The 72,089-nt window shown below is 40.6% G+C and overlaps 3 protein-coding genes across 4 annotated transcripts; 2 read left to right on the forward strand and 1 right to left on the reverse strand.

Moving 5' to 3' along the window:
- Positions 1 to 500: 500 nt before the first annotated feature.
- LOC124289795 (calcineurin subunit B type 2-like) lies at positions 501 to 13,862 on the reverse strand. The gene is given in 9 exon segments (XM_046726461.1): positions 501 to 648; positions 4,118 to 4,363; positions 5,046 to 5,189; positions 6,405 to 6,431; positions 6,704 to 6,806; positions 7,571 to 7,701; positions 7,894 to 8,077; positions 8,079 to 8,145; positions 13,837 to 13,862. Coding segments are annotated over 9 exon segments (957 nt in total). The 3' UTR covers positions 501 to 619.
- A 4,364-nt stretch (positions 13,863 to 18,226) lies between these two features.
- On the forward strand, positions 18,227 to 27,202 carry LOC124289853 (calmodulin-like). Its single transcript, XM_046726531.1, has 5 exons — positions 18,227 to 18,348; positions 23,757 to 23,781; positions 24,447 to 24,581; positions 26,091 to 26,330; positions 26,975 to 27,202. Exons 1-5 carry the CDS (start codon positions 18,346 to 18,348, stop codon positions 26,998 to 27,000), a joined length of 429 nt encoding a protein of 142 aa, XP_046582487.1. The 5' UTR covers positions 18,227 to 18,345; the 3' UTR covers positions 27,001 to 27,202.
- A 2,586-nt stretch (positions 27,203 to 29,788) lies between these two features.
- LOC124289810 lies at positions 29,789 to 43,784 on the forward strand. 2 transcript variants are annotated; one of them, XM_046726477.1, is made up of 6 exons: positions 29,789 to 30,055; positions 37,950 to 38,241; positions 38,546 to 38,632; positions 40,236 to 40,441; positions 40,810 to 40,887; positions 41,679 to 41,837. In XM_046726477.1, the coding sequence occupies exons 2-6, from the start codon at positions 37,956 to 37,958 to the stop codon at positions 41,691 to 41,693; spliced, it is 672 nt and encodes a 223-aa protein (XP_046582433.1). In that variant the 5' UTR covers positions 29,789 to 30,055; positions 37,950 to 37,955; the 3' UTR covers positions 41,694 to 41,837. The 2 variants fall into 2 exon arrangements, with proteins under 2 accessions (XP_046582433.1, XP_046582432.1); XM_046726476.1 differs by having other exon boundaries at positions 29,791 to 30,055; positions 41,779 to 43,784.
- Positions 43,785 to 72,089: the final 28,305 nt, after the last annotated feature.

Below are 72,089 nucleotides of genomic sequence, written 5' to 3' on the forward strand. Positions count from 1 at the left end.
TAGCTTAAAAATGTATGTAAGTAGAAAAGTGGGATTGTTAATCGTTGTAATGTAAAATTTATATGTAAACTTCGGTTATAACGAACTTAAGTGGACCACGAAGTTTACATCATAATATACAGGATATGTACGAGATATAAGAATCCCATCGTTATAAACGTACTTTAAACGGAATATAAATGCTTTCCCCCAAAATAACATATAATGTTTAGGAGTGGGCAGATTCGAAAAAAAACATTCTCTGTCTGAGCATGACCGAATGCTGACCGAGTTCAAGTACACGTATACTACATGGACACACAACATAGGTGTGAAGCCCATTTCTGGTGCCTGGTGACATTGCTGGAATATTGCTAAAAGCGGCGTAAAACTAAACTCACTCACTCACACAACGTAGCATCTTCTTGGCTGAATTTACAACACCCCTAAACGCTGCATCAGTTCCATGTTTAACCACAGCAGATGGACGACAGTGTGGCAATCAAGGACAAGATTGATGATTATACTTGTACTGTTTATAAAACCAATACTAAAATACATATATAGTGGTAAAGCACCGAACGATGAAACACTCTCTTTGATATTCGCCTTCTTCACCCGTCATAGTACATCACATACGTCATTTGGTTGCAATCATCCGAACAAATTCTGAAACAGACACGGAAGCGTTGTTATAGTACAGTACCCAAGCATGTTATCAATAATTCTGTGTGAAGACAAAACGCGCCTGTAAAGTCCCAAGTTAAATGACTGGTCCTCGAGCATCGTGCGGTAATCCTAAAATACATTGCAACTTAGCAGGCGCCACAATGGAACGCTTCACCCTGGCATTTGCATAGCATAAATTGATGAGCATGAGGAACAGCATCTCTCAATTAACATTATCATGAGTTGATTTTATCAAATGGAAATATCTCAAGAAAGTAATGATATATGTTTTATTTTTTAAAATATTTATTTTTATTTTTTTGCTGACCAAAAATGTTTTGCTTCACATGCAATTGCTGATAGGTATCTCAGACATTTGTACAAATTTACATTTCAAACACTGTATTTGTCATGTGGTTGCAACTGAACCAATTTCATTATATAAAATGTTCCCATTCACAGAGGACTTTCAACAAACTGTTGCTCGATAAGAGATAGTAATGCATACATAATCACATAAAACAACAGTTAATTTTCTGTTGCATAAAAATCAGTACTTCATTTGGGAAAACAAGAAAAAACAAAACGAAAACAAGAGAAGACGACGAAATGTCATATCTAAAGAGTTGATATAATGCATATTCCCCATTCAAATACTCATTTTATACAAACTCGCAAGAAGTTATCTTCCTGCTTTCATTTAGCTATGAAAAAGAATTCCACATATAATTAAAACTTTAGTGCCACTCGTGAAGCAAAACATCACTTTCCCCACAATAAATCAGTGTCAGACCACGGCGCAGCAAAATCACCATATTGCCACATTTCAACACTTTGACACCAATGCAATTATACCACATTGTCCAACTAAAACACTGCCATAAATGCACTTCATACAACATAGTTACACTAAAACACTGCCACATCAACACACTTCACACCACATTGTCTCACTGCCACCTCAATACACTTCACACCACATTGTCTCACTGCCACATCAATACACTTCACACCACATTGTCTCACTGCCACATCAATACACTTCACACCACATTATCACACTACCACATCAATACACTTCACACCACGTTGTCACACTGCCACATCAATACACTTCACACCACATTATCACACTACCACATCAATACACTTCACACCACGTTGTCACACTATAAACATCAATACAGTTAACACCACATTGTCACACTACCACATCAATACACTTCACACCACAATGTCACACTCCCACATCAATAAACGTCACACCACATTGTCTCACTGTCACATCAATACACTTCACACCGTTGTCACACTGCCACGTCAATACACTTCACACCACATTGTCACAGTACCACATCAAGACACTTCACACCACATTGTCTCACTGCCACATCAATACACTTCACACCACAATGTCACACTCCCACATCAATAAACGTCACACCACATTGTCTCACTGTCACATCAATACACTTCACACCGTTGTCACACTGCCACGTCAATACACTTCACACCACATTGTCACACTACCACATCAAGACACTTCACACCACATTGTCACACTGCCACATCAATACACTTCACATCACATTGTCACACTACCACATCAAGACACTTCACACCACATTGTCACACTACCACATCAAACACTTCACACTACATTGTCACACTGCCACACCAAACACTTCACACCACATTATGACACCGCCACATTAAAACACTTCACACCACGTTGTCACACTACACCATTGCCACAATACACTTTACACCACAATGTGGCACTACTACATCAACACACTTCACACCACATTGTCTCACTGCCACATCAATACACTGCACACCACAATCTCACACTACCACATCAATACACTTCACATCACAATGTGACACTACCACATCAATACACTTCACATCACAATGTCAAACTACCACATCAACACACTTCACACCACATTGTCTCACTGCCACATCAATACACTGCACACCACAATCTCACACTACCACATCAATACACTTCACATCACAATGTCACACTACCACATCAATACACTTCACATCACAATGTCACACTACTACATCAACACACTTCACACCACATTGTCTCACTACCACATCAATACACTTCACACCACAATGTCACAGTACCACATCAATACACTTCACACCACAATGTCACAGTACCACATCAATACACTTCACACCACAATGTCACACTGCCACATCAATACACCTCACACCACAATGTCACACTGCCACATCAATACACTTCACACCACAATGTCACAGTACCACATCAATACACTTCACATCACAATGTCACACTGCCACATCAATACACTTCACACCACAATGTCACACTGCCACATCAATACACCTCACACGACAATGTCTCACTGCCACATCAATACACTTCACACCACATGTAATGTCACACTAGATCACTGTCAGACCAATGCATTTGAGGGGTGACCATCAGTTAGGCTGGTATTTAATGATAGACGGCTTATAAACAAAGAAAAAATGGAAAAACCTCAAGATTAAATAATAAAGTTTGGGCTAACGAGGGAGGCGCGGTGCTGACATACTACAGCACAGAACGGACTGATATACATCTGACAGGGGGTAACAAAAACAACATGAGGGTATGCCTGAAATAGATTATCAACAACAATTGATATGGGTTAATAATGTTGTAACAATTGGAGGAAGCCGAATGTTCAAGAGGCGGAACAAAATGTACATAGCTGATAAAAAGATTAATTATCAATGATAGCTGGACTGTTCTGTTGTTTATATCAGTTCATTGTGGCCGGATGGGATGAGATATCATGGGTCTATTCGTTGACACTGTCACGCCAATGCATTTAACATCACGCTACAATACTGTCATACCAATGCACTTAACATCACGCTACAATACTGTCACACCAATGCACTTAACATCACGTTACATCACTGTTACACCAATGCACTTAACACCACATTGCCAAGCTGCAACACATGTCACACCAATGCGCTTAACATCACGCTACAATACTGTCACACCAATGCACTAAACATCACGCTACAATACTGTCACCAATGCGCTTAACATCACGCTACAATACTGTCACACAATGCACTTAACATCACGCTGCAACACTGTCACACCAATGCACTTAACATCACGCTACACTGTCACACCAATGCGCTTAACACTACATTTGCCAAGCTACAACACATGTCAAACCAATGCACTAACATCACGCTACAATACTGTCACACCAACGCACTAAACATCACGCTACAATGCTGTCACACCAATGCACTTAACACCACATTGCCAAGCTGCAACACATGTCACGCAATGCGCTTAACATCACGCTACAACACTGTCACACCAATGCACTTAACACTACATTGTCACACTACAACACACACCTTCTCTCACCCTAAACCTGCCCACCCCCCTCCGAGTTGCCCCTCCCACCTTCGTAATTGATCCTTCCGTCCCCATCCACATCAGCCTCCTTGATCATCTCGTTGATTTCCTGTTCGGTGACCTTTTGACCCTCCAAGGACACCATGACCTGCCGAAGCTCGGATCTACTGATGAACCCGTTATTGTCTTTATCAAACACTTTAAACGCTCTCAACATTTCACTGTCCGACTGCCGTTCATCCAACGCGTTTGCCATCATCGCTGCAAACTCGCTAAACTCGATTTTGCCGTTTTCTAAAGAAAATAATCTCAGTTTTTATTCATGTTCCCATTTTTCACCCATAGTCAGCAGCGTATTATGATTATATACATATTACATATATTTGTTTGTTTGATTGTTTGCTGTTTATCGCCGCTTTATGTTGTTTATATTCCAGCTATATAGAGGGGTCTGTAAATAATCGATTCTGGACCAGACAATCCAGTGATCTACATCATGAGCATCAATTGGGATACGATGATAAGTGTGGACCAACTCAGTGAGCCTGACCATCCGATTTTACGACAAGCCTGGTTTGCTGAAGTACAATTCTTACCCGGTTCTTCGCGGGTCACAAAGGTATCTGTATATATTCGTGAAATTGGATTATAATTTTCTTAATTTATATTCATACTATTATTATTGATACGTAAGCTATTGTAACTGAAACACATCTGTCGGCCTGACAAACACTCTAATACATGTCCCTCAAGTGAGTGAGTGAGTGAGTATGGTTTTACGCCGCTTTTAGCAATATTCCAGCAATATCACGGCGGGGGACACCAGAAATGGGCTTCACACATTGTACCTACGTGGGAATCGAACCCGGGGTTTCGGCGTTACGAGCGAACGCTTAAACCACTAGGCTACCCCACCGCCCCATGTCCCTCTTTACGAATACAAAGAGTGAGACCCATGTGTTCTATCTCGTCTTACTATTGGTGTCAACCTCCATGACGATGTCTGCCAGCTGACTTTCCGTCACCTCTCCACCAAGGCTGCGGATGACGTCGCCGAGTTCCACCGTGGTGATGGTGCCGTCACCGTCCTTGTCGAACAGATCGAACGCTTCCTGGTACTCTGAACACGGAGAACAGGGTATATCTCTCTTCATCTAGTGAGTGAAGGAGTTACGGTTTTAGGCCGCTTGTAGCAAGGGGGGACGCCAGAAATGTGCTTCACTCAGTGTACCCATGTGGGGAATCGAACCCGGGGTTACGGCGTCACGAGCAAACGCTTTTACCACTAGGCTACCGAACCGCCTCTTTTGATCAAGTGAGAGATTTGGGAATCGAACCCGGATTTTCGTCGTCATGAGCGAAACCAAGAATCACAATGACGGCGCACCAGGGCTAAAGTGAGTGAGTGAGTGAATATGGTTTTACGCCACTGTAAGCAATATTACTCCGGGAGGAATCAGAACTGAACCCACTGTTCTCGCACCTGTGAGAACCGTAGCTGTTAACATCGAATAACCCGATGGATAAATCATCAGAGATTGCGGAGGCAGAATCAGAAAAGCGGCGAGTTGATTCAATATTATATACAGCGTGCGAAATAGCCACTGACCCGCTAGCCCGTGGCTAGTAAAAATCCAGTCTGGCCAGAAAATCTCCAGGCCCGACTGGCTAGTGAATTTTCAATGGGTATTTGTGTAAATATATCACTCTATCCGACTTGTTAAGTTATAACACACCTTCAAATCATGCAAGACTATGGCCTGATAAAAATGTTCATCATATTAGCAGCTTAATGATGAAACCCGTGTCTACATTCAAATTTCGGATAAGTGAATTATATTGTGGGCTAGAAACGTTCAAGCTACGACTGGCTAGCAAAATTTGGAAACTATTTCGCACACTGCTTATATATGGTTGCTCTGTAATTTCTCATAAAATTGCACAATAACCTCTGTTGCGTTATTTTTACTTGTTTAAAATGCTCGTTTAAAATGACCTGAGAATTCCTGGCTCAACTGCAAAATAAGGACGTCATTATAAAGGCTTATAGCCCCTCATTTGACCTTGGGAACTAACGACATATCTCACCGATCAAGTTAAAACCTGTGCAGCGTTGTTATAACGGGTATTTACTTTATAGATAAAATTTGAATTTAAGATAATAAAGAGTATGTCAGCTAAAACCGGGTTGAATTACTTGAGCCAGTGATGCTGCCCTAGGTGGACATTATAATCATAAAACACCTCCAATGATACTCTAAAATACGTAATAAAATAGAAAATAATACTATGATAAAAATGAACATAAGATAAAAAAATTAGATAGAAAACATACCTGCCGTTTGTTTTCTGACAAATGCGCCTGCAAAATGTAGTTAAAACCTAGTGTCAGTATGTAAATCTGTACTTATGAATGCCTATCCTTATATAATGTTTGTACAGTTGTTAAATAGGGCATAATTATTCACATATATACCAGTAACAATGGCTGCCCTCTGTACACTGCTCAAACATATTGGAAACTAGGATTGACAAAAAAAGATATTGATTAGTCTGTTACATTTAACCATCACTTGTGAATGTCAATTCTGCATTATATAGAAAAATACTAGGACCATGTGTAACAGTACATACCATGTCTTGGTTCACCAATGATAAAGGTAACACTGGTGGAGATAAAAACACCTATCTTGTAACGTCGCCAGACTCTGATATCCGTTATCGCAATGCGCCAAGACTAAGGTAGGGAGCAGTCATTGTGGCGAAATGTGAATTAAACACGTGCGGATACGCATTGCGTCAGGGTCAGTCTTGATCGAAGCAGAGTGTCACACTTTCTGTTGTGTGGATGATAAGCGTAAACAGTGTTACCGTATACGACTGTGTAAGTAGTGGTTTAAAATTACCCAACCTAAACCCAAAATAACAAATCTCAAATCCCACACCCACCGCTCGCACCCCCCACAGCAGCCCCCACACCCACACCCACATCCAAATCCAAATCCAAATCCCAAATCCCAAACCTACACCCCACACCCCTCATCTCACAGCCAGAACCACAAACCCCGAACCCTCATTCCATTCGCGTTTACTTAAGCGACAACATGTGGTTCAAAAGCTGACAAGAGTGATATCAGCTTCACAAGTAAAAATAACATGACCATATATTGTCTGATAAAACTTTATTTATGATCCTGTCTATATATAACCGTAAGACACATGCAGACATGTCTGAATGTGTTTCATCAGGGCTATCTAGTCTTACACATGCAACACAAACGATGAAGCAGGTAAATACAATATATATTGCCTCATTATCAAGCATAACGGACAAAAGAACACAAAATGACATTGCTGTTTGTGTTGGGATTACTCTGAGAGTATGTGTTTCAGTTCACTTTGGTTTCTTCAATGCCACTTGTGAAAACTACCCCCGAACCGCACCGCGCCGCACTGCACACCTCACCGCACCGCACCGCACCGCACCGCACCGCACCGCACCGCACCGCACCGCACCGCACACGACACCGCGCCACACACGACACCGCATCGCATCGAATCGCACACGACACCGCATCCAATCGCACCGCACAACGCACACCGCGCACCGCACCCGACACACTTCTCAGACGCTACATAGACAGCAACACCAAACCTTCCTTTAGACAATCACATGGCCACCACTACCATGATACAACACCACCATACACCACCATGATACAACACCATCACACAACCACCATACACCACCATGATACAACACCACCACACAACCCCACGACACACCACATATTATGAACCACACCAAACACCATCACCCTCACCTTTATATGCAATCATGCCATTGCCGTCCATGTCTGCCTCTCTGATCATTTCCTCCACCTCGTTGTCGGTGAGTCGTTCACCCAGGCTGGTCATCACGTGGCGGAGCTCCGCGGCGCTGATGTAACCGTTCTGGTCGCTTAATCAAACTACAGCAAATGCATCCGGGAGCTCTTCCGCAGACTCTTGTCGCTTTCAGGGCCCGAGCCATATATGTCAAGAAGTCAGCAAAGTTTCAACAACCAGACCTTTCTCTGCCAGACGAGGCAAATCAGCACTTTACAAACACTGTATTTTGAAATAATTAATAATGATTCACAGAAATTTTGGGAAGATGTCGATTGAAGATGCTGTATAAATGAATTACGACGTTTCGGCCAAAACTGCATGGTGGTCTCAGAATCAGTAAGTGTAGTATGGTTTTACGCTGCTTTTAGCACTTTGCGGAATATCACCGCGGGGGACACCAGAAATGGGCTTCACACATTGTATCCGACTGGGGAATCGAACCCGTGTCTCGGCGTGACAGGCGGACGTTTTAACATGAAAAAATGACCATGACCTCGCTGGTTAAATGATATTGAGATAGATTAAATGAAATATTAGACACCGTATTCTATCCACATGTACTGGTTCCAGAGTCCCATATGGTGTCTCCCTAAAGTCAAGGCTGATGTACGGGCTTCAATATCAATAGTAGGTGCTCAAAAATTCCGTTGACCATTGTTGATCATAAACTGGTATTTAAGTGGCAAGTGGCAAGCTGGTGGTTGGTCAGTATGCAACAACTGCAAATGGCGGATGAGCAATGCAGAAAGTCACGACAAACAAAACATTTGCGACATATCTGCAACTTGCTTGTCTTGTTCATAAAGTAAGTGGATGAAGAATAAGTCTTTCTGAAAAAACACCATAGTTTTGACGTTCACATATACAAACAACAATTGATGTCATCTACTTGTGACGAAAACAGGCAGCAAATCTCGTTATAAATATCACACAAACATTTATGACTTTAATGAGAATGTAATTGATTCTGGTTGTCACGTACTCGTTTGATCCACCTCGTCTATCATCACCTGGAGCTCAGCGTCCGTGATAGCGCCCCCTAGCGATCGGATGGTCACCCTAGTTCCTTCGACGTAATGCGCCCGTCACCATCACGGTCAAACAGGCTAGAGGCTTCCCGAAACTCTACAGAGAAGTGGGGACACTTATTAAACTAACGGTACCAGAGTTTTGTACAACGTTATTTGCACAGGACATTGTGTTTTATTTTTTATTTTAGCGTATATGCCAATGTGCCTCCCCTCACCCAAAATGTCTTGGACGTGCATCACTTAGGTGAATCCCACTACCACAGGTATGGTCTGACAAACCAAGAACCATATTTATCAGGGCAAATCTTGGATTCGAACTCACGATCAAGGTTTTCAAGGGACGCAACACCGCACTGCGAATGTCGGTGCTTTGAATGACTTGGCTCTGCCACTACCCTAAGATTTTAAGGTTCCACTACAGTAAATCAGAATCACATGCTCCCTGAGCGAGCACCGTAACAACTGAAGAGACAGAGGTATGTGACAGCTGTGATTGGATGATATAGTGTGAGATGTTTATGCTTTTTAAAAGCACATCCATCCAGTAATTAAAACTGACCACATTTTAAGTATTTAGTGCTGTCATTTTTGTCACCATCACTTATGCTTATTCTGTGTACAGATATTTTCCAGTAGGTGACATTTGGTGCGGAACTGGGGTTGATGTGTTCCGCTTCCTGTGCTGGGAAAATGAGCCGGACAATTTGGCCAGAAATTGTGTTATATTGTGGTTGAAAGGCCTGACTATAGCCATGTGTACCTGGAATGGCTGTTGATAGCCTGGATAATTTGTGAAAAAAATAAAAAGGTTACTATAGAAGTCTATGGGAAAACATTTGGTGTTGTGTAACCTTAAGCAGTTGTGTCAGAGTGGTTCTTTCACGTTATTGCAGTGAGTTTGTACCACCTGTTTTCGCCATTTGCTCCTAAGACTTCAGTTTAGATTTTTAAATGGAATTGAATAAAGCCATTACAGCCTATTAGCTTTTTTCATTTTCCATATCTATATCCACTCTATGACAATTTAATACAAAAATTTAACTCAGTATGCGAATATTCCATGACTTGCTCGAACTAATATGCCGTTGATCTACACAACTGATATTATTTATGGTCACTCTACTTTCCATTCCCCCCTTTCAAAACCAATGATTTTTAAAAATAATACTGTACCTGATAGTTGCTCTTCTGTGAACTGACTCTGAAAAATATGTACTTTGTATAGAACAAGTGTTATCAACCATATATTTGTTCAAATTTTCTGTCGTCAACCCATCACAGAGTATACATACATATGCCTTGAACAATTACGTAACGACACACGTGCGCAGGCAGCCTTGCTCCAAGGCTGTACTGAATGCTAAGCCTATGGATGTATAGTAATTCTATCCTTAAAGGGACAAGTCTAGATAATTGGACAGTACCAGGAGTGAGTGAGTTGCGCCGCTTTTAGCAATATTCCAGCAATATCACGGCTGGCTGAGACATAGGCTTCACACATTGTACCCATGTGGGGAATCGAACCCGGGTTCGGCGTGACGATGGAACGCTTTAACCACTAGGCTACCCCACTGGTCTGTTAAAGGGACAAGGTGTTAATTGTATTTATTATATATATATATATATAATATATATACACACACACACACACATATATATATATATATATATATACACACATACATATATATATTACATACATATACATATATATATATATATATATAATATCATATATATATATATATATATATATATATATTAAAGAAATTATCATTTAAACCATTACTTACTACCTTAGAGTAATGTGCAAGTCTTATATATATACATGTGTGTGTACCAGTATATTAACAACGACCCTGTATTAACAGGCACTGTGACTTTTTTATCAGGAAAATACATGCTAGGACTTCCTGGTGGGTTAGCGTTGTCTGTCTTACTTATCAGGAGACCCGATCGCTGAGTCTACAATCGACAGACCTCTTACAAACTTAGGTGTGTCTCTTATCTAACACTAAGACACATGCAACTCAATGGTATCATAAGTTTGCACCTAAAATCTATGGGGTTAAATTTGAGCTTGAAGTTCGTAATATGTATTGATTACTTCCTCTTTGGTACATGATCGTTCATACCTGCAAAGATGTATTTATGTACATAAGGTACGGGTTGTAAATTCACTCAGCCCTGCATTTTTATTATATGCCTTAATAACATGTAATGTTATTTTTTATGTTTATATCAAATCAAACTACAGCCTTAAATCTCTAAATCTTGGGAACATATAATTAGGTTTGCGTGTTCCCTTGATCTTAATTAATGTAGGTAGCTGGAATATATACATAGGTATATGAAGGAACTTACCATTTTGATCTTGAACCTGGGCTGTCAATGTTTAGTTTGATACAGCCATCAAAAGCTCAAGCGTATATGATACCTTGAGGGTATCTATCGAGGGAGTACTCATTGCTTCAAATTGTTGGCATAGCGTAGCGCGGTCATCACAGGTCATAGCATTCCGCTGGCAGATGATCACATTGATCAATTTGTCCTACATGTTGGTATATGATAAATAAGGCTGATTTCACGTGGAATCTGTGTCATTTGGATAAGGGGAGTTAAACAGTGCAATAATATTAGTGCTGTTCGTGTCCTTTAGAAATTTATATCATGGGGTGATGAACTGACTACTGTCACGTGTAGACAATCGGGGTCCCGCAACACAAGGGATCCGGAAAATCCGGGTGCCGCAACACAATGTCCGGATATTCGAGGTCCGCAACACAAAATGTACGGATAAACCAGTTCCGTAACACAAGGTGTCCGGATAATCCGGTTCCGTAACACAAGGTGTCCGGGTAATTGAGTTCCGCAACACAAGGTGTCCGGATAATCGAGGTCCGCATTGAAGAGGTTTCACTATTCTTAGATACGAATGTATCTAGGTCAAACACACATTGACGTCATGAGAAGCAATTACATAATTTCACTTGGAAAATAGATAGGTTTAATTGTGACCGTGACCAACATAAACTTGAATGAGTTTTCGGCGTTGACAATGACTGCTCCCTGTGTATTTGTGAACAAGCAGACGACATAATTGTTTAATCTTTGTCGCAGTGTCGAAGTTCAAGCCTTTTATCTCTCAATATGCGACAAGTTGCCATGGAGATATGCAAATCAACAGATATGCATATTTCGCGATAATGCAACACAAGTGTACACACTTGTCTATACAAGACACTGGTGGCATACACTGGTTTTACTACAGACTGTAGCCAGGTCACACGGCAATTCAGGATATGGATATCAAGAATTAGTGGTTATATCTTTCCATAGAGATAGGGTTTTATCTAAATTTTCTTTGTAAAAGTAAGTGAACTTTTGGGTTCACTTTGGAATGCTGGGTTCTGTTTTGAAATTTAATGTTAAGTGTGTAGATACCGATTCGGGTAATTTTTGCGAGTTAATTAGTGAAACAAAACTATGTACAAAAATAAAAAACACATGAACGACAATTTATCCACGTGGGTGTCGAACCAATATTATCGAAGTTAATTCCCAAACTGAGTAACGACCATCGCTCAGGCAATCACGACTGGTGGTCATAGAGTTACCTCCCTTACAACGGTGACCGTCATCAGAAGCCTCGGCCTGCCACTGCTAATTCACTTTATGAGATCATTCGTAATTGTCTAAGTTTTATTTAAACCTTTTACAATATTATGATAACGTGCCTCGTTTATATACGTATACCCTATGATACTAGGTGACGTAACACAGACATATGAGCAACACATAAGCGATATCATAAATGCCTTGCATGTGATGATACGAATAGGTTTCGGGATCATTGCATTTTTTAGATTTTTTACTTTATTTTTTCGAGTTATTTATTTTTTTGCATTTTTTGTTTTCGACAACCGTATAAGTGCTACATTCCCACTTATCGACAACAGCAAATTACGAATTAAAAAATTCTAATAATTAAAATGATAAAATAGATAAAAAATAATTTATCAAAAGCATTAATATTTTTTTAACCAACTGAATTTTTTTCGGAAACTAAAATCTGCAGAAAATCTACACGAGGCCATTGCGTTGACGGATTTGCCTACAAGACAACTATAGCTTGAAAAACGTATACATATATTCAGTGGCGTTTGCAAGAGTAACCCTTGAGGATAATTGGCCATTATTATCTTGAGATGGCTTTGCTACAGCTGTAGCCCCACGACAAATATGTCAGTTTATTATTTCCACATGGGTGAGCAGGGTTATGCTGAAAGTATCACCACCAATAAAGAACCCCGCTATAACACGGATTTGAGGAGTGCCGACTTTCAGTAGTACCGCTTGTCGACGTTAGCGACAACCCCCATATAACTGACAGAAAGTTTGTGAGTGTGGCTTTACGCTTTTAGCAATATATTTCAGCAATATCACGGCGGGGGACACCAGAAATGGGCTACACACATTGTACCCATGTGGGGAATCGAACCTGGGTCTTAGGCGTGACGAGCGAACGCTTTAACCACCAGGCTACTCTACTCCACCAGGCTGAAGTGGATGCGCGAGGTTTGATATATGAAAAAAGCAACAACAATAAAAATAAAAAAATCTACACTCTTGTTATCTGCTAACCCACTTTTATAGGTATATATCAATCAATCAGTCATTTATTGTCCCACTTACCCAGAAATACCATCTGCGATTTATACACGTTATAAATTTCCACTCTGGAGACCGAGACTGTAAATACGCTGCAGATATTGCAGCAACGGCTCCATTTCAGAAGGAGCAGGAATTCTATAAATCATTGCATCAAATTGTTCCATCTCATACCTTTCATCTGTGTCAGGAGCTTTCATATGTAAGTATATGACCATTGCAGTTAAATCAATGATTTGATGTTGACACATACCACTTCCTTATTCCACGCGTCTTGTTTACAGTGACTTGGAGTGAGTTTACTTTTTTGCCGGTTTTAGCAATATCCCAGCAATATCACAGAAATGAGTTTCACATTGTACCCATGTGGGAATCAAACCAGAGCCTTCGGCGTGACGAGCGAACGCTTTAACCATTAGGCTACCCACCGCCCTTTTTAGTGCGATTGGATTCCAAAGGTCATATGGTTACATACAAATGAAAGATCGTGACTAAGATGGAAGGGTTATTCGATAAAAAACATATAACTTCAATTCATCACTTTTTCACATATACATAAGTTCATGCTATTTCTTTCAGTATCTGTTATCAAAGTGGTATATGGCGAATCTACACAATCCGAGGTTAGCGTGTTATTGGCTCGACAATCCCAAGCCCTGGTCCACATGAGATACATTCAAATAGTCTTTGCTTGTTCGTAAATAAATATTGTTTTAACCGGGGCGGTAACCTAGTGGTTAGTTGAAACGTTCGCTCGTCACGCCGATCACCAGGTTTCAATTCCCCACAAGGGGTACAATGTGTGAAGCCCATTTCTGGTGTCCCCACCGTGATATTGCTGGAATATTGCTAACAGAGACTTAAAAGCTAAACTCACTCACTCATTTTAAACCACTTCGATAATGCGTTTCGACGTCGACTGCCGAAAGCCAATGTCGAGGCGTTGGTGCAACATTTCAAGTCTTCATTTCTATATTGTGGATAGTCACTACGTTCGTAATTCCTATCATAATTGATGTGACTATCATTAGCCGGTATTTTAAAACCAAGACATTTTTGGACATTCTAAATAATGGCCAGTATTACATATAAGCACCAATAACTAAAGATGGGTCCGGTGCAGGACACTGGGGTAGTTTAAGTATCAATGACCCGCAAAGCGGTCCTGGTGCCTTATAGCCCGTGACACCGGGTGTCATCACTGATTTTCAGTCATAGAATAATTTTCACAGCTATTTCCCCCTTTACACATAACGGAATTCGTTTCTGAGGATGGTCAAGACCAGGTATTCTTGTGCATTACCGTTTTATATTTAATTCAACTGGGGCGATTTTCTGCTAGTGGACTGATGTAGCATATTTAAGTAGGCTGAGTCAAATGAGTCAAGAAATGTTTGGTCCAAGACATTACAACTGACCCCTATTTCTGTTGTAAAACAAATCTATTCCCCTAACGTTTTTCTTTATTTAAATGCATCGGAATCTCTGTATTTCCAAACAGCAGTCGGAAATCTAAATCATCTAACTGGATTCTCCATCAATCACTTGATTGTCTGGTTTGTTTACAGGCCGCCGTCGCAAGGCAAAAGTACTGCTATGGTGTGTCAGTCAAACAATGTATCCATTTTTAGGCAAAATGTAATGTTGTGACTGTCAGGTGCTGCCGGTAAGGCAGGAAATGAGACCGTTACCGCGAACACCCGGTATTATATGTGTTCAATTCACGTAATGTTTACAGTTATTTTCCCTTCACACTGACTGACTGACTGAGTTTGGTTTTACGCCGCTTTTAGTAATATTCCAGCAACATCACGGCGGGGAACACCAGAAATGAGCTTCACATTGTACCCATGTGGGGATTCGATCCCGGTCTTCGGCGTGACGAGCCAACGCTTTAACCACTAGGCTACCCCACCGCCCCTCCTTCACACGAAAGGAATTTGTTTCTGATGATAGTCAAGACTGGGTATTCGTTTGCACTGACGTTCAATATTTATACTGTTATAAATACTATTTTTATGTGAAAATCAGTATGACAAATTTCTTTTCTAAAATATGACTAAGTTGTTTTGACGCACTTGCGTATAAGTAAATGACTTCGTCGCTATATGCCTAAACTAAAGTCAAGATATATTTTCTTGGATTTTGACTTGCTTAGAACATAGCTTTATGTCATCTATAATTTATTACATAACGTTAATACAAACCCGTGAAGGTCCGGGTTAGAATTGATCTTCAGCAACCCAAGCTTGTCGTAAGAGGCGACTAACGGGATCGGGTGGTCAGGCTTGCTGACTTGGTTGACATATGTCATCAGTTCCCAGTTGCGTAGATCGATGCTCATGATGTTGATCACTGGATTTTCGGGTTCAGATTCGATTATTTACAGACCGCCGCCATGTAGGTGGCGTATTGCTGAGTGTGGCGTTAAACAAACAAACAAACAAACAACGCTGATATAGGTTTGTGAATCACGTCTGTGGGTGTTGAGTGATGCACGTGAGCGTCCTTGGTGACAACACTCCTATCCTTGGAGGTCTCACGGAACAAGTACAACGTTAATTCGGGCTATGTCTCTTGTTACTAGAGGGAAATACCTCAGTCTCTGTCATTAAAAGTTCATTACGGTTACACAAACACCGGATAAAAGCAACTTTGCACCCAAGCAAGTTTATACATCTCTTAGACTACACTGGAATTATGTACCATCAATACCCCGAATATTCAAGGGGCGGTGGAATAGCCTAGTGTAGACAGGGTTCGATTCCCCACATGGGTACAATATGTGAAGCCCATATCGGGTGTCCCCGGCCGTGATATTGCTGGGATATTGCTGAAAGCGGCGTAAAACTATAGTCACCCACTCGAATATTCATGGTATGTTTACTTGAACAGTTTCATGTGATTATTTACAGAGTGTGGCCTAAACAACGAGCAAACATACAACAACACAATGCATAATTAATATTCAAATATTCAAATATATGTCCTATCGGAGAATATTAAAAACAAGTTCGGTTAATTCTGCAAATAAGTAATCTCCGAACCAATATTTCTACCATATGTTGTCGAGTTATGATGTTTCGATTCCCATTCACACATGAATCCAACAGTAAAATATACCTAACAACCGCTATACCACCAAAGTAATTTATGTTTTCGTTTGTTTGGTGTTTAACGCCGCTCTCATCCAAGCTTTAAGACGTCTGTATGTAAATAAAGAAGTCTGGACCAGACAATCCAGTGAATCACATCATGAGCATCGATATAGGCTATTAGGAAACGATGACAGTGAGCTTAATCTTGTAAGTCCATACAGTGCCCGCCCGGACAACCCCTCCCTTAACGCCTATATCCTTTCACTGCTGTGGCCGACCGGACAACGCCTCCCTTAACGCCTATATCCTTTCACTGCTGTGGCCGACCGGACAACCCCTCCCTTAACGCCTATATCCTTTCACTGCTGTAGCCGCCCGGACAACCCCTCCCTCAACGCCTTATTGTTTCACTGCTGTGGCCAACCGGACAACCCCTCCTTAACGCCTATATCCTTTCACTGCTGTAGCCGCCCGGACAACCCCTCCTTAACGCCTATATCCTTTCACTGCTGCCGCCAGGACAACCCCTCCCTCAACGCCTTATTGTTTCACTGCTGTGGCCGACCGGACAGCCCTTCCCTCAAAGCCTTATTGTTTCACTGCTGTGGCCAACCGGACAACCCCTCCCTTAACGCCTATATCCTTTCACTGATGTGGCCGCCCGGACAACCCCTCCCTTAACGCCTATATCCTTTCACTGCTGTAGCCGCCCGGACAACCCCTCCCTCAACGCCTTATTGTTTCACTGCTGTGGCCAACCGGACAACCCCTCCCTCAACGCCTATATCCTTTCACTGCTGTGGCCGACCGGACAGCCCCTCCCTCAAAGCCTTATTGTTTCACTGCTGTGGCCAACCGGACAACCCCTCCCTTAACGCCTATATCCTTTCACTGCTGTAGCCGACCGGACAACCCCTCCCTTAACGCCTATATCCTTTCACTGCTGTAGCCGCCCGGACAACCCCTCCCTCAACGCCTTATTGTTTCACTGCTGTGGCCGACCGGACAGCCCCTCCCTCAAAGCCTTATTGTTTCACTGCTGTGGCCAACCGGACAACCCCTCCCTTAACGCCTATATCCTTTCACTGCTGTAGTCGACCGGACAACCCTCCCTTAACGCCTATATCCTTTCACTGCTGTAGCCGCCCGGACAACCCCTCCCTCAAAGCCTTATTGTTTCACTGCTGTGGCCAACCGGACAACCCCTCCCTTAACGCCTATATCCTTTCATTAATGTGGCCGCCCGGACAACCCCTCCCTCAACGCCTAGTTGTTTCACTGCTGTGGCCGACCCCTCCCCCCTTCTCCTTTCACTGCTAGTGTGTTTGCTTTGTACAATTTGTAAGGAGATACGCAGTATGTTATTAAAGATTGCCATTAATCCGAGCAAATCCTTCCCGGTATGTTAATCCCAAGTCAGGATGCCGTAGATATACATGTACAGATGGTCAGATGAGGCCCAGCAAGTTCTGCAAGTCCGCTCGTATTATTGAGTTTCTGAGTCGAGTGCATGTTATAGCGAGGAGTGTTGGTTAACAAATACTAGTACTGCCTTGCCGCTGCCCAGCTCGTTGACTGTGTTGCAATGGTGAGTATTACCTGACAATATTTACCCACTAAAACCACCTAGATATATCATATACAGTTTCGATAAGTGGTTAGTTGTTAATAATTACTCAAGCGTTGTTTCCATGTAACAAAATATGTAAATAATGTTATTCGGAGGGTGTTTCGTTTCATTACTTGAGAAATGGGGACACGGTTTTCGTGTGTAGTATTACGTTATCAGCGACAGTCCGACTGTGCTGCTACACTTAAGTTTTTTTAAGCTGTGTTAGTAGCAAATATTTGAAACACTATGGCTTCACGTTTATTCGATATGCTGCAGAACAGTGTCTTAATTTCTTCTTTCACACCAGTCATATCGAACACATTCCTAATATACTCCACATGGGTACAATGTATGAAGCCCATTTCTAGTGTCCCCCGCCGTGATGTTGTTGGAATATGGCTAAAAGTGGCGTAAAACCAAACTCAGTCAGTCAGTCCTAATATACTCCTTACGAGTTAGTCTTAAGCATAGTGAAGATTACAATGTCTTTAACAAAGATTAATATCACAATGACCGTTGACTTCAAAGTACAAAGGCTTTTAATGTGACCGCTGAGCACGATAAAGGATTATCAACGCACATGTATAACGGGATCGTGTAGACTAAGCCTTTGATGTAAACATGTTTGTCAACATTGGTATTTCGTTCACATCGTTTTTAACTATATGACGCATGATTTAAATAAATGTAATACTATTTTTTTTTACGGTTATATATTTCAGGGCAATATATTTCAAGTGATTAACGACAACACGTTAATATTTTATTAAATATTTCATTTATGTGTGTTAAAAGGTGTGGCAAGTATGCTATAATGATATGGGTTCAGAGCTAGAGGAACAGTCCACCGTTGCCTAATAGATTTATGAAGGAAGTAGTATAAGTGATTTGACACACTCTGATAACAGGCCCGATACAGGTGCAAGTGTAGAGCAACCTGCTTCAGTTAGGTTAGACTAAGGCTTAGTCTCTGAATATATATAATTTTGATAGTAACAAACAAGCCCATTTATATTGAAAAGGAGCCTAGGGAGACCAGAGATTCAGACCTGAACCTGAGGAAATCTAGACTTGCTTTATTTAGGGCTTTAGCACAGCAGAAGTAGGGCTTGGCAGTAGGGAAATTATTGTGGTTCAGGGACTGTGAGACTACGGTTAGGTCAGTGATGTCATGGACGCAAATGGCCACACTACCTGGTTAACCTAGAACATTTGAAGCTAATCGGAAATGCACATTGTTAGTTTTTGTTTTGTTTGTTTGAACTCCGCACTCAACAATAATCCAACTATATGGCAGCGGTATGTAAACAATCGAGTCAACAGCATGCGCATCCATCTACGATGACATGCGTCGACCAAGTCAGCGAGCCTGACCACCCGATCCTGTTAGTCGCTTCTAAACAGAAGCACTGTTTGCTGAAGACCAAATTCTAACCCCGATTATATTGTCAGAAAATATCATTACATTTAAACTGACATTATGGGTGTTTTTCGTCCCGTTTTTTTTTACATTGTTGACTAAGGTATATTAACTTTCTTTTTTACGCACCTGCGAAAAATCTACTTTTATGTGTAGTTATTTTTTAAAAAAATTAAAAATTAAATTTTAATTTTTTTTATTTTTTTTAATTTTTTTTTTTTTGGGGGGCTCTTATAACGAGTATCCCTTGTTTTGTTTGTTTGGTGTGCAGATACGGAAACAAACACGTGAGACACACGTGTATCACAAACCATCAGACCCGTGAAGATCCCGGTTAGAATTGCTCTCAGTGTGAAAGTGAAATAAAACTTCTTGCCAACATTTCTAGTTAGGCATAGGCGGATCAGAGGGTTGCAGTGTGGTGCGCACTCCCCCACCCCACCCCTTTGTCCTGAATGTTTATTAATAACCATTGAAACTCCCCTTCCTCAACAGTGTGCACCCCACCCTTCTCAAAAGCTGTATCCGGCCTTGCTATAGGAGTTGCACCATATTTGAGGTGTGTTACATGAAAAGTATGTCAAACAGCAATGTTTGATTATCATATCAAACTACACCGTTGTCTCATCTCACATTCATTTTCTCAACAAAAATACCCCATCAAAATCACCTAAAAATGTTGCGGGCTAAAGAAGTCACCGCGATAACGTTCCCGACCTATTATCACATCGCCAAAACGCACCCGTAATGCCGTAAACCGACGCCCCTGTCCAAATACGGTTAGCGCGGCTAGCACAGGTCATGTCTATATGTTTCAATAAACCACATCGGAACAATTATCCCCACATCTAGCAACACCCTCAGGTCACCTAGCTCGCTGGATAAACTCATGAGGGCGTTGAGCGGCAAACGTTCGCGGCCCTGATTGTCGTACATCTATAAAAAAAATAAACAGACACATTTTTTAGCGCTTTATTGATCGCGGCCCCTTGCGTTTAGAAAACACATCAATTAGTCCGAGCGGGTCATTCGTAACCAACTCGCATTCAAATAGTTTGTCGTAATTTCGCACATAACATCATCGCATGGGGTGGGGTTGGGGTGGGGGTTTCTTGCAGGTTACGAAAAGGGGGATAGTGATGGCGAATGCAAGCATGTAACAATGAATTCAAATTAAAGGGCATTACCACAATAACCAGTTTATATCTAAAACATCGGCTGTCTGTGTTTCAACACATTTATGATGTACACTACCGGACAAAATATACCTACTCTTGAAATTTTGATTCGGCAAGACCATTATAAACGTTACTATCCAGTGAGACTTATTGATATGATGCACGTATGTGTCCATTGATACGACTGTCAAGCGTTGCCTCGAACGGCAATTTATTGTTTGTTTCGTTTGCAATCAACATAAAAGACACGATGTATACTTTATTTTACCCTTCAGTGTATTTAAGGCATCTCGATTGAGTGTGTACAGTACATAATGAAAGGTGAGGTGAGGTGAAGTGGGTTTTACGTCGTGCTTGAGATATTTCGCTCATATGACGACGTGCATGCGTGTGTATGTGTATGTGCGGCTGCTTGTACTAGCCCAGACTGAAGCTGGTTTTATAGTGCTAGCCCACTGAGATACCATGCGGCAGTGAAGCATGAATACCCCACTCAGACACATTATATTGACTCCGAGCCGACCAGTCCTTGTTGTACCCATTAATGCCGAGCGCCAGGCGAGGACCAACAAGTACCATATTTTAACGTCTTTTGGTATGACGCGGTCGGGGATCGAACCCGCGACCTTCCGCTCTCGGACATAATGACAGATTCGTATATAGTGGAGAATACTGTTCGCACACAATATTTTTCATTGTCTGTTATTCAAAGCCAAAGTCAGCAATACTAGTACTCAGAACCGTCAGAACCAGATCCATTTCGCTCCATATTTTTGGGTACATTTTGTTGCCCCTGGCGACCAGCATAAGTTGCTGGTAATAGTTCCGCGGTTAATGTAACACTTAAGAAGTGAAAAGCAAATGTTGCTCCAAGAACGGAGTGAGTGAGTGAGTATGGTTTGACGCAGCTTTTAGCAATATTCATGCAATATTACGGCGGAAGACACCAGAAATAGGATTCAGAAAATGTACCCACTAGGTGAATCTGGTCTTCCTGGGGCTCCTTTTCAATTTGAGTGGGTATGTCTGTTACTATCAAAAATGATAATATTCAGAGACTATGCGTTTGTCAACCCACCCCCTGCGCCGAAAAGAAAAGATTAATACATCTCAGATGCCCGGGCATGGTGCTGTGTGTGTGCTCCAACCTTTTCCTGGGGTTCTAATCATAAGTTGTTGTTTAGTGAATCATGTCCAAAGCCTTAAGGGGCGGTGGGGTATCCTAGTGGTTAAAGCGTTGGCTCGTCACGCCGAAGACCCGGGTTCGAATCCCCACATGGGTACAATGTGTGAAACCCATTTCTGGTTTCCCCCGCCGTGATGTTGCTGGAATATTGCTAAAAGCGGCGTAAAAACCAAACTCAGTCAGTCAGTCAGCCAAAGCCTTAAATATAGCGCCAACCATGTGATTATTGTTATTCTGGAGAACTTTGATCATAAGAAAGATCCTAACGGATTCTCATCGTGCAGTCAATATGATAAACACGCTATTGCGTGTATCAAGAGGCATCTAGTAATCGCATCGCAAGCTGCTGAATTGTTGGTTAATCTTTACAAGTTATAATTTCATCAGTGACGCAGAGGTATATTAACAAAAGTCAAGCATACACTACTCTATCGCGCTGCCGTATTGCTTCAACGTCAATCAGTGAGTTTCAAACGCCCGACGGGAGGTCTCGTTAAAACCGAGTTACATTTCTGTGATCCCCCTGTACAGAAACAGATTTATTTTTACACCAGCAATAACGTATGCAAAAATAAATATTTAAGACCTAGAGATAAGAAAGTCTTCCCGTGACATAGAGTCTATGCAATTTCATTACTTTCATAGCATTTGTGTATGAGTAACTGAACGTTACTTCGAGGGAAGGCCGAAGTGACGCAGGTCAAGAGGACATATCTTGTTTTCAGTTATCGTCCTCGCCTGTCGCAGAATCAGGAATTTCAGCATATTTCCCAATGTTCCGGACACTTAGGGTTAACAGTTAGTTACGCTTTACAGGTGAGCGAGCGATTATAATTTTACGCCGCATTTAATAATAATCAATCATTATCGAACGCTCGCATAACTAATTTTACCAAGAGATGTATCGAACCCTGGCATGGGCCTGACAAGCGAACGCCTTAACCACCAGGCTAACCCAATGATCAAAGGTGGAGAGGAATGTGAATACATTCCTATTTACTTTCTAATCGTAAAGCAGATAATCAGGTTGCCCCAGTTTCACCTGCAATAAACCCGCCCTGACACATTACACTGTATCACAACAGGTAGCAGTTGAACAACAGGACCGCCATTGAACAGATGGCATGCTGAAGTCGTTCTGACGTTATCACAAGAACGCTGTCGGTGCCGCGCGTTAAGGTTTCAAAAGAAATATAGATTTACCTGAAGTCACAATCACACAATGCAGGTGTCAGGTGGTATGGGATGAATGGTATTACTTCCTCAATAGCAATGTTCCCCGTTATAACACTAGATATCCGAAATATGTTAAACTTAAAACCCGTACACTACCCTCTCACGTATGGATCGTGTAGATTACTGAGGGTGGGGGAATCGGTGGGGTAGCCTAGTGGTTAAAGAGTTTGCTCGTCACGCCGAAGACCTGGGTTCGATTTCCCACATGGGCACAATGTGTGAAGCCCATTTCTGGTGTCCCCCGACGTGATATTGCTGGAATATTGCTAAAAGCGGTGTAAAACCATACTCACTCATACTCGCACAAAAATTATAAACTAACTATTCAATTTACCGTTATGGTTTTCTTTTCTTTTCTTTTCAGGCAAACGCACCGATCTCAGTCCCAGGTATGTTCACCCAGCAGAAAATGGGTACCCGGTTGGATAAAGTCATGTGACTATAACCTTCTAGCGCCTAACAGGCAGCTTGGGTTATCCGGGGTAATAATAATCAGGGTGTTAGCACCTTGAGCATGCTTTGTTGCAAGGAGATTAGCGCATTATAAGACTTGTCATTATTATTATTATTATTATTATTATTATGTGTGCTTTCAGTTGTGATGAGGAAGAAACTACTTCCTTTCCGGTTACTTTCTCTCTCATAGAAAAGGCGGGTGAATGGATTTTGTATGTCGATCTGATGTTTTCCAGCTACGGCTATGGGCTCAAAAACAATCATTAAACACCTCTTTCCACAATGAATAGTTTGGGGCAGGTAATTTATTTATGCAGTATTTGAAGGATAATGATAAACAACCCTTGTTATTCAAACTAGTCTTGTACAGGGAAGACACAGCGGTTAAAGCCGCCAGAACTTGCCTCCCATGATCGTGTCAGGATCCGCTTCAGTGTTAATCCCGGCCCTGAGTCGCCCAATTATGACTTTGGTCTGTCAGAGATTCATTATGGTTATTAAGTAAAACCTTGGGATAAAGCGTTATGCCTCGTAATAGTTTAAATTGATCATGAATTCAGATGTCATAATTGTTTAATCTGAACTTCTATTTTTTCAGAAGTGTTCAAAATGTTTGACACTGATGGCGATGGCTACATACCAGCCAATGAAATTGGTACTCCCGTCCGGGCACTTGGTCACGTGATCACTAATTCAGAACTGGCGGCGCTGCTGAGAAGCGTTCAAGTTGACAGTGAGTAATGCCTGAGAATCGAGGGTCTGTTGTAATGCTAGCTAGCTGCATAGTAATGCTTGGTATTATGATCAAAAAGCAGTACTATTCCTTTTCGTCATAGTAAGCTGAAGTTAATACTTAAATTCCTTAAATTAAAATACCATATTCCATAATTCAAAGAGAATGACAACAGCTGGACACTCATCCAGGATTTACCCTTGTCGCCAATACTTAGAATCATCACTAAAATTAGTTATCCATTAAATATAATTATCGTTGACTTTTACGCCCAATGGAATCTGATTAGGATCGATACTTCAGTTAGAGTTTCAATGAATTTGGAGGGAATGTTATTCATGTGATCCGGCCAAGTAAATCACTTCACTTCGAATAGAGTTGTCGCCCCTGGTCGTGCCAGGATGCGCTGATCGTGGGATCTAATCTCAAATTCGTACAAAGCATAGTCCATGGTACTTAATACCAGATCTGTGAATGAGGATTTCAGTAAAGTGCTATGTGATGGATTTATGCTGTAAGAGTTTTCAAAATGACACAAACTCAAGCTAATGTGTCATTTTGTGGATGATGGATTTGCGCATCAGCTTACATCGTGTGATGGTTACTGTCCAGACTCCTGGCTCCAGGTTACAAAGATGGGTTCTGAGACATGAAGATCCGGGTTATAACTGAATTTCAGCAACCCATGCTTGTCGTAAGAGGCGACTAACGGGATCAGGTGGTCAGGCTCGCTGAGTTTGTTGACACATGTCATCGTATCCCAACATGCTGTTGATCGATGGATTGTCTGGTCCAGATTCGATTATTTACAGACCGCCGCCATATAGCTGGACTATTGCTGGATGTGGCGTTAAACAAAAAACAAACAAACAGACAGCGACAAGTTGGTGTTGTCCTAAGGTGAGCCTAATTGGAATTGGCGGCCAGGATTGGTTCATTGCGTGCCATCGTCAGTTGGAAACGTCGTAGAATATATACATTTCTGGAGATTCACATATTTAGGGGCCAACGTACACGAAATACTAACATAGCATCGAAGAATAAAAAAAGCATGACCCCATACATTATGATGCCAGTACGTCGAAAGAAGAAGTTTTCGACACACAAGACTGACTGACTGAGTTTGGTTTTAGGCCGTTTTTAGCAATATTACAGCAATATCACGGCGGGGGACACCAGAAATGGGCTTCATTCATTGTACCCTTGTGGGGATTCGAACCCGAGTCTTCGACGTGACGAGCCAACGCTTTAACCACTAGGCTACCCCACCGCCCCTCGACACACAAGAAACAAGTAAAAGGATATAGTGCAGGGTTCCAGGGGGTGACATCTGATTATCAAAACATTTCTTGCTCATTCCAAGCGATTACGCAGTGAGGCGTGCCCAATCCGCAGATTAAGCAAGCAAGGTCGCGGTTGACGGGAATGGGGCAATACCTTTGCGTAATTCACGGATTGGACAATTCCGTATATTACCCACGACATATAAAACTCTTCTATCACATACAGAACGCGGGAAGGTGGATATGAAGACGTTTCAGAGAATGGTGGACTCAATTCAACCGGCAGACACCAACAGTCAACTCAAAGAGGCCTTCGAGATCGTTGACAGAGAAGGCAGTGGGAACGTGAGCGCCACAGAACTGCGCCATCTGTTGACGAGCATGGGAGACAAAATGACGGATGACGAGTTCAACGTGCTGTTGCAGGAGCTGGACATAGACAGAACAGGGAACATCAAGTGTTCAGGTGCGGAGTGAGTGAGTGATCGTGAGCGAGTTTAGATCTACGCCGCCTTTAGCAATATTCCTGCAATATCACGGCGGGAAACACCAGAAATGGGCTTCACACATTGTACCCATGTGGGGAATCGAACCCGGGTCTTAGACGTGACGAAAAAACGCTTTAACCACTAAGCTACCCCACGGCCCCGGAGTGGAGCGTTGTATTGCCATCCAGGAACTAGTGAGTGAGTTCGAATTTTTGTCACCTCGGCAATATTTCAGCCATACCATTACTAAAACCACCCCGGAGAGCGGAAGGTCGCGGGTTCGATCCCCGACCGCGTCATACCAAAAGACGGTAAAATATGGTACTTGTTGGTTCCTGCCTGGCGCTCGGCATTAATGGGTACAACAAGGACTGGTCGGCTCGGAGTCAGTATAATGTGTCTCAGTTTGATATAACGTTTTCACTTGTAAACAACATGAACAAACATATATATTTAACTCCGAAATGGAAACCTCAAATACATTCCAGAGAGTAGGGGAATAGAATGGTGTTTATTTGTGTGTTTTTGTGTTGGTATATTTTGTTTGTGTTGGTATATATTTTTTTGTAAATCCAGAGCGATCTCATTTCAGTGCTTTTCAAATAATATATTTCTATCACAGATTTCATCTACCTAATGACCAGATAACCTGAGTGGGTTACGTGACTGTGGAATCAAACAATGGCCATCATTCAACATATTAACAACCTTCTCTTCTGGTGTTGCTAAGATCATGAACACCACATCCATTACGTCCAATGTCCGCAATTCGCCTTTTCGTCTGAATCACCCAGACATGAATCCATGTTATATTGACTGTTATGATTGTAAATAAATTATGTAATTAGAACACTGCGTTCCGTCATTGAATTCAGAGAAAGGCGTTAACTAGTGAATGTGAAATGGAGGTAATTCGGGGAGTACTTAGGGACCGTTCATAATTTATGGGGGCGTGGGGGAGGGGGGGGGTGTCACTGATTTTGTACATGACATGCAAGGTGGGGTCACTTATTTTGTACATAAATTTTAGGGGGGTCATTCACATTGTACATACTTCTCCATAAAAATCATCACCACCCCCACTAGCCATAAATTATGAACGGCCCCTTAGGGGCCAAACGTTTCGGTATGATTTAAGAAGAGGAACAATTTGTTAACTTGTGAATGTGAAATGGAGGTAATTCGGAGAGTACTTAGGGGCCAACATTTTCGGCATAATTTAAGAAGAGGAACATTTTTTCATGGATACCTTTTTTATTGCAATGGATGCAACGTTAAGGTGTAGATTCTAACACGGCTATGCTTAATATTGCAGTAAAGCAGTTGTCTATAAGTCAAAAAATATCTTACTGTTCATCATATTAGCTTCCACTTAAAGAAGATGTGAGTATGGTTTTACGCCACTTTTAGCAATATTCCAGCAATATCACGACGGGGGACACCAGAAATGGGCTTCACACATTGTGCCCATGAGGGGAATCGAACTCGGATCTTCGGCGTGACGAGCGAACGCTTTAACCACTAGGCTACCCCACCGCCCCGTGTTGACATGAACGTTGTCGGGCTTAGTGACTTGGTTGATGCATGTCATCGTATTCAGGCTGCGTAGATCGATGCTTCTATCAATCATTCGACATATCAGAGGTTTTGGATAGATAAGCCTGATGTTTTCTAATGGCGTCTCCTTGCCCGGACGATGTCCTGTATTTGTAGACGTTAAAATATGGTACTTGTTGGTCCCTGCCTGGCGCTCGGCATTAATGGGTACAACAAGGACTGGTCGGCTCGGAGTCAGTATAATGTGTCTGAGTGGGGTATTCATGCTTCACTGCGGCATGGTATCTCAGTGGGCTAGCACTATAAAACCAGCTTCAGTCTGGGCTAGTACAAGCAGCCGCACATACACATACACACGCATGCACGTCGTCATATGAGCGAAATATTCTCCAGCACGTCGTTAATCCCAATTTCACCTCACCTCACCTCACCTGTATTTGTAACTTAAGTGCAGCAGTTCTATGTAAATGTGGGCAGTGTATATGTATAGTCTGTTTGCAGTGAAAACGTACCGATGAATTTCAAAAAAGTTAAGTGAAATTAAGATTGCGAATCCTAATTATTTTACCTTGCCAAATGAACATTTAAATCTCCGAATTTTATTCAACTAAGGATAAAAGTTGTTTAACAAACGATCATAAATTCAAATCGCTATTATGGGTTTGTTTTACAAGGGGTTGAGCGCAATAGATGGAACAGTGAAACAAATGCACGTGCGGTACGTGATGAGCATTAACTTAAACCAACACTACTTGTTCTCGGTGTGCATACCCCCTTGTAATGCAAACCAATAATTGCGATTTGAAACAATGATCGTTTGTTAAACAACTTTTATCCTAAGTTGAATAAAATTCTGAGATTTGAATGTTCAATTGGCAAGGTAAAATTATGAGGATTCGCAATCTTAATTTCACTTTATATGATTTACCTTTTTGTTTAAAGTGAAATTAATCGGTACGTTTTCACTGCAAACAGGCTATAGTTGTGTGTATTTTGTGCACCTTGCCTTAACAAGCACACCATATGGTACCAAGGTGATGTTACTTAATGGCCGTGAGAATGCCCTTGATAACCAATTCACGACATGGACTCTCTGTCCACGTGGCAGGGTGCCATATAGAAGATCAATATTCTGAAATGATACAGCCAACCCTCTTAAATATTTGTCACATCGAGCTGTCCATGAAATTCTGCTAAAAGCATAGGTAAATCCCATTCATTCTCTCACAATCAGCTCACTCACTCACTCACAAATGTGATAACTCAGCGGGCGCTATATAACCAGCAAGTCCACACTTTTCTCAACAATCCTCTTTTTACCTCAACTCGCCTCTAAAAATAGATATCCTGTCACAACAACAACACGTATGTCATAATCTTTGACGAGGCCACAATTTATTCCGATAGTACAAATTTCGCTTCCGTCAGTTCGATATGAGCACAGCTGTTCAATCTATCCCGTCCCACGTCTCAGTGTAAAATTGAAAAAACACCCTCGACTAAATGCAGCCGACTCTATGAAAAGACATCTACAAAAAGAATTATATACACAAAAACATCAACTAAGTCTATGATTATTGCATGTTGTTCCCGATTTGAACTTTAATCATCTTCTCCGACAGTCCGTGTTCAAAAATATTCTTTAACAAGACTGACGTTGTTCTCGGATCACGTAAACAAGATTAACCCTATATCTTGGCTCCACGATTCTAAGTGTTAATTGTGCCGTCAGTTTTGTGACGTCAGAACTCCTCTGCGAAGCGACTATCGATTTGCTCAATGGTCGCCATGGCAACAAGCAGACGCCATTACCACCATGGGGTGGTTTGCCGAATAGCGCATTCGATAGCACTCCCTAATCGATATATATCTGACACCTAGTCAGACGAATAACTGGTTACATCCCCAGTGTGCGATACACATCACATAATTGTGTTCTTGAGTCAGTTTGGGTTGCATTGCGAGCCTGTCAGCATCCCTTCCTCCCTAGCGGTACCATAGGCGTCTGGGTTTCGTCTCGACAAATTATCCATCTTCGAAATTTATGCTCCATGAATATTGAGTGACGGAAGCAAAGGAAGACCCTGTGTGACGTCAATAGTCGGCCATTTTGCTTCCATCTTTCAACAGAACAGTCACAGAAACGGTAAGTACTAAAATTCGACATGTTTCATTTTAATGGTGATTCTTGTCGCAGACTATCAGGAATCTGAGCAATACACTGGAACTATTGGCACCAACCTTTGCGCATGTAACCATGTTGTTTACTCTCGTCTCCTCGACATATGTCAAACGTCACAAATACGAACGAATGTTGATATTAATAATCTGTATTGTTCTTAGACTAGAGTTTACAAGCAATGGACAATATTCCATAGTGTCTAAAGAGTTCAACGTTTTCTTTTTGCTGAAGAAATTTGCTGAAAATGACATAATTTGAGAATCTTCTTAACATAGCGTAATTGCACATACTGTTAACGTTCTTGAAATTACCGGGTTTTATATGCGGTTGTGTAGAATTTAATTAGGATTTTAAATATTAAGCAGAATATTCATGAAATGTCAAAATGTCCGACATCACTTCAAAAATCGATAAAAGCAATCGGGTCAAAGACTGTAGTTTAGCTGTTTGTGTCTGTTTATCGAGTGTTTCGTTGCTTAAAGCTGTTAACCGTCACGGTGGGTCCTCAAGTAAGTCAGTCGTATAACTCATGGTATCGATGTAGTCGGTATTGACCTCGTTGAAACACTGCAGGAATTGTCGTATCCGCAAACGCCACTGTCACCCATCACTGTTTACGAGACATCACAGTGGACGAAATCCAGATTTAGCGTGGGTAAAAGTCATAAATAGAATCGATTGAGTGGGAGTTTCTGCAACCTCTGTTGTAACGCCTCTGGTCTATAAACTGCATGTTATTTGACAATGTTATACTTTTTCAATGTACATATCATGAAATCATGTTGCCAGTACATGTTGTCATTCATCTCGGCAATACAAATGAATAACTGCCGCTTTCCATATTCAGTAATATATTAAACTTCATACCTTCTGTCAAGAATCATCGGTGAGAAAAGCAAGTGATTGTTGACTATCGATTAACTATGCTATTTTATAGAGCAATGTTTGAAGGAAAAGGCAAGCTGTGGAAGAAAATCAGTGCAGCAGTCTAAAACGTTTCGGAGAGGTGGGGCAACTTAGTGATTAAAGCGTTCACTCGTCACACCGAAGACCCGGGTTCGATTCCCGACAATGTACAATGTGTGAACCTATATCTGGTGTCCCCCGCCGTGATATTGCTGGAATATTGCTAAAATCGGCGTAAAACCATACTCACTCTGAATGCTAAATCAAGAACGGCGTCAATGGTGTATACTTCCTCTTTAACTAGGCAAACACTTTTTGTTCGTTTGCTGACGTCGTTGCCGGAATATTGCTAAAAGCGGCGTAAAACTCACTCACTTACTCAAAAACTCACTCAAACGTTATCATCTATAAGATACTAAAACAAATGCTACCACATAACTTCAAAAAATTTAAACATTACTCCATTTAAATGTTTGTCAGCATGGTTTTTTTCAAACGGTCAAAATATCAGTGACTGCAACTTTCAAAATCCATTTCATTTAACAAAACTCTGACACATTTAAATGAAGAGTTACATTGCTGACAGAAACTCAGTGAAGACATATCAAGACCCCGATTAAGTGGATTACTCGAGAAAATTACGGTGACCAAAGTCGATATTTCGAGAGCTGATACCTCATATATTATGTCAAGAAGTAAACATTCCCATAGATTCATTCAACTTCAGCGACCAATAAACTTATGGACCAATAGCTCTCATGAAAATTGATGTTCCGCTACACAGGACAAATCCAAATTGACATCTGTCGACATGACATAATCTTACATCCAAGGATGGACTTCGCAGCTTGTATTACCTCACTACATGGTTCAATTATAGCCGAACACAATAGTCCTGTGATTACATGTGAAGTGTCAACGAATGGCCTCTGTACTGCGTTAACAATGGTTCGAGCCTTGAAGCTGAGTTGCCAATTACTGGTTGTGATTAAACACAAACTAATCACAAAGAAACAAGTACCACTGACAATGGCATACATGCCTTAATGTTATAAATTCAATGACATACACAACTTAATGTTACAAACTACAATGGCATATACGCTTTAATGTTATGAAAATACACGCAATGCCATTTTAGAAAGTGGTCAGATGTAACATCTGTTATATTAGGGATTACACTTTCTCAGTAAAGTACAGATTCCAGTACATTTTTTGGGTTGAGTCCCATCCGGGATTCGAACCCACACCCTCAGAGTCAGGCACCTAATCGCCAGCACACAAAGTCAGACGCCTAGACCGTTCAGCCACCGCGGCTTCCACGCATGTTAATGTTATCACTGACAGTGACATACCCACCTTAACGATACCTCTGACAGTGACATACCCACCTTAACGATACCTCTGACAGTGACATACCCACCTTAACGATACCTCTGACAGTGACATACCCACCTTAACGATACCTCTGACAATGACATACACACTTTAATGATACCATTGACAACGGCATATACGACTTGGGGATGCCTATGATAATTGAATTTATACCTCAATTGATTATAGAGATCACCATCACGATATTTTCATGAACCGATCGGAAGGGAAAACCTAGTTTATGACAATCACTGTAATATACACTCCCATGACAATGACACAATAATGTCGATAATACCATTGTTGAGTAACGACATATTGTATCATCTGTCACGAGGTTTACGTCAACTATATTCGTTTATAATGAATAACCTTCTAATGTGAGGTGAAATTGGGTGTAACGTCGTGCTTAAGAATATTTCGCTCATATGACGACGTGCATGCGTGTGTATGTGTATGTGCGGCTGCTTGTACTAGCCCAGACTTAAGCTGGTTTTATAGTGCTAGCCCACTGAGATACCATGCCGCAGTGAAGCATGAATACCCCACTCAGACACATTAAACTGACTCCGAGCCGACCAGTCCTTGTTGTACCCATTAATGCCGAGCGCCAAGCAGGGACCAACAAGTACCATATTTTAACATCTTTTGGTATGACGCGGTCGGGGATCGAACCTGCGACCTTCCGCTCTCCGGGCGGACGCTCTAACCACTATACCACGGAGGCGGTCTGAATAACCTTCTAATGCTATGCATATATCATGGCTGGGGTAGAACTTCCATACAGCAATGACAACTTGACCTCGGACGAACATCCACCAGCATCATTATCACAGGACGTTGGGTTATTGCTTGTTTGTTGTTTATTTATTTGTTTACTGTTTAACGCCGCACTCAGCCAGATATACGGCAGTGATCAATATCATGAGCATCGGTCCACGCTGTCGGGATACGATGACATGTGTTAACCTGGTCAACGAGCATGACCACCCGATCCTGTTAGTCGCCTCTTACGACAAGTATGGGTTGCTAAAAACTAGTCGTAACCGGATCTTTACTGGTTAGGTGGAGTTATTACTTCATTGTACAGTCAAGATTACAGTTATCACGAGGTTCCTTTACACATGATTTCGATAACAAGTCGGGCACGTAGATCGGGTGTGGAAATGCCACTACTGATGCCCACGTCAACAACCTGTCTCAAAATCAATTGTTTTTCTCGCTCCTCTCGAACACCCTGAAAATATTTTCAATACAGTCATCAAAGCTATTTCTGAACTTTGTTCACGGAGTACAGCTAGGGTGTTTATGTTGCTATAGCTACAAATGTAGCTGTGACAAATGAATGTTTTGGATGTAAATGCTTATATGTAAAACACTCACTGCAAAATTGTTAATGTAGTCTGTCTGTTATTGTTAGATTACCCCGCTGGTCTAATAGTCGTTCAAATCGCCAATCCCTTCTGTCTGCGAATAATGAGTGAGTGAGTTGCGTTTAGCAATATTCCAGGATTATCACGGCGGGGACACTAGAAATGGGCTTCAAACATAGTACCCATCTTGGGAATCGAACCCGATCCTTCGGCGTGACGAGCGAACGCTTTTACCACTAGGCTACCCCACCGCCCCTCTGCGAATAATGTCCCTCGTGTTTCTTTATGCTCATACTGGAAACTGCTCAGAATGTTTATTTAATTTTTCGCTGTCAACATTTGCATAATTCAATTGTTGTTCAATTCTATGTGTGATATAAGCGTTCACTTTGAGCCATTCGTGGAACACTGTTCATGCGCTATAAACGTTAAAGTCGTTAAAAACGACGTGTATATGTATACATACTGCCAGTATTTAACCATGCGGTTAGGGTCTGTGATTCCTGGGAATGGCTTCCCATGAAATATGTTGCTGCACATGCTATCATTCACTGTTCGTGTGCTCCAGACTCGATAGTTTACGGACCACCGTGATATATGGTGAGTGAGTGAGTGAGTTTGGGTTTACGCCACTTTTAGCAATATTCCAGCAATATCACGGCGGGGGACACCAGAAATGGCCTTCACACATTATACCCATGTGGGGAATCGAACCCGGTCTTCGACGTGACGAGCGAACGCTTTAACCACTAGGCTACCCCACCGCGCCGTGATATATGGGCTATTGCTAGATGTTGCACATATACTCGAACACACGCACGCACGCACGTGTACACACTTTTCTGCGACATACTCATTTCAGAAGACTGATACATGTCGTTTCCAGGAAACGTTTCCTATATTGTGGTTATGCTAAAAATATAAAATATTCGTCTTGTGTATTAAGATAGAAAACTCAGAAATGCATAATTCTTTAATAAAAACCTGGAATCAACATTATTTGATGGTCATTCATAAACACATGCGTCTGTCAACTCAGATCGTACAACGGACACTGCTTTTAGTGGATACTAGTATTTCTAAAACTAAGCATTCCAGTGGGACGGATTGCATCCAAAACAATTATAGTTGCAGCCTGGTTTATGATTATGGACTGGTGGGTGTAATTCTCCAACACACGCGATCTCCAGACCTGTTTAGTGTCATTGCACGATGGCGTCCCAGGTGTATTGCTGAGATGCGGAAGAGAGCCATCATATTACAAGGAATCGTTAACCGGACAAATCAGCGCAATGCCTGGGGTCCGTGCACATCGATAATACGTTGACCCCTGCTCTTTGCATTCTTCTGGCATTGCATGAAATGTTTGTTTTGTGACATTTCGATCTGAGACGATCTCCGTCGAAGGCGTGGAATGGTCTCTGTTGTGCAAGGGCATTAATCTCAGTTTGTGCAGAACACCAGTTCTAAACGTTCGGCGTTTATTCTAACAAAACCGCTTCATTTTAAGGAGATTCTTTTCATGCAATATACGTTGTGATGTTACAATGCTGAAACCAGAATATAAAATCATATTCTTTGGGATCATTTCTATAGTATACATTGACTTCAGGTAACACTGACAATCTACCAAACCACTAGGTGTATACATGAGTGTGCAAAATAATGTTTCTCAGAGGTATTCGGCATCCATGTCGCAAAGTTTGCAATCTTCAAGACATACGGTGGCTAGCGTGGAAATAGCGAACCTGGAGGAGCCAAACTAGTGGTTGATATCATAAGCAATGCATCACGCAATCGGAATTTTGAGGAATTGTGGGAAAACTTGCACCTCCAGAGTGGTTCAGGAGATCCTATAAAACACCTGATAAGTAATTTCAAAATATATAGGTTCACTATATTTTTGCCGAAACGTTCGAAAGTAAGGTTTCATAATAATATTATGATTGTTGACACTGAGATCTATTTCTGTACCAAAGTTTGATATCGGGACACTCTTGAAAAAATATTCTAACAAAAGGTATAACCTAATGCACTAACGTCCGACATATGCATAAGTTGTATTAGGTGTCTTCCAGCGCGAAGTTTGACTCTGTTCACGGAGCCACGAATGGGTACCGGGTGGGAAGGTGAGAACGCAGATTTGAGTGAACACTGTTACATTCATCGGGCAATAACGTGGTGTACTTTGAGTATGACTCTGTGGAATGACGGAGATTGCTAATTGTAAATCATCATCTAGTGTAGCAAAGTCAGAATTGAAATATCATCATCATTATTATCATAATCATAACGCGGTCTTCGACGTCGTCGTCTTCATCAACGTCATCATTATAGCTAACGTTTTGCAGATTTAACGTATAATGCTGTAGAGAGAGGTCAGGTGGTCCTGGATGGTTGGTAAAGCTCATTACAGCTCAGGTACCCTTTTCTCCCTCTACACAAAACCCAGACAGCGATGCGGACTGCTCCCAGAGAGTGCTGCCTAGTCGAATCCTTTAAAAATCTTCGGGATAATATGGAGACACCCCTGTAACCTTCTACAGTACCCAGAGTGTCAGAAGAGAAGTGCTCCCAGTGGAGAGCCCGGGCACACTCCTGATCTGTGTCAATCGATCAGAAGGGGAAACAAACCAAAGGCATGACAGTGTACTTGGGATGCAAGCGAGACATTTCAAATGGCGAGGTCCGCATATGTATCATGCTTTTCCTGCCTATACTGCTGTCAAAATGGACAGAAAATTCAATAACATAACTTGATTCAATGGCTTTATACAAAATAACAAGATCAGGTTTGTTGGCAGGATTTTTTCTTAGGTTATACATGGGCCTATTCCAAAGAAGTTTTTAAAATCATTATCCAGGACGTTATGGCCATGTTCAAGGTCGTACCATGGGTGGACCTCGGGGTCAAAGCCACACGCACGGCGATAATGGACAGAACGAGCCAAGCCGTCATGCCGTTTATGATAACCTGTTTGTGCTAAGGAAGGACATCTTCTGACAAGATGTTGAACATTTTCTGCAAATTCATTCATCCATAATTTCTCCAAGAAAGAGAAGTGACTGGTCTTGGGCAGCAAAAGGGAAAGCCCCCTGTTTCACATTAAAGACCAGCCGACTTCATCAAGGCGATTGCTATTCTGTTCCACACACTTCATATATACAAGGCGCAGTGGTTTAACACAAAGATTCTCATTAAATTACCTACTCTGGGCAGACTTGGTGAATGACTTCACCTGGTTTACTCCCATTGCTGTACAGTCCAGCAGTACAACGCCATCAACAAAATCAACCTCAACTTTGATATTCTGTCAAACTTTGACACGATTGAAATAGGTGTGGAATTGTTTGCTTTCAACATGAGGCTTGACATGGATCATTAGATAAATAAACAAGTTTTGTTTGTTTTAAACATATTTTAGTCGCTGAGAAAAGGATTAGGAACAAGTTCTCCAACTTAGAATACCCTCTCCTTGGTATTTACATAGGTAATTTAGATTTCCGCAAATGACAGATGACAGATAGTGGACAAGAAAGTAGAATAAGTAAAAGGAGATAGAGCTTATACAGACTAATATCAATATGCTATACAAATCGTTTTGTCTCACTAATGAACGATTGCACTAACTTGAATACTTTTACATTTCCACATGCTGATAGGTCTGCACTTCCTTCTAACAAAAGTTTAAGGTCGACTGAAATAACTGCTCATGAACAAATGCGCTTAACTGACAAACCTGAAGTTAACTTTAAAAAAAATAAACAAGTGCAAAGGTACACAATAACATTCTATCATGAAGAGCCTCCACATTATCAAACCCGGACATGATCATCCAAATGGAGCGGTCAAGACACTGGATTTTTTTTTTTGGCCCAAGGAGTGAGTGGGTTTAGTTTTACACCGTTTATAGCAATATCCCATCAGTATCACGACGGGGGACACCAGAAAAGTGCTTCACACATTGTACCCATGTGGGGAATCGAACTCGGGTCTTCCACGTGACGAGCGAACGCTTTAACCACTTGGCTACCCCACTGCCCCCTTGCCCAAGGAATAGGAAAGGATCATCAGATGCTTTTACTTTGGAAACTGTGCAGTTAACTTCATATAATGTACAGTCACAGAAAGTTTCATAGAAATAATGTTGTTTAATAAATCAATTAAATGTTATATTATGAATGTTTTTATTAATTTTCAGCTAGCCATGATGAAGCTGTTTCTTGTGCTCACCACAGTGGTGTCCCTCAGTGTGGCTGAGTTCTCCCTCGACCGTTCCTACGACACCCTTGTCGACCTTGCCCGCCTCTACCGCATGCAGAACCTCAACAGCTTCGACGATTACACTGGTGACGATATTGACAGCCGCAGCGGCGACTGGGCCGCCCCATACGGTGACGCCATGTACAAGGACCCTCAGTTTGGTGGCACTCACCTCCGTGATCAGGAACACATTGAACAGAGCTCTCTTTTCGGATCTCAGTCCATAACAGGTGACCCTTTAAGTACTGCTTTAAATGTAACAAGGATATTCTGGAATCGTCTTAGCATTGGTATTCTTCTGTTATTACATGATGAAAAATCTTGTAGCAAAGAATTGCATTAATTATCCTTACAGGTATTAACTTACCTTATTTCAACAATTCAAAACCAACTGATGTCATATATTTATTTATTCATTTATTTACAATGGAACGATAAAAGTGTAAAACGAAGGCTTCTTCTCTTTTATAAACTATCGTGGTATGATTTCTTCAAGAAAATCCTTCTTACAATGTAATATGTAATTTATTACAGGCGGTGCAACTGGGAGTAAAAGCAAGTCCGACAAACCTCTCCCAGCCTACTGCAACCCACCTAACCCCTGTCCCATCGGATACAATGGTAAGTACCGTCTACTACCCCAACTCAAACCCACCTAAACCCTGTCCCATCAGATACAATAGTGAGTACCGACCACTACCCCCACTGCAACACTCTTAACCCCTGTCCCATCAGATAAAATAGTGAGTACCTACCACTACCCCCACTGCAACACTCTTAACCCCTGTCCCTTCAGATACAATAGTGAGTACCTACCACTACCCCCACTGCAACACTCTTAACCCCTATCCCATCAGATACAATAGTGAATACCGACCACTACAACCACTGCAACTCGCCTTACCCCTGTCCTATCAGATACAATAGTGAATACCGACCACTACAACCACTGCAACTCGCCTTACCCCTGTCCCATTAGATACAATAGTGAGTACCGTCCACTACCCCCACTGCAACACTCTTAACCCCTGTCCCATCAGATACAATAGTGAGTACCGACCACTACAACCACTGCAACTCGCCTTACCCTTGTCCTATCAGATACAATAGTGAGTACCGACCACTACAACCACTGCAACTCGCCTTACCCCTGTCCTATCAGATACAATAGTGAGTACCGACCACTACCCCCACTGCAACTCGCCTTACCCCTGTCCCATCAGATACGATAGTGAGTATCGACCACTACCCCCACTGCAACACTCTTAACCCCTGTCCCATTAGATGCGATAATGAGTACCGTCCACTACCCCCACTGCAACACTCTTAACCCCTGTCCCATCGGTTACAATGGTGAGTACCGACCACTACCCCCACTGCAACGCTCTTAACCCATGTCCCATCAGATACAATAGTGAGTACCGACCACTACCCCCACTGCAACGCGCCTTATCCATGTCCCATCGGAAACAATAGTGAGTACCGACCACTACCCCCACTGCAAAACTCTTAACCCCTGTCCCATCAGATACAATAGTGAGTACCGACCACTACCCCCACTGCAACACTCTTTAACCCCTGTCCCATCAGATACAATAGTGAGTGCCGACCACTACCCCCACTGCAACACTCTTAACCCCTATCCCATTAGATACAATAGTGAGTACCGACCACTACCCCCACTGCAACACTCTTAACCCCTATCCCATTAGACACAATAGTGAGTACCGACCACTACCCCCACTGCAACACTCTTAACCCCTGTCCCATCAGATACAATAGTGAGTACCGACCACTACCCCCACTGCGACCCACTAAAACTCAATTAATCGCTTACACCAGTGAGTATCTCCCACTTTCTGCCTACACGTACTGCATCCTCCATGAGTTCTGCTCCAGTAGACGCAACAGTCATTACCGCCCAACCCCTGCTACTTGGACCACTCATTCCGCTCCTTCTGCTACCTGCATAACCACTGAAGTATCAAATCGGTTGTGGGTAGTATGCCACCCCTGCCGTCTATTGCTCCTTCGCTCTGGTGTAATGGCTGCAGTTTGGCACTGCACTCCTTAACAAGATCACTTCAAAAAATAAGATCACAAAAAACACGTTTATTTTAATATCCAGCTTGTGTATATCTCAATATAAGAACAGTTTGTAATATCAAAACGAAGTAGAAGTCGTTTGTATTCCGATAGTTTCACATGTTCCCTGTCTCACCAGCCAAAGACAACAACTGCGTGGAAAACTTCAACAACAGCGCGGACTACAACCGTGAGCTGATGGCGAAGCAGGACTGCCCCTGTGACACCGAGCACATGTTTGCCTGCCCCGAGGGACGCGGCACCGTCAGCAGCAAATCCCAGGGAGACAGCGCAGCGATCAAGCAGGTCATGGCCGAACTCAACACACTCGGAGGCTCTGATTTAGTATGTGCAGTGCGCTTATTGTTGTCCGAAGGGCTCATATGATCCTATCTCCATTTTCATATTTGGTGCACTCGGGGATCAGTATAAAGAGTTGCGTCCTTTAGTCGTTCCTGGATCCAAATTCTCCCTAAGAATGATCTGTGGTTCATCAAAGGTATCGTTAAGTCTATGACATTTGCCACTTCGGCATGTTCTTCCTCTTAAAGTTGATAGGCCGTGATATCGCTGAAATACAGTTCAAAGCATCTTTAAATTAATATGCTGGAGCTAAACCTTCAAAACGTGAAGACATTAGGAGTTCGTCACTAAATTAAGTACTTGACACATTTTCTTTTTCAAGTATATGGTAGCCTTCACATTTCTTACAGAATTCCTTCATGCCTGATGAGACGAAGAGAGAGTCACTCGTGGCCAAGAAGTCGCCAGAGCTCAGCCGGAATAAAAGAGTAAGTTACGTTGAGAAACAGTCACATAATGTCCAAAAATTACCCTGAGCCTGAACACAAGTTCCAGCGGCACCGTATTATCCTCTTCACAAGACCCATGAGGGTCCGGGTTAGAATTGATCTTCAGTAACCCATGCTTGTCGTAAGAGGCGACTAACGGGATCGGGTGCACAGGCTCGCTGACTTGGTTGACACATGATTGCTGACTTGGTTGATCGATGCTTATGCTGTTGATCACTGGGTTGTCCGGTCCAGACTCGATTATTTACAGACCGCCAGGTGCTGTGTTACATTCTGAATCCGGATTAACAATAGAATGTGGCAGGAATTGGATGTTTTTGTCAGAGTCAAGTTGAACATTTTAAATCCCATTTTGAATTCGCAATTGTAGATGGAATCTGACAAGAATTCAATGTTTTCTTGTGGAACCAAAACAGTACTTGACAAATAGATAAGAGTCAGTAAAAGGATTCCAGAGGTTTCCATGTCACATAGGTACAGCCAGTCTTCTAATGTCCCACGCCGAAACTTCTCGAACATTTTACTAGTGCTTTAATCATTGCTGCGATACAAAATGGCGATAAACAATCGATTACATCTGCTGCCACACAACATAAAAGAATTTTTACAAACATGCAAGTCTTCAATGTCCCTTCAGTCATGTACACTGAAGCAGTGGTTTCAGCTTCACATACACGGTTAAGGTAAATTGCACAGGAATCAAATATCAAATGAAACTACGCATGCCGTCCTTCTACAAATCGTTTAAAAGCTTTTCATCTCTGCTTCAGTTTTCCAAAATGTAAGAAGAGATGACCAATCACCAGCCTTGCTTCATACCACGTGACCGAGTCAGGAACCGACTTCTATTATTGTTCTATTCTTTTTCAGTCTACTGGGGAGGCTGTTCCAAATCCATATTTCGTAGGCCAGAGAATGAGAGTTTCTGCCAAAAAATCGCCTACCTATAAGTACAAGCATCAGTAAAACACGAAGCACGCCATGCTCTGTCATGCTGTTGACTTCCGGCTCTGCGCAACAGCTCTTCTGACCACCATGGATGCCATTTTATGCTTACGTTCATTACTTAAGACAAACAGCGTACGACGCACCTGACTAAAGTATGTGGCAACAAGATTTTATGTTATGAAATATCAATACGGCCAGTGATGTATCGGATCATTTGTAGATAATGTGCCTAGTCTGAAGATTTCATAATAGTTATCTCCCTTAGTTCACTTGACAATGCACTTCTAATACTAGTGAAAACGACATTAATTTAAATCATCAATTTTATTCACAATGCTAAAACTGGTGAACATTACTGGGTGTAAAACTCAGATGCGTCGAAAGAAATACAGCATCACAGGGATTTAGATTGAAAGTCTACCAGTTAATCATGGTATTGTCCACTATCATTGTTTATAATCTTTAAAAAACTCAACGGAAATGTTTTCGATTAGTATCTCCTCGTATGGTCACGTGATGAAGGCTGGGTCATGTGCAATATTATACTTCCTACCCACAAGCTGTGATTCGTGTTTGTCATAGTGAAATCTCATGTTGTGTGAATCTTTCAGTATTGTGTTAAATTGTGTTCTATGTCAATCAAATTTTGCAAAACACAATTACATTTGTTTACAACCCCTACCACTGTGATAAATATACATCAAGATGAAAATATTTCAGCAAATATGTTACTCGTGCTTACTATCAGAACGTTATCTTGCAAAACAAAATCAGCGAGACTTCTGTCTCTTTCTTGAATTTATATTATTATTCTATTGACATTTTGTTGTTGAGGCAGGAGGAAACAACATATCTGGTGTTGTTTTGTTGTTGATGATGTGTTGTATATGTGTCTGTTTAGCGAGTGCTTCAGTGCAGGTTCAATGCTTCGAGCACAAATCAAATGTCTACCCACTGTGCACATTGTTCTGTTATGTTCAAGATCTTATATAAACAACGTTAGATTCATAATCTGCCACGAACAACGTTACATTCATGATCTGACATGCTCTTACAGCGTTGTATTCATGATCTAACCCAACATACGTGGAATTCATGATCTAACAAAATCAACATTTTGTTCATGATCTGACATGCTCTAACAGCGTTGTATTCATTACCTAACACAGCATACGTTGAATTCATGATCTAACACAAACAACATCGTATTCATGATCTGACATGCTCTAACAACGTTGCATTTATTACCGAACACAGCATACGTTGAATTCATGATCTAACACAAACAACGTTGTATTAATGATCTGACATGCTCAAACAGCGTTGTATTCATTACCCAACACAGCATACGTTGAAATCATGATCTAACCCAACATACGTTGAATTCATGATCTAACAAAAACAACATTGTGTTCATGATCTGACATGCTCTAACAACGTTGCATTTATTACCTAACACAACATACGTTGAATTCCATGATTTAACTCAAACAACGTTGTATTCATTACCTAACACAACATACTTTGAATTCATTATCAATATCAACCTATATGAATGAGTTAATTCTTGTCATATCAATTTCAATCCTCACGAAAGAAGAAAGCAATCCTCCAAAGGATACAACTCAATACTACAGACCTCACAGACCAAAATCGCGTTCAGCCACAGATCACTGGACATATTTCAACCAAACAAGTATTTATTTCTTGTCACTGAACGCTTCCCACCGAGCACTTTTGTCCCCACCGGTATTCCGTATTTTCCCTCTTCCAGATGTTGCTTCCTTCATGCTATTTGTTCTTAAACCTCATGTGCGGCACTAATACTTAAACTTGTAAAATAATCCCACCTGTCAACAAGATCTCATTGTGTAACATAGCGATATTTGTCAATTTGTTGTTGAAAATAAAGTATTTTCCCCACAAAATCGGCGTGCTTTGTCGTTTTTCGTATTTCGTCGTATTTCAGAAAGAAACATTTAAATATACGGAGACGTTTATTCAGCGGACTGTTGTTTTAGCTACGTCATAGCAAGTTGATTGTTGGGACTATTATTCTAGTCCGTAATCTGTAATTGGAAGAGTCCGGATTATAAAGCAAGCTTTAATGATAACTTAAGAACAATTTTGCCGGGACTCAAAGAGTAGTCCGGATTATGGAGAAAAACGGTTTACAAAGAGTCCGGATCTGACAGATTCCACTGTTAAAAACAACAACAAACTTTGGAATATTTTTTTCTTGTGATGGCAAAGTCGACACAATTAAGCAGGACATGCTTGACTGTGATTCTTTCACACAGCAGATACTGATGCTGATAGCTGATGCAACCGCACTGTAGCAGACTTCCTGGTGTAGTGGACAGGGTGACTGCCCGGTGGGTTGAAGATCGGTGGTTCGATCCAAGACCACGTCAAAGAAAAGAGAGAGAGAGAGAGACAGAGAGAGAGGAGAGGCAGAGAGACAGATAGTCGCACACAGAAATGTTTGCATGCACGTCGATTTAACTGAGCAATATACACCATTTCAATCGTGCTGCGTGCGATTTTACACAATTCATTATCAATCATGGCAATGTTCGCTGGGATTATACTTGGAGTATGTGCAAACGTGACCTTACAAGACAGTCTGAAGGGCTCAAATAAAGTAAGCGAGTTACGATTTATGGTCACTCGGTAATATTACAGCCATACCGTTAATGATAATAAATATAGTTAGATTATAACTGTCGTCAAAGGACAGTTAAACAACTAGAATATCAAAGATATCGAATTAAAACTAACTTGTAAGTTCTTATCGCTATTAAAGACAATAGTATTACAATATACAATATATATTACAATATAAAACACGAGCTGTGACTTTTGCTACCTGCATGGACTCCAACATTTATCCATTGACGTCATGGTCTTGACGTCATGATGGAAGGACATGTTTTCTCGAGCTGTCAGGAAGTTGTGTGAAAAATATGCAACAGTGGAGAATTTAACAGCTGTGAAAGACCGTAAATGTAATCTATTGAGATATTACATATATCTGCTATGCATGTGAAAAGAGTGTAAGCGGATGGGAAGTATTTGTTTGGATATTCCTTGGATTGGATAATTGTGTTTGTCTCACAGCAAGAAGGGTCGCCGAGCATTGACGCTCACTGATCCACAACTTACAACGGATCACTAACCTGTACGTAGTTACATATTATTAATGGATAAAACCTCTTTATCCTGTTCTTTCATCTCCTGAGTCTGGCCTTTATAAAGACACAAAAAGACAGTGTTAACTTAGCTCCGATTCAGAAAGTTCTGACACATCCTTAATAATGAGCGCTCAAAAGTCTGCTAATATTCCGAGTGATGTTTCTCCGGAACGAGATGTATTTCTCGATAAACTCTTAAAAACATTTCAATGTAAAGAAGTCGTGTCAGTAATATGTTCGACCGTCACAGAAATCATTAGGCCTACGTTGCGCGAAGAGATCGATACGTTGATCTCACAAAACAAAAAAACATGAAAAAACTATGTCATCTCTCAATGACAGATTGAGTGAGAAAGATCAGGCCCCGATTTCTCGAAATAAACTTAAGTTTTTACTCATATTTCAAACTGAGTTGGACAATTTGAAACAGATGAATTTTTAACTCAACTGCATTTTTTGAATAAAAAAGACCAAAACAACTTAAGTAATCTGTCCACCAAACTCAAATTGTCTGCTATGTTTGAGTTTAATATCGATTTTAGTTCATTCTGGGAAATGCATTTTCTCAAATTTGAGTAAAAACTCTAACTTAAGTCGAAACTCTGACTTAAGTTTGTTTCGAGAAATCGGGGCCAGGTCTTTCAGGATCTCAGTTACCGCCTCGACAGGAGCGAGCAGTACTCAAAGAGAAACAATCTCCGTAAATGAGGGACTTCTGAGTGTGAGGGGGAGAACACGGATGACGTGGTGGTGAACGTCGCCAAGTCATGTGGAGTAGACGTAGTGCCCGAGATATTATTGATATAAGCCACCGCGTTCCAAGGAGACCATCCACATTGATGGAACAGGCCCGTCCTATACTCAGACTCTTTCAGTGTTGTCACAACCCCTAGTGTACAGTACACAACCCTGTGCACTTAAAAGAACCCACGAATCCGTTGGTATTTGACCAGATGGTGGCCACATGAATACCTGCAAACACCTAGTTGCGGGTACAACAACGTGCAGTGAACATGGACAAAGTACTGTGACTATGTGCCCCAGTCCACCCAGCTGTGAATGGGTACCTCGTTAGGATGAGAAAGCCACAATAACTCGGTGCGCCTAGTGGCTGCAAGAGTTGTATACTCCCCAGGGAGTTGAGATTGATAATGCGATGTGCCGTTGAGATTGACATCCAATGATCGAGGGAAAAAAATACCAGCGCTTTGAGCATGCACTAGTGCGTGGATATGTGCGCTATATAAATATCCTATCATGTCATATCACTTGAGACTAGTCCTATATGGCAGTCAATAACAATACACACAATACAAATTCTGTGTTTTGACTGCCTTAGCAAACGCGACACACATCAAGCTGTCCGTTAATGGTAACTATTAAAAATAGAAGTTGCTCACCTTGTAATACTCTAAGGTTGAATTTGCAGGAAACTCGTTGTTTTTGGTTATGTTTTTATTTTGCAAGAAATACATCAAGTGGTGTTCATGTGTATCGCTACTCCAGTTACTTAACTACAGTTATATCATTGGTGATAAATTACATATCTATATTTCAACATAACACCAAATACTTTGCGTAATTTTCATGAGAACCGGTTATTCCTTCAATCAACACATTTGTTAGTCATGTTTTAATCAAGCTCAATATGAAGATATTTGGAGTACAAATGCATGTTAGTCTGTTCGTCTTGATATTACAGATCATACTGTCAAGAAAACCAAGTTATTTATTTTGTCAACCTATTTGCAATTCATGATGCGTTAGTCGGTTTCAACTATACTCATGCCAATAATGGTTGTCACCCCCTCCCACCCCAACCCCCCTCACACCTCACATCCCTCACCCGACACCCCCTCTCCAATTAAAAAATTGAAGGAGGTGACAACCATTATTGGCATGAGTATATGAAGATATTTAGATTGTTGATGCATGTTAAAGTGTTCGTTGTTCTTTCAAAGGTATTTTCATGATAACCTAGTTGTTCCCTTTAATTCAGGTAGAGTGTAATTGTGTATTTTTCTCTTGTAATTAATCGATTTTGCAATCGACTCTTTGATAGTGACATATACAGGGCAATGATCACTACACACAGGATCTAGAACACCCGACTTTAGTACGGCGCTAACACTTGAAACAAAAATAAGATCAATAAATGCACTAGAACTAGGTGTAATCCTTGTAGGTTCAGTTATAAGTTGTGTTAGTCCAAACAGAGACCATATAACAAATGTAATTGATTAAAGCAACAGGCCCAGATGATATTGGCAATAAATTTCTGAAAATGAATGCAAGACAATTAGCAGTTCCCTTATCTGAAGTTTTAAATTTATAATTAAAGAATAAAGTGTTTCCTGATATCTGGAAGGAGGCATCAGCTGTTCCTATACACAAAAAGGCAGTATAAATGAATGCTCTAACTATCGACTAGTCGCACTAACAGGTTGTGTATAGATTTTCGAAAAATGCATCTTTAAACATGTATTTAGTCTTTTTAGGGATAGTGAAATACTTATAAACTTACAGTCCGGTTTTATGCCAGGCGATTCAACGGTAAATCAATTAACGTACATGTATTACTTCGTATCGTGTGCATTAGATAGCGTTCAGGAAATTAGGGCTGTATTTTGTGACGTAAGTAAGGCTTTTGACAAGGTTCGGCATAAAGGTGTTATATATAAGCTAAGACGTCATGGTATCGGGGTAACATGTTGAAATGGTTTGAGTGATCTAGACAATAGAGTTCAGCGAGTTGTTATAAATGGTTACACGTCTGATCAAAGATCAATTTTAGCCGGGGTTCCCCAAGGCTCTGTCTTAGGACCCCTATTGTTTATAGTTTATATCAACGACATCGTTGAAGGAATTAACAACAATATCCGTCTCTTCGCAGATGACACATCACTTCATGCTATAATAGATGATCTTGATAAAAAAGCTCTGTGACTGAATAATGATCTAGGTAAAATTTCAGATTGGGCTGTCAAATGGCAAGTTACATTTAAACCTAATAAATACAGTTTTCTCGTAAAGTACAGCCCAGCCCTAAACGAAATTTAACAATGAAGGACAGTAATATTAATGACGTTGATAGCCATAAACATTTGGGACTTACTCTACAGCACGATTGTTCCTGGACTGACCATGTTAACTGTATCGCTAAAAAGGTTGCACCCATGGTAAACTGTCTTAGTGGTTTTAAATATCGTCTCTCACGTAAAACTTTACAAACAACGTACAAACAATTTATTTTGCCTATTTTCGAATATTGTTGTCACATCTGGGACAATTGTACCAAACAGCAAGCACCCTTGAAAACCTTAATCTTGATGCACTTAGATTTATTTGCGGTGCTATTCGCGGTACGAGTCATAATAAAATTTATGATGAGACAAATTTCCAACCACTATGCACTCGAAGATACATCCAAAAACTAATTTTTTTTTATAAAATGGTTAATAATTTAACTCCAAAATATTTGAGTATTTTCGTCCCTCCTAAGGTATCTGGCACTACAAACTACAATTTCCGAGATCGTTTGAAACTCAAAACTATCGATTATAAAAGTGCAAATTATGCCAAGTCATTTCTCCCAGATACAGTACAATTGTCGAATTCTTTGGCTACCGATCACAGAAAATCGGCTACCTTGGGTAGTTTTAAGAAACAGATTAATGTGTCAAATAATAATAGTCACAACTACTTAAATTTAAACTCTGGATCAAGATTCTGTTAGATTATCCATTCACGCCTCAGGCTCGGTTACAGCGATTTAAACGCACATATATATCGACGATTTATTTCTTCAAATCCTTCTTGTTCTTGTGGCTATTGTTACGAAGATCCAATTCACTATTTCTTTTCTTTCCTTAATTACACTGACATAAGAAAAAAACACTTGTATGCTATAGGATATGACATTAAATAATTACTATACGGCCACTCTAATGAATCTACTAAAGATAACATTGAAATATAAGATCTATCCATTCTTTCGTTGTATTCTCAGGCAGATTTGTGTTGTAAGTGGTAAAACCGAAATTGCACAAACGAGTACTTTTCCGGCACTAATTGTTCTAATGTTATAAGCCATATTTACAGTTATTGATTGTTACATTTCCAGAAAGCTATTGTTTGTTTCTTAATAGCATGCTTTTCTCCTCATGATTGTTAGATTTAAAATTTATTTGTATTCCGGACCGGTATCCAGATAATCAACAAACTGCTTGTTTACCAATCCGGTTCCACTTTTGGAAATAAATATGTTTAAAGCATTTATCCATTTACAAATTATATCAATTACAATGTTTCATACAATGCAATTTCTTTTCAAAAATAATAAAATAAATAAAACCTAACATTATTTACAGATGCGACAACTGGTTGTCTAGACCACGGACTTTGTTTACCCCTTTGATAAAAGTAAATTGGCACAGCTCCAACGGCCGAAAGCTATGAATACACAATGCCATTTAGAATGTGGTGAAATGTATCATATGTCATATATAGGATAACGCTTTCTTGGACTCAACCCAACAAAAGTACTAGAATCTGTACTTTACAGAGAAAGTGTATTCATAGCTGTTAATGTAGTCGTTGATTTAGCTGTAAAGGTTTGATTGTCGTTAAGTACTATTGATGATGTGGCTCTGGATCCAGCGATAGTGGCTCAACCATCTTCGTATCCTCTTTAAATAGTGGTTTGTAAGAGTTGTATGTGTTTCGTAATTGGTTATTTGATAACATTGTTGATTAGTTTCTGCTTTGTCTTGTTTAGCTTTTGTTATACCTAAAATACATGGAAGCCCTAGTAGAACCTCTGGCTTGACCAACTACCGCGGAGATGAACACGAAAACTATGAATGTCTGTAGCAGAAATAGATGGCTGTATTCTTATTCCCGCATTTGATCCTAGTGATTCCAGAATTTTTGTAAATACCAGTAAAGAGGGACGCAGTCAATGTTAGATATATTCGAAAATAATTTGTTACATACAGTAAGGATAAAATAAAGGTGGCGTTGTAGTTGTGAAGGCTCATCAGCCGCCAGGTATGGACTATCAATTGGAGAAGCTCTGAAAGCCCAAGGCCTTGATGATCATATCCAATAATTTTAGATCACTTTTGCATGTGTTCCATGGATCGCAAACGCAACTGGTCAATGAAATAGCCTGTGATTTAAGGGATTAGTATGATAAAGTGCAGGGTTCAAATTAATTCACCACATCTGTGTGAGTAAATGGTATCAAGAGATGAATATGCATATGAACTAGGATGTAAGTATGTTTTCGATTTATCATTAAAGAAAATTATACAGATCATTGTTAGAAATAAAACTTTCGAGCATCTCCTCATTCCTATTTGTATCTGAACTATCTCAGTTGATTGTGGTAGCTCAATTTATCCATAATGATCCAGGGTTTTGAACGCTGGTGTAACAGCGCTTGATGATCAGTGAGTGAGTTTAGTTTTGCGCCGCACTCAGCAATATTCCAGCTATATGGCGGCGGTCTGTAAATAATCGAGTCTGGACCAGACAATCCAGTGATCAACAGCATGAGCAGCGATCTGTGCAATTGGGAACCGATGACATGTGTCAACCATGTCAGCAAGCCTGACCACCCGATCCTGTTAGTCGCCTCTTACGACAAGCATGGGTTACTGAAGATATATTCTAACCCGGACCTTCACGGGTTCTTGAAGATCAGATTGTTGAAGAGAAGAAGAACATAATGTGAACACAGTGCTCAAAGTTATACCTTGAACTGACGTATTAAGGGGAACAGGGTTACGTATAACAAATTGTCTCATCAAAAGCCCTGGAGGAGAAAAGGAGTAATATGAAGTGTATTGCCTAACATCAAAATGATCTTTGCCTTTAAAACAGGTTTCTATAAATGAAATGCCGATGGTATATAATCCTCTATCATTAATTGTAAAACCTTTTAAAATATCCACAGAACAATGTTATATGAGCTGCACATGGATGGTCAGTTAGAGGTTGTGAGTGGGAGTGGGCTCTACTTTAATGGATTGGTAGTGAGTGAGTGAGTTTAGTGTTTCGCCGCTCTTAGCAAAATTTTCCAGCAATGGGCTTCACACACCAAAAATGGACTTCACACATTATACCCATGTAGGGAATCGAACCCGGGTCTTCGGATAACGAGCAAACGCTTTAACCACTAGGCTACCCCACTGCCTAGATCCTGTACCCCTGAATAGGTAGTGAAGGATTGACCGCCATCTGCAAAGGTTCAAATTGGCTTTTAGGGGACATTTTGAGGGGACGACTGAGAGAAAGACACCTCTAAATGCTGGAGTGCTAACTGTCTGTATGGGAGTAGATATATCTGACAGAGCTTTAGAGATCTGAGTACGTTCACTATGTTGAGTTTGAATCCACCAAGACTATGACGTTGACATGACGTTAGTGTCATGGGAGCTCTGAAGCCAATGGCTCGAGAGAAAGCTGCATCTGTGTATGAAACGGTTGAATTAGTAGAAAGAGATACCAGCTTTTTAGCTTTAGAGGAAAAAAAACATTGTTGGTGTGTTTGAGATATGTTTATAGTGACTGTCTCACAATCATATAAAGGGCATGATTTGGATGAGGCCAAGTGTTCTCCTTCGCAGAAAGCACTCTTGATGATATTCGTGAGCGCCATCTCAACGGAAACATGCCGTGTTGTTACGGCAGAACTTGGCCTCATGATCAATCTTTTGACATTTGAAGCGCAGAAGGGTATATGGATACATACACCTCCACTCCGACCGGATTAGAATTGATCTTCAGCAACCCATGCTTGTCGTAAGAGGCGACTAACGGGTTCGGTGGTCAGGCTCGCTGACTTGGTTGACGCATGTCATCGTATCCCAGATCGATGCTCATGCTGTTGGATCATGAATTGTCTTGAGCTGACTGGATTATTTACAGACCGCCGCCATAAAGCTGGAATATTGCTGAGTGCGGCGTAAAACTAAACTAACTCACTCACTCACTCCGATCCACTCCGTATTAAAGTATCCAGCTTTTATACACTTTAGACAAAAAAGCAAGTCAGTGTTTAGTTTGATAATACTGCCATCATGTATTTTTTGTCCCTTGATTTCTTAGCTCATTAGGGCGGTGGGGTAGGCTAGTGGTTAAAGCGTTGGCTCGTCACGCCGAAGACCCGGGTTCGAATCCCCACATGGGTACATTGTGTGAAGCCCATTTCTGGTGTCCCCCGCCGTGATGTTGCTGGAATATTGCTAAAAGCGGCGTAAAACCAAACTCAGTCAGTCAGTCAGTCTTAGCTCATTACCAATTTCCCCTCATGCCCTGCATCTGACTATGCCTTTGCTGGTTTGAACGTTTTGTGCACTAGGACAACAAACAGGTGTCAATTTAATTTCAGGAGATCGTCAGATTGTTGTCTTCGTGCACATTTCACGATCACTAACAGGGATCCGTTTCAGAGACCGCTAGCATTCTTCACTAGTCAGCATTCACATCGAATTGCCTTGGAGCCCGTGCGAATCAACAGTTTTTCATCAGTAGAAGAACCTCACAATGAGCCTCGGCCACAAGTCAACAATTATAGAAGATGCTTCATGTCTACACTTTTGTTTTGTTGTACCAGATGGAATGGTGCCAATGTGAAGGAAATACGTTCAGCTTCCCTGCTCGCCAAAGAGGAAGGTGTTACAACGAAAACTAGTTACATATATGTTATATTCTTGCAAATAACATACTGATATAGTTGTAAAATCTAAAAGACGTAAGGTCAGGCTGAAACTGAAACACACACACACGCACGCACGCATGGACGCACGCACACATGCACACCAGAATTAAGAGATTTATTTTGCCAGATTGGCCCATGTGTCACCGTTTTCTGGCATTGCACTCCTAGCTAATTAATGCGTCAATTAATTCTGCTTGGGAACAGTGCCGGCAAGGAAATTGGTGAAAGGACAACAGGTGTCTTCTATTTCCTTGTGTTTGTTGATGTACCTTCATACTTCAGGCACGATGACATACTGTCAGGTAAAAATGTAACCGCTCCGTCAGGCACGAATACACACTGTCAGGTAACAATGTTACCACTCCGTCGGGCACAATGGCACACTGTCAGGACATAATGTTACCAATCCGTCGGGCACGATGACACACGGTCAGGTAATAAATGTTACCACTCTGTCGGGAACGATGACACACTGTCAGGTAATATATAATGCAACCACTCCGTCGGGCACGATGACACACTGTCAGGTAATAATGTAACCACTCCGTCGGGCACGATGACACACTGTCAGGTAATAATGTTACCACTCCGTCAGGCACGAAGACACACTGTCAGGTAACAATGTAACCACTCCGTCGGGCACAATGGCACACTGTCAGGTAATAATGTAACCACTCCGTCAGGCACGATGACACACTGTCAGGTAATAATGTTACCACTCCGTCGGGCACGATGACACACTGTCAGGTAATAATGTAACCACTCCGTCGGGCACGATGACACACTGTCAGGTAATAATGTAACCACTTCGTCGGGCACGATGACACACTGTCAGGTAATAATGTTACCACTTCGTCAGGCACAATGACACAATGTCAGGTGATAATGTTACCATTTAAAAAATTGTTTTGTTCCTTTCTTTTTGAATTTTGTTCGTTTCATTTTTGATGAAACGATTTCCTGATGGAGCACAGGTATATCTTTTTTGAACGCAAGTGTTGCCTTTTAATTATTTGTTAAATATTCATATTAATTTATATCAACTCCATTGCACACGGATTCTCACTGACGTGACTGATCCCTACCGTCATATCCCAACTGCGAGGTCGATGCTTATAATGTCTTCTCCAGAGATCACGTCATGAAATCAAACGATCGAATCTCGGGCGCGGCGCTAAACAATTATGGTTAGTGATTTCATAAACACCATGGGATATATCGTTATAGCTCCTGAAATGCCAAGTCAAACAAAGAAACCCACAGATACCAAACACAATACGGTGGAGAAACTGTATAGGTTCTTAAATAAATGAGTGCCAAAAATAATGGCGACTTTATCATCATGCACCCGTAGAGACGTGCTCCAGCATCAGGGTAGTTCTATTTTTCTCTCGAAGGATTACAGGACGCAGTCATTATTCCGCTCCAAGGAAACGGGCCTTATTCTCCTATGACAACTTAACTCCAGAAGAAAGGTATTCTTGAGACCGACCGTACAAATTCATTCGAGCCTTTGCCTCTGTGCAAAGTTTCTGGTGGAGATGGATGTCAAAAGACTTTGTCCGTTGTCCATTCTCATTTCTATCATTTCAATTCCACGTTCCCTAGCAGATGGGGATGTACGAATTGGTTATTTTGGGAGGATTGAAGGTTTTAACGATTATGTCGTGAAGACCTCCGCTCTTTGGTCGAGGAAAACACCTGGGCGTGTGTCGAGTTGCGTCATGGCCTGTATGGGGGATCTGAACTGCAAGTCTGTGTTTTACAATACTGCGTCAGCTGACTGCACAGGCCATTCTACGGTTTACACAACATCGTCGTCGGCCACGACGGAAGCAGGCACGATTTACTTCGAAAACAAAACACCAGCGGGTAAGTATAATAATTACTCCTCATTGTATCAAGTAATCTGAAATTTAGGTATATTACTTATAACTTTTATAAGTTATTTGTCTTTGAAAAACTTTTAAAAGGTATTAAATATTTCATATTTCAAATCTTTCATATTTTGCTTATCAAGTAATCTGAAATCAAGGTGTGTCATTAATATCCTTTAAAAAGTTACTTGTCATTTGGAACATTTTAAAAAGTATTTAATGTTTCAAATTCACATTTTTCATGTTTTGCTAAATTGTAATGATTTTTCGGTCGCAAGGCATACGTATTTTTCAAGCAACATCTTTTAGGGCCCTTCTTATTAATGTGTCCTCTCATGTAATCATTTCCTTCAGACAATAAACATTTTTGTTGGAAACGTGTATAAATAGCGTTGTAGGATAAATTGGAAACTGAGATTGTTATGATCTGCGAGTGCGGCGTTAAACAACATTAAACATTGTTATGATCTGCACCCTGGCTGGGGGGTTAAGAAGCGTAAAATAATTATTCCGCTACCACGTCATTCAAAGTTTATTTATGTTTTCTTCATTTTTAAAAACACAGGTTTCGTTTTAACCTCCCTCGAATTTTACAACAATCCATAGTAGCAAGGTGAAAGGTGTAAATCCTGATCCACAAAGTAGAGGTACCCATGATCCCTAGTATAGTGGTCTTACCTTTGTGGTTGACGATCCATAACCTCAATTATATTGTATCGTTTCCAAATAGTCAAATAAGTTAAGATTTTAAAACCTATCCTGTAACTGTATAAATTGATTAAGTCATGGTTGTCATACTGCACACAAGCACATACAAGTGTGAAGTGACCAATGCGTTGAATGTTTCACAGTCTGTGACTGACAAACTATGGAATAGGTACCAACAAGCTTAAATTGTTCGGAACCATTCACGTCATCACACAGCAGCTATAAGACTACCACACACACTCTATAGTGTACAAAAGTATTCACAATACACCAGAACCATCTACTCATGACCGACAATCAGCAACATACATAACTGCCACAATACACCAGTCTGTTCATCATCCACAATCAACAACATACACAACTACCACAATACACCAGACTGTTCATCATCCACAATCAACAACATACACAACTACCCACAATACACCAGACTGTTCATCATCCACAATCAACAACATACACAACTACCACAATACACCAGACTGTTCATCATCCACAATCAACAACATACATAACTACCACAATACACCAGACTGTTCATCATCCACAATCAACAACATACACAACTACCCACAATACACCAGTCTGTTCATCATCCACAATCAACAACATACACAACTACCCACAATACACCAGTCTGTTCATCATCCACAATCAACAACATACATAACTGCCACAATACACCAGTCTGTTTCATCATCCACAATCAACAACATACACAACTACCACAATACACCAGACTGTTCACCACACACAATCAACAACATACATAACTACCCACAATACACCAGTCTGTTCATCACCACAATCAACAACATACACAACTACCCACAATACACCAGTCTGTTCATCATCCACAATCAACAACATACACAACTACCACAATACACCAGTCTGTTCACCATACACAATCAACAACATACATAACTACCACAATACACCAGACTGTTCATCACCCACAATCAACAACATACATAACTACCACAATACACCAGTCTGTTCATCACCCACAATCAACAACATACATACGCAACTACCCACAATACACCAGTCTGTTCACCATCCACAATCAACAACATACACAACTACCACAATACACCAGTCTGTTCACCATACACAATCAACAACATACACAACTACCCACAATACACCAGTCTGTTCATCACCCACAATCAACAACATACACAACTACTACCACAATACACCAGTCTGTTCACCACATCACAATCAACAACATACATAACTACCACAATACACCAGACTGTTTCATCACCCACAATCAACAACATACACAACTACCACAATACACCAGTCTGTTCACCATACACAATCAACAACATACATAACTACCAACAATACACCAGACTGTTCATCACCCACAATCAACAACATACACAACTACCACAATACACCAGTCTGTTCATCACCCACAATCAACAACATACACACTGGCTACCCACAATACACCAGTCTGTTCACCAGCCACAATCAACAACATACATAACTGCCACAATACACCAGTCTGTTCATCACCACAATCAACAACATACACAACTACCCACAATACACCAGTCTGTTCATCACCACAATCAACAACATACATAACTACCACAATACACCAGACTGTTCACCATCCACAATCAACAACATACACAACTGACCACAATACACCAGTCTGTTCATCACCCACAATCAACAACATACACACTACCACCACAATGCACCAGTCTGTTCATCACCACAATCAACAACATACATAACTACCCACAATACACCAGTCTGTTCACCATCCACAATCAACAACATACATAACTACCCACAATACACCAGTCTGTTCACCATCCACAATCAACAACATACATAACTACCCACAATACACCAGTCTGTTCATCATCCACAATCAACAACATACACAACTACCACAATACACCAGTCTGTTCATCATCCACAATCAACAACATACACAACTACCCACAATACACCAGTCTGTTCATCACCACAATCAACAAACATACATAACTACCACAATACACCAGTCTGTTCATCATCCACAATCAACAACATACATAACTACCACAATACACCAGTATGTTCACCATCCACAATCAACAACATACATAACTACCCACAATACACCAGTCTGTTCACCATCCACAATCAACAACATACACAATACCCACATACACAATGTCAACTTCTTTGATATGGTTCAAACGTTTTTCCTTTTTCCATTTGTGTATCGCATCTAATCCCACGACATATAGCCACCAGCAATAAACCAGACTGTTTACAACACACAATCCAATCAGCAAAATACATAACCAATATGACACACCACACTGTATAACACTTACAATCAACAACATACATAACTACCCATAATACACTATAACGATATACCTAACTACCCACAATACACCAGTCATCCGCAATAATCAAGAAATATGTTTAATGGATGTCAACTTCTTTAATATACCATTCAAAAGAGTTGGGGATATTGGATGTACAAGATAGGACAAAATGCAAATGATGACGCCAAAGAGAAAAGTGATGATGAATAGAAATTATGGAAAATTTGAAAATTTATTCCATTTCCTTTCGAAATGTTTCATCTGTTTGGATATATATATAACTTTTTCTCACATGCATTGGGATATGATTGACATCCATAAAACGTTTTCCCTTGTTAATATCACATTTTACATGTCATTTAGAGACCAACAGTACATAACTACCCACAAAAAATCAGAGTGTTCATAGCCAACAATCCAAAACACAACATACATAACCACCCATACTACACCAGACTGTTCATCACCCACAATCAACCAATCAACAAAATACAAAGCTACCCACAATACACCAGTCTGCTCATTATCCACAAACTCAAAAATACAACACTACCTACAGTTCAGATTCCGACACTTGTAAATAAAGTAAGAAAGAAACGTTTTGGAAATAGCTTTGTAAAACAACACATTAGAATTCGGTTTCCTTTGACTCAGTATATACATACACATGCTACTGTGATATGTTTCGATCTGGCCTTCAGTCAACCAGCAGCAACAACATACACCAAGCTGAATTAAATATACAACGTTAGTTTACAAGAGTTGACTATCCTCAGAAACATCTTCCGGTTCAGGTATTGTTCAGTAGATGATCGAGCATCTGAATATTCTGCTGGGAAGGTCACAGGATGTCTGGAGGCTATTAATAGGTGTAATGCACACAGCACTCTGGTGAATTGGCGATACACGTCGGTGACTGTGTTCGTCCATGTGTGGGAGTTCACATGTCTGGGAAATAGGTGCATTGCGTTCGATTCGGTTGACTGTGGCGGTATCATATTTTCTCATGGTTCCTTAAACTCATATTATCTGTTCACTGTTCACATTGATTTTACACATAATGCACATATTAAACGTAATCTTAATACTTACCAGTGTGTCAATACATCCCTTCAAGTGTGGTTAAAGAGAAAGTAACAACAAACATATCATAAGATAAAACAATATTAGATATATACTCTTTTCATGGCCTTACAAGTCTTTTGAGCATGAAACACGACCCTGATCAAAACGTTTCTTCTTTGAAGACGTGACCCGTAAGGACAAATTATTTTTACAATATATTCAAGGAGTAGCACTGAATTATTCTTTAGATACAATTTTCAATATAAAGTATTTAAATAATTTAATCCTGTCTGAAGCATAAAGCAAAAATTTATATCTCGAAGTAAAACATTCTAAAATGCATTATTGCTAACATAGAACCAGTTAAACATACTCGTATTCCGCAAAGCTAACGCCTGTTAATAAAGCTCTTTCGTATCCCAATAACGTTGATCGATGCTCATGATGTAGAACACTGGAATAGTCCTGGTCCAGACTCGATAATTTACAGACCATATAGCTGAAAGTATTGCTGAGTGCTGGGGATACGATGTCATCTGTCAACCAATTGGGTAAAGTCAGTGAGACTGACCACCCTATTCCGTTAGTCAGATCAACCAAGTCAGCCCGAGATATTTTTTTTGTGATTAATGAAACTTTTGTTACTTTAAAATTATTTCTGAAACACAGTTTACAGTACACTGAGATTCAATATTTCTGACAGTGCTAGTTACAGAGCCTCAAACGCCTTTACAACCAGTCTGTATAGAACGCCTTTACAAACATCAAGGCAGGTAATAGAACGTTATAAATACAACACGTATAACAAATTAATGCATTTGTTTTTATTTGAGATTTGATGGTGATCTGTGGTTTGATGTCCTGTGTTAAATCTTCTAGGGCAGTGGGTATAAATAGAAGATTATTATTTATCGATTATACGTTTCTTATGTGTATTCTGGAAACAGATAAAACGAGAAAAAATGAAACAGTCGCGCTAAACCTTGCTAACATCTAAAGGACTGACAAGCAGTATCACATCGTTAGTCAGAATGCTGGATGATTTGCTTGGTTGGTTGGTTTGTTGGTAGGTTACCTTGATGGCTGGTTGGTTAGTTGGTTTTAACACCGCACTCAGCAATATTCTAGCTATATGGTAACCGTCTGTAGATATTTGAGCCTGGACCAGACAATCCAGTGATCAACATTATCAGCATCAATTTACGTAATTGGGATACGATAACTTTCAAGTCAGCGAGCCTGACCACCCGATCCCTGTAATCCGTCTTTACGACAAGCATGGGTTGCAGAAGACTAATTCTAACCCGTAATTTTCACAAGTCGATTACCGGACGGTATTCTTATGTTGATTCTTATTAACAAATGTTTAGATGCATTCAATTTTCATCTCAGTCATGGTTGGCATAATTTTCTTTCATAACTTTAGACTATTATCTGTTTACATTAACAATCATTTTACAATTAACATTACTCGCTGTAATTGATCTGACAACTGTCTATATTTAAGACTATTATCTGCTTACATTAACAATCATTTTGCAATTAACATTACTCGCTGCATATAGATCTGACAACTAGCTATATTTGTCTGTCAGCATCAACACACGTTCTTGCTGCATATAGATATGATAACTGCCTTTAGTTGTCCACGATCATTAACACGCATACTTGCTACATATTGATCTCAGAGCTAGCTATATTTCTCTGTCAACATTAACACGCATCCTTGCTGCACATAGATCAGACAACTGTCTATATTTGTTTATCAACATTAACACACGATCTTCTTGCACAGCGATCTGACAACTATCTATATTTGTCTGTCAACATTAACACACGTACTTCCTGTACATACATCTGACAGCTGTCTTGGTTGTCCATGAACATTAACACAGGTTCTTGCTGCATATTGATCTGACAACTGAATATATTTTTGTCTGTCAGCATTATGCCACCTACATTGATCTGACAACCGTCTATATTTGTTTATCAATATTAACACATATACTTGATACACATGGATCCAACAACTGTCTGTATTTGTCTATCAACATTAACACGAGTACATGCTGCATATTGATGATACATATGTCTATATTTACCTGTCAACATTAACACACGTACGTGTGCATATTGATCTGACACCTTCTATTTTTCTTTATCTGCATTGCTGCATATTGTTCTGCTGCATATTGATCTGACAACCATTTATATATAGGTTATCACGCGAGGTGTGTTTTTGGGATGTAATGGTTAATATCCTGCATTAGGAATAATCACTGTATTTAACGAGGCCTTGGCGAGCTAAATGCATAGTGTTTATTCCTAATGCAGAAGGATATTAACTACCTCAAAAACAAGTGTGATAACCTATTTATCATACACTGTCATTCTTGCTTTATAGTTTAAAAAAGGCGTTTTCAAATGCCACAAATCATGAAACTAAACTTCGTGGAATGTCTATGACGTCACGAATATGTGCGTAGTAATAAGTTACGTCACAAGCCCGGTGACATAATTTTCTCCTGATCACTCAGCTGACTGCGTTAGGTCATCCTTAGTTCCCAATACGTTTTTATGTTAAAGCACGTGTTGTTGTAAAAGATCTTAACTTACGTTTGAAAATAACAAACTCGCGTGGAACATCAGAAACCTTCAATTAACTTTTTGAACAACAAATACACTTTAATGTTCGTGTGACATTGTGAACCTGCATTCTGTGCCATTCTCTCGCTAACACTGACAGTCGGCGGGATTGCTGGTATCTTCTTAACCTATCATCTTCTCTTTGTAATCCTCCATCTATCATAACCTGGCATGAATTTTCTTGGACCAAGCACTGACAGTACCGTAACCACGGCCGTCAATCCTGACACGACCGCAAACCTTGACGCCATGTTTGTTTACACTGTGAAAATTTGCAAATGACCTCTCTAATTTGCATCGATATCCGTATATGACCCCAACGGATACCGAAAATATCCGCTGGCTTTATCCTGCGGGAACACTATCCATTGTATGATAAATTTGTTTATCAACATTAACACGCGTACTTGCTGCATATAGATCTGACATCTGTCTATATTTACCTGTCAACATTAACACACGTAACTGACGCATATTGATCTGACAACTGTCTATTGGTGCATATTGATCTGACAACTGTCTATTGCTGCATATTGATCTTTGACAACTGTCTATTGCTGCATATTGATCGACAACTGTCTGTTGCTGCATATTGATCTGACAACTGTCTATATTACCTGTCAACATTAACACACGTAACTGACGCATATTGATCTGACTGACTGTCTATTGCTGCATATTGATCTGACAACTGTCTATTGCTGCATATTGATCTGACAACTGTCTATTTCTGCATATTGATCTGACAACTGTCTATTGCTGCATATTGATCTGACAAATCTGTCTATATTTACCTGTCAACATTAACACACGTAACTGACGCATATTGATCTGACAACTGTCTATTGCTGCATATTGATCTGACAACTGTCTATTGCTGCATATTGATCTGACAACTGTCTATTTCTGCATATTGATCTGACAACTGTCTATTGCTGCATATTGATCTGACAACTGTCTATGTTTGTTTATCAACATTAACACACATAATTCCCGTACATACATGTGACAACTGTCTTAGTTGTCCATGAACATTAACACGCATACTCCTTACATATTGATCAGACAACTGGATATATTTGTCTGTCAGCATTATGTCACCTACATAGATCTGACAACTATATTTATTTATCATAATTAACACACATACTTGCTACACATAGACCCAACAACTGTCTGTATTTGTCTGTCAATATGAACCCTCTCTGGTGATCAGAGCCGGGCCAACATATCGCATATAATATTCAGTTGTCTTTTTTGTGACAGAATTCAATGAATGCACAATGTGTCATGCCGCATTTTCAAGCTATGAGGGGCGTGAACCAGTAACTATGTATTCAAGCATATCCACATAAAGGACAGTGCTCAAAAGATTATGCCAAATATAATATAAAATGTCAATCATAGGTCACAAATGAATAAAAAAATATGACAACTTTTCTAAAGGCTATATCTTTCCATAAAAAGCAGAACTTTTAAAATGATAGAATCGTTTGGAAATACACTTCTGTAAAAGGTTGTTTTAAAGTTGAAATATTTCAGTCTGTGTAAAGTATCAGTACAGTATCCGTACAGTCTGAAAGTATAGTTTCATGACATACTGGCATTGACAAGCACTACACATGGTTATCATGGTTTAAAAGGTTAAGAATGGGTAAAATGTTAATGTCCTATACGACATTATCTTAAAACAGCAAGATCTCTTCAAAGTTGGGACAAAGTTGGGACCACGTATGGTCTATGGAATGTCATGTAGCTTGCTCGTGGTTTGTTGATCCCATTTTGACTGTCAATATTGATAAACATAGTGCTTTATAACAGGCGACAGAATTCAAGTAATCGAGAAATGGGGGTTGTTCTGAAGTGAGAATGTTATTGAGATAAATTTATCTATTTCACATACTTTAACTATAACTGGTACTTATGACGAAAGAATACACTTGAAATAGCATACGGTTCTTAGACAAAATATATTTAATTTAAGCATGTCTGTTAAGATCCAGTAACTGCCGCCCCAACAACAACTGCTTCTTCAACAACGACAACTGCAACAACAACTACACTTCCAACCACCACTGAGGCTCCGACAACTACTGCAAATCCAACCACGACCGAAGCGCCACCAAATGTCGTAACTACAACATCAACTACTACAACCACCACACCTGCAACATCTACCACTACAACCACTACTACTACAACCACCACCACCACCACCACTACAACCACTACAACACCTACCACTACAACAACTACCACTACAACTACCACCACACCTACAACTACACCACCTACCACAACGACGACAGCAGCAGACCCTGTAACTGGACCAGTAGGTTACAAATACCATAACGTTAAAAAAAAAGTTGGCATGACGCTCGTGCAACATGTATACAGAAAGGAGGTGATATGGCGTCACTGGACACAGTGGAGAGGTTCAACGCAGTGAAGATGTTCCTAGACGGTGAGTCTACTGTCATCGTATTGCAGTGTTAGAATTATATACCATCCAACATGACATTCCTTCAACTATGTCTCGCTACTTATCAGCCAATAGGTATTGAAAGACTGGACTATTTCTCGATACACAGAAAGAAGTAAATGTCATCAGTATAGTATATATGTATAGAAATTAATGAAATGAAGGAAATGCTTTCGGGGATTATTAGACTTTACTTTGGATTACCTTGTGAAATTCTATTCATATGTACTACTGTACTCATTTGTATAATCTTGACGTGGCTGATTGTCATATCAGGTTGCCACCTCTGGTTACCATCTTTGCCATTTACTCACTTGATGCCGTGATGACTACTAACTTGCTCTCTTTCTCTTTAAATTTCAATCTTTCTTTTTTAAAGAGAGAAAAGCGTCAGGAAGCGGCCTGGCAAACAGTGTGTGGGTGGGAATCAACCGAAATAGCGCTGACGGACTACTCTACTGGACTAACGGTGCCCTCATGGACGAAAGTGACGTATGGGTCTCGGGGCATCCAAGAAGTGACGACGGTTGCGGATATACGTCCCCTTTCTCTGGGTATACATATAGAAGCACCCGGTGTACTTGGACAGGAAAGTTTCTCTGTCAGATACCTGCTTGATTACACTCATCTTGGTTGGAGAAGAAGAAAATATGTTTTTTATATACTCATGTCAATAATGGTTGTCCCCCACACACACACACACACACACAAACACCTCACCCCACCCCACCCACTCTCCAATTAAACAAATTGAAGGGGTGACAAAGATTATTGGCATGAGTATACATTGAAAAAACCCACCACTCGAAAAGATGCTTTATGTTCATCAAACCCATGTTCATCAACCCATTTTGTCCATAGACTTGCATAGCACCGTTATATTCTTAAAAAGTTATATGTATGTGTGTGTTGTTTGATCTCCATGCAGAAATATATACCAAAAAGTTTAGTCAGTTCATCTTTCGAACACCAAATGTCCCTTGTGTCTATATATTTGTTGTCACATTCATCACTGGTCACTATGGAAACAATTTTTGTTAATATTGATGAACATTTTCAATTCCTTGATCAATGTAACTATAATTAACTCACATGGAAATCATAATCATGCACAAGACGATCCCGTCACAGCTGCCAGATCCCTCCATCTGCACTGAACACTGCTGTGGAAATTGCTGGTTGAGAGACTGATTCCGATTTGGTGGAGCAGAGCCACTAACTGTGGGCACCAGCAAGGACAGAACATGCTGTCTCTTCTGCGGGTGCCTCCTCCTTGTATTGCCTCACAATGATCCGTCGATGGAATATTGCTGAGTGCAGTGTTAATCAGCAAAGAAAACAATACGCTTCAATATTATTTGGGGCTTATGTACCAGTGTGAAAGGCGCATGAAAAACACATTGCACAACAGTTCATTTGCTCGAGGATGTCATGTATGAGGCAATATAAATTCTACTATGATTAGATATGTGGTTCTTACTAAAACTGTAACACAGTTTTTCCCTGATTGGAATAAGCAGCTTGATGGTTGAATCCTTATGTTGTATTTGCTTGAATCAAATGTGTTTGAAAAGTGGGTAAAAGTTATAGTTACGACAAGAGGGACATGAACTTATTATTCCCATTTTTTCTGAACCTGATACGGGAAGAATACCATTTATCGTCAATCAAATCAGAGTCGACCATCAAAACAGTCAATGACTCAACACAAAAAGTCTGAAAATGAATACCATTCCTCTCTCTCATTCCTCTGGGATCTCGTCTCTATAGCGAACCGCATTCAATGCACCTGCCACGTCCACGAGAGCTGTCCGGCCATTATGATTGATACCTGCCCACTTCGTGACACTCCCACCACCAAATCTACCGACCTGCTGTACACAGTTATTGGCGTAACGTTCGTTCCGACGTCTGTAAACACGTGAACGTCCATCAGCACGTCTGAGAAGAAGCCGACACTCATCTGAGAACAAAGTTTTCCTCCATCTTGCCCGCTGCCATCTCATTCGTTGTCTGTATCACTGTATACGTGGAGCGTGGTGAAGTTGTGTCAAGACGTTACGTCCAACTGGTCTTCTGGCGTGAAGATTCGGGGCAGTCCAGGATGTTGTGATCGTGGTGTGTGAACGAAGATGCCTCAACCGGATGTAGCGATCCTGGGTCGCGGTGGTAACTGTAGGTCGATCTGACCTGGGTCTCTTCAACAAAGAGACCCACATATACCAAACACAATATGGTGGAGAAACTGTATAGGTTCGTAAATAAATGACTGCCGATAGCAATCTCTAAGGCATTGGTGATCTTATTCAATAATTTGAAATTACTTTTCATGTGTTCCATGGTTCACAAACGCAACTCGTCAATGAAATAAGAAATATGATTTAATTCATTAGTATGATAAAATTCAGGTTTCAAACTATTTTAATACATCCGAATGAGGAAATGGTAAATCAAGAGAAAAGTATACACATCACCAGAATGTAAGCATGTTTTCGAATTATCATTAAAGATACACGGATCATAAATATATATAACTTTCGAGTATCTCCTCATTCCTGTTTGTATCTGAACTATCCCAGCTGATTGTGGTCATTCAATTTATCCATAATGATCCAGGATTTTCGACGCTATTGTAATAGCGCTTGAAGATCAGATTGTTAACGAGTAGAAGAACATGATAATAATACGACCATTTCTATAACGCATTTATTCACCCAGTAGTATGCTCTGTGCGCTGCTCAGACAAGGTGTTCGTTAGAGAAGTGAAAGAGATAAGTCTTTTGATTAGTTTTGAATGAAGGCAGTGTTTCAGCTATTTTAAAGGGATGTAGGCAGCTCATTTCATAAGGTTGAGACACGTAGGCGAATGTTCTTTTACCAACCGTAACTTTCTCATACTTTGGAACTGTAAACAAATGCTTGGGCTGAGATCGAAGAGATCTAGATGGAGAGTATGTGTGCACATACTGTGAACACAGTGCTCAAAGTTATACCTTAATCTTATATGCTAAAATCTTGGTCCTGGAGGAGAAAAGACAATTTATGAAGTGTATTGTCCTATATCAAACTGATCTTTGCCTTTAAAACAAGTTTTATGAATGAAATGCCGATGGTATATTATATCTTCTATCGGTAATTGTAATTCCTTAAAGAATCCACTGAACAATGCTATTTAAGCTGCACATGGAAAAACAGATTTTGAACCTTCACAGGTGACGACTTAAAGGATGATCCCTCTATATGCTCTAAAGCTAACGGCTGTATGGGAGGCTGAAGTAGGTATATTTGACAGATCTTGAGATATCTGAGTATGATCGCATGCTCTGTAGGCAATGATTCGAGAGAAAGCTGTATCTGTGTACAAAACGGTTGAATTGGTCATATAAGGGACAGGATTTGAATGGAGCAAGTGTTCTACGTCGCAGAAAGCACACTTGATGATATTCGTGAGCGCCATTTCAACGGAAACATGCCTTGTTCTAACGGTAGAACTTGGCTCCATGATCAAACTTTTGACATTTGAAGGGGATTTGGATACATACAACTTCACTCCGACCCGTGAAGATCCGGGTTAGAATTGATCTTTAGTAACACATGCTTGTCGTAAGAGGCGACCAACGGGATCGGGTGGTCAGGCTCACTGACTTGGTTGACACATGTCATCGTATCCCAGTTGCACAGATCGATGCTCATGCTGATGATTTCTGGATCTTCTGGCCCAAACTCGATTAGTTTCAGACCGCCGCCATACAGCTGGAATATTGTTGGATGCGGCGTAAAACTAAACTCACTCACTCTCTCCACTCCGATATTAAAGTAACCAGTTTTATACACTTTGGATAAAGTAAGCAAGTAAGTGTTTAGTTTGATAATACTGCCACCATCTCTCCTTTTTATCTGAGCTCATTGATACTTTCCTTCTCACGCATGCCCTGCATCTGATTATACCTTTGCTGGTTTGAAAGTTCTGAGTACTGACACAACGGACAGGTGTCAATTTAATTTCAACAGATCTTCACATTGTTGTCTTCGGAGACCGGTAGCGTTCTTCACTAGACCACATTCACGTTGAATTGCTTTGGAACCCGTGCGAATGGCTTCAGTTTCAACAGTTTTTCATCAGTAGAAGAACCTCACAATGAGCTTCGAACACACGTCAACAATTATAGGAGATGCTTCATGTCTACGTTTTGGTTTGTTGCACCAGCTGGAATGGTGCCAATGTGAAGGAAATACGTTCAGCTTCCCTGCTTCCAAATCGCCAAAGAGGAAGGTGTTACAACGAAAACTAGCTACATATATATTATACTCTTGCAAATAACATACTTATATAGTTGTCAATTCTAAAAGACGTAAGGTCAGGCTGACACTGAAACACACACATGCACACCAGAATTCAGATATTTATTTGCCAGATTGCCCCATGTGTCACCGATATCATGCATTGGACTTTTAGCTAATTAATGCGTCAATGAAATCTGCATTGGCAAGGAATTTGGTGAAAGGACAACAGGTGTCTGCTATTTTCTTGTGTTTGTTGATGGACCTTCATACTTCGGGCACGATGACATACTGTCAGGTAAAAATGTAACCACTCCGTCAGGCTCGATGACACACTGTCAGGTAATAATGTAACCACTCCGTAAGGCTCGATGACACAATGTCAGGTAATTATGTAACCACTCCGTAAGGCTCGACGACACACTGTCGGGTAATAATGTAACCACTCCGTCAGGCACGATGACACACTGTCAGGTAATAATGTAACCACTCCGTCAGGCTCGATGAGAAAATGTCAGGTAATAATGTAACCATTCCGTAAGGCTCGATGACACAATGTCAGGTAATAATGTAACCACTCCGTCAGGCACGATGACACACTGTCAGGTAATAATGTAACCACTCCGTCAGGCTCGATGACACACTGTCAGGTAATAATGCAACCACTCCATCAGGCACGATGACACACTGTCAGGTAATAATGTAACCACTCCATCAGGCTCGATGACACACTGTCAGGTAATAATGTAACCATTTTTTTTGAATATTTTATTTTTGTTTGTTTTGATTTTTGATGAAACGATTTCAAAGTGGAGTACAGGTATATGTATTTTTTTAATGCAATTGTTGCCTTTCTAATTATTGTTAAATATTCATATTTCATCAACTCCATTGCACACGGATTCTCACTGACGTGACTGATGCGTACCATCATATCCCAACTGCGAAGTCATTGCTTATAATGTCTTCTCCAGAGGTCGCCGTCATGAAATCAAACGATCGACTATCGGGTGCGGCGCTTAATCAAATAATTATGGTTGGTGATTTTATAAACACCATCGGCTGCATCGTTATAGCTCCTGATAGGCCCGGACAATACATGTCCAACAAAGAAACCCACAGATACCAAAACACAACCCGTGGAGAAACTGTATAGGTTCGTAAATAAATGAGTGCCAATAATAATGGCGTCTTTGTCAACATGCAGCCGTAGAGACGTGCTTCAGCATCAGGGTACTTCTAATTATATCTGGATGGATTACAGGACGCAGGCATGATTCCGTTCCAAGAAGACTGGCCTGGTTCTCCCATGACACCATACGTCCAGGAGATAGGTATTCTTGAGACAGACCGTACATATTCATTCAAGCCTTTTCCTTTGTGCAAAGTTTCTAGTGGAGATGGATGTCAGAAGACTTTGTCCGTTGTCCATTCTCATTTCTATCATTTCAATTCCTCGTGCCCTAGCAGATGGGGATGTACGAATTGGTTATTTTGGGAGGATTGAAGGTTTTAACGATTATGTCGTGAAGACCTCCGCTCTTTGGTCGAGGAAAACACCTGGGCGTGTGTCGAGTTGCGTCATGGCCTGTATGGGGGATCTGAACTGCAAGTCTGTGTTTTACAATACTGCGTCAGCTGACTGCACAGGCCATTCTACGGTTTACACAACATCGTCGTTGGCCACGGCGGAAGCGGGCACGATTTACTTCGAAAACAAAACACCAGCGGGTAAGTATACTAATTACTCCTCGTTGTATCAAGTAATCTGAAATTTAGGTATATTACTTATAACTTTGATAAGTAATATGTCTTTGAAAAACTTTTAAAAGGTATTAAATATTTCATATTTCAAATGTTTCATATTTTGCTTATCAAGTCATCTGAAATCTAGGTGTGTCATTAATATCCTTTAAAAAGTTACTTGTCATTTGGAACATTTTAAAAAGTATTTTATGTTTCAAATTTTACATTTTTCATCGTTTGCTAAATTGTAATGCTTTTTCGGTCGCAAGGCATACGTATTTTCCAAGCAACATCTTTTAGGGCCCTTCTTATTAATGCGTGTTATCATTTCTTTCAGACAATAAACATTTTGGTTGGAAACGTTTTGTATAAATAGCGTTGTAGGATAAATTGGAAACCGAGATTCTTATGATCTGCGAGTGAGGCGTTAAACAACATTAAACATTGTTATGATCTGCATCCTGGATGGAGGGTTAAGAAGCGTAAAATAATTATTCCGCTACCACGTCATTCAAAGTTTATTTATGTTTTCCTCAATTTTAAAAACACGGGTTTAGTTTTAACCTCCCTCGAATTTTACAACAATCGACAGGAGCAAGGTGAAAGGTGAAAATCCTGATCCACGTAGCAGAGGTACCCATGATCCCTAGTATAGTGGTCTTACCGTTGTGGTTGACGATCCATAACCCAAAATGTATTGTATCGTTTCCAAATAGTCAAATAAGTTAAGATTTTAACACCTATCCTGTAACTATATAAATTGATTAAGTCATGGTTGACATACTGCACACAAGCACAAGCCAGTGTGAAGTGACCAATGCGTTGAATGTTTCACAGTCTGTGACTGACAAACTATGGAATAGGTACCAACAAGCTTAAACTGTTCGGAACCATTCACGTCATCACAGAGCAACTATAAGACTACCACACACACTCAATAGTGTACAGAAGAACTCACAATACCACATCACCACAATCAACAACATACACAACTACTCACCAATTCACCAGACTGTTCACCACCTACATTCAACAAACACACACGACTACCCACAATACACCAGAGTAGAATACGTCTTCAGCAACCCATGTGCTTGCCATAAAAGGCGACTATGCTTGTCGTAAAAGGCGACTAACGGGATCAGGTGGTCAGTTTCGCTGACTTGGTTGACACATGTCATCGGTTCACAATTGCGCAGATCGATGCTCATGCTGTTGATCACTGGATTGTCTGGTCCAGACTCGATTATTTACAGACCGCCGCCATATAGCTGGGATATTGCTGAGTGCGGCGTAAAACTAAACTCACTCACTCACTCACAATACACCAGACTGTTCACCACCACAATCAACAACATACACAACTACCCACCAATACACCAGACTGTTCATCACCCACAATCAACGACATACACAACTACCCACCAATACACCAGACAGTTCACCACCCACAATCAACGACATACACAACTACCCACCAATACACCAGACAGTTCATCACCACAATCAACAACATACACAACTACCCACAAATACACCAGACTGTTCATCACCAAAATCAACAACAAACGTAACTACCACAATGCACCAGTCTGTTCATCACCCACAATCAACAACATACACAACTACCACAATACACCAGACTGTTCATCACCACAATCAACAACATACGTAACTACCACAATACACCAGTCTGTTCATCACCCACAATCAACAACATACGTAACTACCACAATACACCAGTCTGTTCATCACCACAATCAACAACAAACGTAACTACCACAATGCACCAGTCTGTTCATCACCACAATCAACAACATACGTAACTACCACAATACACCAGTCTGTTCATCACCACAATCAACAACAAACGTAACTACCACAATGCACCAGTCTGTTCATCACCCACAATCAACAACATACACAACTACCACAATACACCAGACTGTTCATCACCACAATCAACAACATACGTAACTACCACAATACACCAGACTGTTCATCACCACAATCAACAACATACGTAACTACCACAATACACCAGTCTGTTCATCACCACAATCAACAACAAACGTAACTACCACAATGCACCAGTCTGTTCATCACCCACAATCAACAACATACAAACTACCATACAATACACCAGTAACCACA

Source organism: Haliotis rubra, unplaced genomic scaffold (genome assembly GCF_003918875.1).
Source record: "Haliotis rubra isolate DU_JTF1 unplaced genomic scaffold, ASM391887v1 Scf45, whole genome shotgun sequence".
In the NCBI taxonomy this organism is placed as follows: domain Eukaryota; kingdom Metazoa; phylum Mollusca; class Gastropoda; order Lepetellida; family Haliotidae; genus Haliotis; species Haliotis rubra.

Excerpts from the sequence above, each read along its gene's own strand:
- LOC124289853 (XM_046726531.1), top strand. Across the intron at positions 23,782-24,446 it reads CGCACCGATCTCAGTCCCAG|AAGTGTTCAAAATGTTTGAC; the intron begins GTATGTTCACCC and ends CTATTTTTTCAG. Across the intron at positions 24,582-26,090 it reads GAGAAGCGTTCAAGTTGACA|AACGCGGGAAGGTGGATATG; the intron begins GTGAGTAATGCC and ends TATCACATACAG.
- LOC124289810 (XM_046726476.1), top strand. The coding sequence starts at position 37,956 with ATGATGAAGCTGTTTCTTGTGCTCACCACAGTGGTGTCCCTCAGTGTG. Across the intron at positions 38,633-40,235 it reads CTGTCCCATCGGATACAATG|CCAAAGACAACAACTGCGTG; the intron begins GTAAGTACCGTC and ends CTGTCTCACCAG. Across the intron at positions 40,442-40,809 it reads CACTCGGAGGCTCTGATTTA|AATTCCTTCATGCCTGATGA; the intron begins GTATGTGCAGTG and ends CATTTCTTACAG.